This window comes from Canis aureus, chromosome 11 (genome assembly GCF_053574225.1).
Source record: "Canis aureus isolate CA01 chromosome 11, VMU_Caureus_v.1.0, whole genome shotgun sequence".
Classification (NCBI taxonomy): Eukaryota; Metazoa; Chordata; class Mammalia; order Carnivora; family Canidae; genus Canis; species Canis aureus.
In genome coordinates this window covers 18,387,272-18,459,360 of record NC_135621.1, presented here as the reverse complement: position 1 = coordinate 18,459,360, position 72,089 = coordinate 18,387,272, and the positions used below count along the sequence as shown (strand labels likewise).

General features: G+C 35.2%; 2 protein-coding genes, 1 long non-coding RNA gene and 1 pseudogene across 3 annotated transcripts; 1 reads left to right on the top strand and 3 right to left on the bottom strand.

The window, feature by feature from the left end:
- Window positions 1-12,878: 12,878 nt before the first annotated feature.
- Window positions 12,879-13,814, bottom strand: LOC144322969 (olfactory receptor 6C2-like). Its single transcript, XM_077913187.1, has one exon. The coding sequence runs from the start codon at window positions 13,812-13,814 to the stop codon at window positions 12,879-12,881; it is 936 nt and encodes a 311-aa protein (XP_077769313.1).
- A 23,133-nt stretch (window positions 13,815-36,947) lies between these two features.
- On the bottom strand, window positions 36,948-37,886 carry LOC144322968 (olfactory receptor 6C68-like). The gene has a single exon (XM_077913186.1). The coding sequence runs from the start codon at window positions 37,884-37,886 to the stop codon at window positions 36,948-36,950; it is 939 nt and encodes a 312-aa protein (XP_077769312.1).
- Window positions 37,887-46,071: 8,185 nt separating this feature from the next.
- On the top strand, window positions 46,072-47,159 carry LOC144322970 (uncharacterized). Its single transcript, XR_013388539.1, has 2 exons — window positions 46,072-46,203; window positions 46,822-47,159. It is a non-coding gene; the product is annotated as an uncharacterized LOC144322970 (long non-coding RNA).
- Window positions 47,160-60,958: 13,799 nt separating this feature from the next.
- Window positions 60,959-62,104, bottom strand: LOC144322967 (olfactory receptor 6C2-like; annotated as a pseudogene).
- Between the last annotated feature and the right edge of the window lie 9,985 nt (window positions 62,105-72,089).

The window sequence follows — 72,089 nt, the reverse complement described above, 5'->3', positions numbered from 1 at the left end:
TCATCTGATTTAGTATTCCAGAATTTTCTCCTCTGACCTCCTACTCTTCTCCCTACATCCTTCCATCTGGGTTGCCCTCCAACAAGCAAACCTAAATCTTGTTTCTTAAAGACTTTATCCATCCATGAGAGAAACACACAGAAAGAGGCAGAGATACAGGCAGAGAGAGAAGCAGGATCTGTTGGGCTGGCAGGATCAAGGGGGATTGGGAGCCACCAGCAAAACGGCATTGGACTCCTGACCTTGATGCCCCCACCTCAGAACTCTCCAATCACCAGCAGATCACCTGAGGACAGGTCATCAGTGGGAGACAGGACCTATGCAGGCAACTGAAACTGTACCTTACCCAGACCCCTTAAAAGAGCATAAGGATACGGATTCCACCCATAACAGACACTAATATCTATCATCCCCTACAGACAGACAACCCCTTCCCCCTCCTCCCTTAAAAAGCCCACTTGCAGTCCCCTGACTGTGGCATCCATGCTCTCTCCCTCCCTTGCAGGTTATGGAATCTTGACAAACAGTGCGTTCCATTAAAAGCCTGTTTAGACCAACTTTTGCCTGGCCTCTCTATTTCATTTCACTATCAAACAGATTAAGCCTGACACAATCTATGCAGGGACCCTGATGAGGGACTTGATCCCAGGACTCCAGAATCACGCCTCGGGCAGAAGGTTGGCACTCAACTGCTGAGCCATCCAAGCATCCAGGGAAACCAAAATCTTAAACAAACCAGAATACTCACTAGTTATGGCCACTATCCAGCAGACACCTTGGCCATTTTCTACTGTGATATCTATACAGCAACCTGGACACACACAAACATCTTCCTTGGAAGCACTTATGAGCACAAGGGTTTTACAGGAAAATCTTAGTGAGAGCTCTGCAACTCAGAAGAAGTAAATTATTGTCTAAATTCAATCCAACCTCAAAGTAACAGGTCAGTAGGATCTATTATATTGTGGATCTTAACGCAATAACTCTAAAATTCACTTGAATAAATAGCCACGGATTTTCACATGCTTTTTCATTTGGCTTTTCTAGTCTTTAGAATATTTTCCAGATAGAGCAAACAAAACATTGTGTTGTTGGCACACCAAAAAATGGAGAATTGAGTTTGGAATTATGGCTAAGGGAGCACACAGTTTTCTGTAGAATTATGATAGGACTTCAAAGCAGCAGGCAAGTTTAGGATTATTCAAGAAAAGGTTTCTTTTTTTTTAATTTTGTTTTTCATTTATTTACTTATGATAGTCACAGAGAGAGAGAGAGGCAGAGACACAGGCAGAGGGAGAAGCAGGCTCCATGCACCGGGACCCCAACGTGGGATTCGATCCTGGGTCTCCAGGATCGCGCCCTGGGCCAAAGGCAGGCGCTAAACCGCTGCGCCACCCAGGGATCCCAAGAAAAGTTTTCTTAATTAAAATGAGTGTCCAGTGGAATCTACTATAACACTGTATGCTAACTGGAACTAAAATTAAAAAATTTAAAAATGAAATGGGCATGCAATGTGTGCATCAAAGATATAAATGCAAAAATGCAATTATAAAAACTAACGAATTGTTGATTTAAAAAATTTCAAAGAATGACAGAAACTTGGAAGCAATCAACAGAAAATACAGACAATAAATATCATTTTTTAAAAATGACTCCTTTGTATACATAAACCACATCTTCTTTTTCCATTCATCTAAAAATAGTGAAAGGGAATAAAGGGGAAAGGAGAAAAAATGAGTAGGAAATATCAGAAAGGGAGACAGAACATGAAAGACTCCTAACCCTGGGAAAAAAACTAGGGGTGGTGGAAGGGGAGGCGGGCGGGGGGTGGGGGTGCCTGGGTGATGGGCACTGAGGTGGGCACTTGGTGGGATGAGCACTGGGTGTTATGCTAAATGTTGGCAAATTGAACTCCAATAAAAAATTTTTAAAAAAAGTATTCTTCCAATTAAAAAAAAAAAGAATGTGTTGTTGAATTTCTTTTTTCTTTTTTCTTTTATGTTTAAAGGAGGTCAATTTTTTTGCTCTTTTTTATTACTTTCCTAGTGTATAAAAGAGAAACTGCCTTCTCTTTGCCCATCTTCTAGTAAAATTCTGTTGATGCAATTTTTGTCACTGAAAGCAAGATATTAAATTCAAAGGGCATGAACTTTTTTGATTGGGTTTGTGTTAATATCTCTTTTATAGATTGTTTTAAGTCATTGCCAGTTCATTAGTAAGGACTCAAATATTTTCATGTTAAAATAGTGTCTCTAGGTTTGAATTCTCCCTACGACAGCGAATTATGAAAGTTTCCCCTGGAGACTCCAATTTACTTGTATGTGGCCTACTCACTTTAGTGTGTAAACTAATGTGTTGTTTTACTAATGTGGGACAGGTTGGCTCTAAGGAGCAAAAGCAGTTATCAGGATTATGAGACCTGACAAAAAGAGAAACTGGACTAGGTTCACGGGTGTCCTGACGGAAGACTTTAAGGGACTTGAGAGATACATTAAACTACTATGTTAGATCAAATCGAGATGTAGGAGAAATGTTTCTGCTGCCCATCTTCTACTTTCCTCCAACCCACTTTCTAATTTCTCAGCAATGCATATATCATAGCACTGACTAAACTTAGTCCTGTCACCATAGGATATTATCCTATGCTCTAAAAAGTTTTTTTTTCTTAAGGTATCATAAGATATAATATAAGATTTTAAGAGGACTCCGTGAAATGTAACTACCTGGTTTTTGTTTATTCTACTTTCAAACATATATTTGACATGAATTTAAAGATCTCTAATGAGGATACAACTTTGGTTGATCTGTCGTTCTTTTGGGAGAGTGAGGGCATGCTTATACAGTTATGTGAATATGTATCTTATTTTTTGATGTAAGATTGATGATACAGGTAGCATATTTCTGGATAGCTATCAAATTTTAATCCTTTTAAATGTCAGTATATTCTTGTGCATAAAAGTCTCTCAGAAAATTACATTTATGTATCCAAAGAAACTATTTTCTCAAAAATGAAAAAAGTATGCTTTACCAAATATAGAAATCTATTACTCACATTATCAATTTTTAAAAGATAGAAAAAAACATGTTTTCCAGAGCATAATAAAACTCAAATGACATAAAAGTAAATATAATTAAAATGACATTTTATCTCACTATTATGACTGTGACTCCTAATTTCTGTTGGTTGTTGAAACACACGAAGCTTTAAAACTCCTAAATTGAAAACGGTATTGAGGATGAAGATTTTTATTTGAACTTCTGGTCAGTTTTGCTTATGAATTCACTGTCATATTCACAACTCCAAGATGCATAAGGCTGTGGAATGTCAGGAACCTTCTCCAGTTTCAGGAAAGTTGCAATTTTTGACTCACAGAGCTGTGGGCACAATTACTACATCTAACTTGGCATTTGTTTTATTTGATAAGAATGCAGCTAAGTGAATAAACAAAGAGTCCCTGATGATTGAAGAACAGAGTCACTAATGAATCTTCTGAGTAATAAAATTGGGGTTAAAAAAAGTAAACTACCTATGGCTTCTTTGGAGACACTGTCTTGGGAGACCAGAAGCAGTCAAAGGCCACTAGGACAAGAGAAAAGTCTGGTTATAAAACAATGCTAGCTCCTTTTTACTGTCATATCACATAAACTAGAAATATCACAAGGGAGGATCATAAAGAAACCACATTTCTCATTTACTGGTTTGTTACATAAATTACTTATTTTATTTGGGATTATACTTAGACAAGTAAAAGGAAAAATATGCAAAACCATATAATTCATACTGCTTAATTATAGTATCAAATTTCCAGACTTTTCCCCCAAATCTATCAATATACTTATAGGTATCATTTAATAATAAATGAAAAAAAATAAATGTTAGTAACATAATTTGTATATTTGGGTACATACATCAAAGTTAAGCTTCTAAACATATTCTAAATTAATATATATATAATTATATTTGAATCATTTATTTTTATTAACTTATGTCCAATTTCTTAATGTCCCTTCAGATCTTGAAATCAAATTACTATAGATCCATGTCCTTCAAAATTTGTCATGCTCCCATAGTCCATTAATTTATGACAAAGGAACCAAAAACATACAATAGGAAAAGTATCCTTTTATCATTTATCCGTTTATCAATGCTGTTGGGAAAACTGGACAACCACATACCAGAGAATAAAACTAGGCCCCATATCTTATACTATATACAAAAATCAACTTGAAATGGGCTACAGACTTGAGCATAAGACCTAAAACCATAAAACTCCCAGAAGAACACATAGGAAGTAAGCATCTTGATATCAGTCTTGGCAATAGCTTTTTGGATTTCACGCCAAAAGTGAAGACAACAAAGAAAAATAAACAAGACTACATCAAACTAAAAACCTTCTACATAGCGTAGAAAACCATCAACAAAATTAAAAGGCAACCTACTGAATGGGAAAAATATTTGGAAATCATCTATCTGATAAGGGATTAGTATTCAAAACATATAAAGAACTCATACAACTCAATAGCAAAACATAAAAATAAAAGGAAACATATTAAGTAAAAAAATGGGCAATGGGTAGAAGACCAGAATAGACATTTTCCCAAAGAAGACATACAAATAGCCAGCAGGTACACAAAAAGGTTTTCAACTTCACTACCATGGAAATGCAAATCAAAATCACAATGGGATATTACTTCACACCTTACAATGGCTATTATCAAAAAAAAAAAAAAAAACAAAACAAGCGATAACAATTGTGAAATGTGAAGGAAAGGGAACCCTGTGCACTGCTGATGGGAATGTAAATTAGTGCAGTCACTATGGAAATACTATGGAGGTTTCTCAAGACATTAAAAATAGTACTACCATAGGGTCCAGCAATCCCAACTGAAGATATATTCCAAAGGAAATGAAAACAGGGTATTGAAGCGATGTTTGCAGTTGCATTTTTGTTGCAGCATTATTCACGATAGCTGGGATATGGGAACGACCTATATATCATTGTCAACATAGGAATGGATAAAGAAGATATATATATATATATATATATATATATATATATATATATATATATACACACACACACACACACACATACACAGCAGAATATTATTCAGCCATAGGAAAGAAGGAAATCCTGCCTTTTGTGACAACATGGATGGGACTCGGGGGCACTCTACTAAGCAATCTAAGTCAAAGAAAGATTGATACTGCATGGTATCACTTGTATGTGGAATCTAAAAACATAAAAAATAAAAATCAGAAACAGAGTGTAGGAAAGTTGTTGCTGGGACTTGGGGATAAAGAAAATAGGGAGAGGTTGGTAAAAGCATAGGTACTATAAGGTGAGTAAGTCTGAGGATCTAATGTATTACATGATGATTACAGTTGATAACACTGTATTATATAACTAAAATTTGCTGAGAGTAGAACTTAAATGTTCTCACAAAAAAAACCAAACTTCCAAAAGCCTTGAAACCAAAACCAAAGAGCCAAACCAAAGCCAAAAAGCCAGATTTTATCGATTTATTTGAGAGAGAGAGAGAGATAGTCACAGAGATAACAAAAGAGAGCAGGAATGGGAGGAGAGGGAGAAGCAGGCTCCCCACTGAGGAGGGATCCAAATGCAGGGCTCTATCCCAGGACCCTGGGATTGGGACCTGAGCTGAACGAAGATGCTTAACCAACTGAGCCACCCAGACACCCCTATGGATGTGTTAATGAACTAGATGGGAGAAATCTTTTCACATTGTGTGCATATATCAAATCATCACAATGTATACTTTAAATATATTACAATTTTACTTGTCAGTTACACCTCAATAAAGCTGAAAAAATTTTAAAGTGAAAAAAAATCGCTCTAAAATGCATTACCATCAATTAACTGTTACCTAAAAAAAAAGTTAGATTTATGTCCATTATGTTATTCTGCCCATTTTTCCCATGGTGGGAACCATTTTTGAGGACACAGCCTTGAGAGAGCAGTGTATTGTTGAAACCATCTAGGCAGTATATGTGACCAAACCCAGTTAAAGCCTCTACATAAACTTTTACATTCTGGAGGATGGGTGTGGAGATTTACTCAACTTGCAGCCACTGATGACAAACCTTATATGTAATATATTCCCTTTCTTCTTAAAAACTGTAGTTTATCAATCTGTAATGGCCTGCCTCTTTCGTCTCTCCTTGCCCTTGTGTAATGGGACCATTTTCAGATTTCACCTGGGAAGCTCCTGAAGTTGTGAATCAACAACTTTTTACAATGAAAAACTTGTAAAAGGGCATTCGTTCCCACAGTAGTACGTTTGGATAACTTCAAGGTATATTAAAAAAAAAAAACAGATTACTATATCTATACCATATTCTAATGACAAAGTATGAGTCCTTTTCACTTTTTATTTCCAATTTATATTTTATCTGAACATTGGATTGGAATTACTTGTAGTTATATTGTATTGCTAACTGAAAATAAACCCTAAAGCTAAATCTTAAACTTTTAACGACTTTGTAGTTAAAAAGTTACTTTTTTAAAAGATTACTTTTTTAGGTTACAAGGTTACTTTTTGAGGTTGAAATGGACACTGATTTCCACCCAGTGAAACTGATTTTGCACTTGTCCTCAAACATTGTCCAGAGAATAAATTTCTGTTGATTCCAGTCACAAATAAATTGCAGCAGCCATTAGAAACTAAAAAAAAAAGTCACTTTTTAAAAAGATTTTGTTCATTTATTCATGAGGGACACAAATAGGGAGAAGCAGAGATATAGGCAGAGGGAGAAGCAGGCTCCCTGTGGGAAGCCCAATGCAGGATTAGATCCCCATCTTGGGACTTCAAGAACATGCCCTGAATGAAGGCAGATGCTCAACTACGGAGTCACCCAGGCATCCCTGTAGTTTGGTTATAGGTAAAGTGAAAGTATAGCACAAATAGTTTGGGGTTTACTATATGGGCTTTCTGTATCCATTACTTAAGGTTTTGAGATCTAACATTACTTTATTTTTTTTAATTTAAGTTCAATTTTCTAGCATATTACATTATCACGTCATTAGTTTTACACCTGTTATAGTTACCACATCCTCTAACACACCTCCCCTGCAGCACTCCTCAGTTTGTTTCCTATAGTTAAAAGTCTCTCATGGTTTGCCTTCCTCTGGATTATTCTAATTCTTGAACTTATTTTTTCTCTCTAAACAACTTTCTCCTGACTCATTTCTTCTTGTGTACAAAGGACACAACAGTATCCTTTATATGCTATTTGAAAAATTAAATTCTATATATCTGAAACTTAGAAAAGTGCCTAGCTTATAATAACTATATGCTCCCTAATTCAGTGTCCTTGTTCACATAATTATCCTTTTATTTACCTTCCATTATTCACCCCATTGTAATCATACTTTTGCCTCCATTATTTTTTTTTAATTTTAAAATATATTTGAGAGAGAGAGAGAGAGAGAGAGAGACAAAGGGAGAGGAAGAAGACGAGAATCTCTGCTTGAGAGAAGAGCCCAACACGGGGCTCAGTTTCATGACCTTGAGATCATGACCTGAGCTGAAACCAAGAGTGGGACACTCAACCAACCGAATCACTCAGGTGCCCCACACCTGTTCTAATGAAACTGTGTTTACGAGAGTTTATCAAAGAATTCCCCCTTTTTGATATAAAATTGTAGAAGATTTCTCTGTAGAATGGAACCTAATGAGATTCTGATATCTGGGTTTGATGTCATTCAGAGTAATCAATTCATTATTATAGCACCACCCTGAAAATCTGCATTGTTTTGAGGCTTTTTATCTAGAATAGCATCTGTAAATAACACAGTTCTATATATATTCAATGCCTAAAAAATTTACTGGCAAAAATGTTTTTTTAAAGATTTATTTATTCATTTGAGAGAGAGAGAGAGGGAGAAGGAGTTGGAGAGGGACAAGCAGACTCTGTGCCAAATGAGGAGCCCAACAAGTAGCTCCATCTCATGACCCTCATATCATGACCTGAGCTGAAATCAAGGGTTGGAAATTTGACCACCTGAGCCACCTGGGTGCTGGCAAAAACTTTAAGTGAAATTTTCCACCTGAAGCTACATTATTCTTATTTGGGATATGCCTAAAAGTTGCTGGGATATTGAATTTACTTATTTAATTTGCTGTATTCTGAGTTTAACATTTTGACTTTTGTTTTTGAAGATTTTTTTTCCTTTGGCTAGTGTAGTAAGTCTTATCGTGAAGGAGCACTTCTCTGATTACAGTCTTTATATTCACACCTGAAAAAATGATAATTGCCTTCTCTTTGCCTTATCTGTCAAACAGAGGAATAGTAGTATGCTCAAGAGGAATAATTGTATGATCATTGATATTGTTTTTTTCTTTCCTGATGCATCTCTCATTAGAGCATTAAACACAGAAGCCAGGGACTTTGAAATCCTAAATCTGTGGCATCATGTTGTCTGGACTTTTCCCCCTGAACTTACGCAAACTAAATACTATGCTAGCTTTTCAAATGTTTTTCAAATGGAATCCAGGTTTCCAAAAATAGTAGATTTCCTACAATATGTCCTGCAATTCATTTACTATGCAAAATGTTTTGCTATATTGTTTTATAATATTTTCTCCATGTTGAGAGGGAGCCAGTACCAGCTCTGATCATGTGCCTAAATTTGAGAGTTGAATCCCAGGAATGACAGTCACTATCATAGGCAAGGGACATGGACTTGCTCATGTTTGCTTGAGAGCTAGAATGCTCCCATAAATGTAGGTCCACTCTTGACATTTACAGTAGATTATTTCTATGATGAAATGATCATTTCATCACAGTGAGGGACCATTTCTGCAGTCCACCCCATCCCTGAATCTATTCTTTCCAATGTACACAGACTTGTGCTTCTCTGGCAATTAATGTAACCCATTGACTCTGAGAATAATTTTTCTTCTAGTTATTACAACTCTACTTCCATAATAACTCTGATACTACAATGCAAGTGTTAAGTATTGAATTGATCTGAATTTTTATTGACTGATTATTGTTGATATTATATGTAAAAGTTCTAAAATTTGATTTCTAATGAGATAATGCAATGTGAGCCAAGTTGTTTTTTCATTGATCTGTGCTCTTCGTGTCCCTCAAGCTATGTTACTTTTAGAAGACTTCCTATTTATTGATGCATAAAATGATCACGTCAATGAATATAAACTATCCCAAAGTAATATGTTTCAAAAATAACATTTCATTAATACCCAAATTAAAACTCATATATCCCAGCTATATACAGTTAGGGAAAATCCATTTTCCAGGAACAAATGTGACTCAATATCACCAAAAGAGAATATAACTGAAAGGACAGGATTGATCATATTTATACTTTGAGCAATTAATCATAGCCTCTCTTGATGTTTATCAACAATTATTCTTACAACTACAAATTTGAAAATTGATGTAATGTTGAAAACCTGCATGAGGGCTTCTGCCCACTGCCTGATCAAATATATGCTCACAGTTACAGAATCCTTGAATGCCTTGAGTTTTTATCTTCAATCAATTACATAAATTTCCTCAAGATAGATGTGCTGTCATAAGCCCAGGAAATATTTTCTTTTACTTTCCATCACTAAAAAGAAGTAGTAGTACAAAGGAACTTCCAGTAGCTTTGGAAAAATTGATGTTCTGAACGATCTTTGCTAGTGTATAGAAATGCATTTGATTTTTGCTATTGATCTTGTGTGTGGCAATCTTGCTGACCTTGTTTATTAGTTCTAATACTTGTTTGTGGATTTTCTATATACAGGGTCGTGTCCCTTCTCCCTTTCCTGTCTTGTTTTGTCTTTCTCTGTCTCTTTCTTTCCTTCTTTCCTTCCTTCCTTCCTTCCTTCCTTCCTTCCTTCCTTCCTTCCTTCCTTCATCTAATCATTCTGGAAAAAAAAAATAACCTCTAGGGCGGCCCCGGTGGCTCAGTGGTTTGGCGCCGCCTTGGCCGGGGGCCTGGTCCTGGAGACCCAGGATCGGGTCCCATGTCGGGCTCCCTGCATGGAGCCTGCTTCTCCCTCTGCCTGTGTCTCTGCCTCTCTCTCTCTCTCTCTCTCTGTGTCTCTCTGTCCATCATGAATAAATAGAATAAAATTTTTTTAAAAAGCCTCTAGTACAATGTTGAATAGAAGTGGTGAAAGCAGATATCCTTTTAGATATCCTTTTATTGTTACTGATCTTAGGCAGAAAACATTCAATCTTTCCCTCATTAACTATAGGTTACCAATAGATACTTTTATCAAGTTGAGGAAGTTCCCTTCTATTTCTAGTCATTCTAGTGTCTTTATCATAAAAGGGTGTTGGATTTTGTCCAAAGCTTTTACTATGTCTCTTGAGATAATCATGTGTATAACATGTACATGTACACAAAGAGACTTTCATTTTTAATTTTTATTTTTATTTAACTAGGGTTAACCAAAAATCCTGAAAAATTTTTTTTGGCTTGGCAATAGACATTTAATATTCTACCATTTTGTAGATGAAAAGTTGTTTGAAAAAGATTCTTCTTTATTTTTACCCAAATACATATATATCAAAACTTTCGTATATAAGTGGGGTTATGAGATCATGGTTTTATTTCAATTTTTTCCTTTGTCTTATTCTACCCATTCTTCTTTCTGATCACATTTCTTAGTTTCTGCTTCAGATAACCTTCATTAGAATTTCTTTTTCTTTAATACTTTATATGCTCAGTGATTATATATAAGTAAATATTTCTAAGATACACAAATATTCTATATATACACCCAGACGCATGCTTATACTAAAAGTTTCCAACCAAGAGTATTGGCTTTCTTTTGCTCTATTTTAATATTCTTTTAAGAGGTTTTATACTTTATATATAAACTGCTCCTTAAGTTAAATGTATCCTTTTGGCAACTAAACTTTTTTGACTTTTATGACCAAAATAACATTTGCTCATTGAGTTCCTGTTGCTTGTTGCTATTATAGTCTATTAATTTTTAAAATATTTTCCAGTTTTTTTCAACTAGGATACAAAATTCCTTTACTAATAATTCCTTTCATTTCCTACTAGAGTTTCTTGAGTTTTCTATTATGTAAGAATGTCCTCAGTATAAAAAAAAGATATGTCAAATTTCATCAATTTTAAGGCAGTGTCAATTGTTAAGACATGCCATTATACTATGTAGCACTAAGTGTAAAGAAAATGTTAGTAATCAGCCTATGAACAATGGTCGATGCCATCCATTGTATGAAATATCTGCATTTCAGAAAAGCAGAATGTGAATAAGATTTTAAAATCAAGGGAATGCAGTTGTTTTATTTATTTTTCCCATATTTATCATGATTATTTTTTCTCATGTTATTGCATGTCCAAGATCTTCTGATGAAATATGGAGCAGTTCTGATTTTTACTTATTACATTCATTGGGATGGGGTTTATCTATGCTGTTGAACTTTTTAAAGAACTGGCCTTTGAGCGTTTTTTAAAAGATTTTATTTCTTTATTCCTGAGAGACAGAGAGAAGCAGAGACATAGACAGGGGGAGAAACAGGCTCCTCACAGGGAGCCTGATGTGGGACTCCATCCCTGGACCAGGATCACGCCCTAAGCCAAAGACAGACGCTCAACCGCTGAGCCACCCAGGCTTCCCTGGCTTGTGAATTTTTAAAACTTATTTAATCGGTTTCATTTTCTACCCATAGTAAGTTACATTTTCCATTTACTTTTGTTTTGTTTTCTCCTTTTAAAAATTCATTAGTATAGATTCCTCACTTTTTGGCTAGTTTATATATTTATTTTTTTCTAATGCATATATTTAGGATAATAATTCTAACTACAGCTTTTTTAGTGCTCTGAATAATTTGTGATGGCATGTCTGCATTTCATTCCTTTCCAGATAGCAATTAGTTAACTTGATGTATATTCCTTAGTTTCCAAGGAATTATATCAATGTGGATTTTTCAAATCTTTATAAGTAAAACTCTTTACATTTCAGGTATTATTAGAATTTGGACTATAAGAGTTTAATTTGTATTAGATGGAGGCACAGGCTATCGAATACATTGGGAAAGTTTTCTCCTTGACTCACAGCTCTGTAAGTAGCAAATGGTATTTTTAAGAAAAAAAAGTAATCTTTCTGTGAAAATGGGCTTGGTTTTCTAATTCAAACTTTCACCAAATGTGCAGCTATTTTGTCTTTCCAAGTACTCTCACCACATTAATCCTGAGACTTTAAACCTAAGCCTTTGTGATCCATAATGCAATCTCCTGTTCCCACCCTCCAGTCTATGCTCACCTCAAGACCCACAAGTCACTTTATAGATTATTACTCTACTTTTGGTTGAATCTTTATTTCTGATACCTCCTGTTTACAACTTTGCAATGATTTCGGCTATAGATTTAAGAGAATATTTATTACATTTTATCCAGTGTTTCTGTGTGTTCATAGTAGTGAATTTTGTCTATTTTCTCAATATTAGAAGTGCTATTCTTTCTCAAGTGTATTTTAAACTATATGATTATTCATCCATTTTAGACATTTTACCTAAAATTACTCTTATCACATGTGTTTAGATATCGTTATTGTGTATATTGAAGAGCTACAAAAATTTTTATCCTATATTTTCCTGAGGAGTAACTTTTATAATCTATTGTAGTAATATTATGAAGTTAATTTCTCTTCAGAATGGTTTTTAAGAAATTGATATGCAAAAGTATCAAATATCGGTTGAAAAATCAAGAATGGTATAAGCAGGGCTCAAGGTTAAGGAAGTGTTGAGAAATTAATGTAACTGAAGTATATACTATTAAAAAGCAAGATTATAGTCTTCAAAAATAAAATGTCTGAGGACATTTATTCTTGCGTCTGAGATGTTTTAAAAATACTATTTCCTTTTACTTAGTTGAGAGCAAGGCAATTCTTTTGATTGAGTCCTCGAAGGCTTTCTTAACTTGATTGTTTCTCAAGGTATAAATAAATGGGTTCAATGTAGGTGAAATAGAAAAAATGAGCAGTGAAACCACTTTATTAATGGTCACTTTTTCCTTTGCTGTAGGATTCATATAGATGAAAATGCATGTGCCATAGGTGATGGATACCACAATCATGTGGGAAGAACAGGTCGAATAGGCCTTTTTTCTTTGTTGAACAGAAGGGAATCTAAAAATTGTCTTGATGATGTAAGCATATGACAGAACCACACAGGTAAGAGTCATATTCAAGGTCAGTATGGCACATATTATAACTGTCCATTCCATGAACCTTGTATCTGAACATGAGATTTTCACTAAGGGAAATGCATCACAGCCAAAATGATCAATTATGTTAGAGTCACAAAATTTTAGATTTAAACCCAGGCTAAGTGGTGGGATTATTATACATAAAGCAGCCACCCAACAACAGATATTGAGAATCCTGCAGACACTGTTACTCATTATGATCACATAATGCAAGTGTTTGCAGATGGCAACATAGCGGTCATAGGACATGGCAGCCAGCAGAAAAAACTCTGATACTCCACAGAGGTCAGTAAAAAACACTTGAATGACACAAGCATTATAGGTAATAACATTGTCACCTGTTGCTATGCTATACAAATATCTGGGAATAACGGCAGATGTGAATGAGATCTCCAAGAAGGAGAAATTTTTTAAGAAAAAGTACATGGGTGTTTTAAGGTGGGGATCCACAAAAGTGAGTATGATGATGGTCAGGTTTCCAGTTATACTCAAAGTGTAGGTGAGAAATAGAAAGATAAAAATCAGAACTTGCAGCTCAGGGTCATCTGTCAGTCCCAGCAGAATGAATGTTGTTATTGTACCGTTTCTCATCACTGACTTCTGACTTCTCTCCGATGTGTATGTGATATTCAGGTAGAATTTCTTATAGATTATAGATTATTTTAACTGTTCTAAAACATAATGTATTAAAGTTTTATATTTCATTATATTTATAATATAACAGAAGCATATTTACATATACATTTACATTTCATGTCTATCCTGTGCTTAGGATTTTTCCCATGTGACTAAGTAGATTACTGAGAGACTGACACTGAGAGAGTGTCATTTTATGGGTGAAAAAATTCTTCCCTACTCAGAAAGTAAGTCACAAAATTTAACCCTCGATTTCATGCCTTTTCTTGACACTTTGGGTCTTTTTAGAAAACAGTGCTAATATAACTTGAGTTCACTTTATAGACACTAGAGCAAAACTCAAGGTCTTTGTTCCAAAGGATTTTTGTTTTTGGTGTGTTTTTAGGTTATGAACAACTTTATGCCCTGCTGATTCCCCCTACCTCCTGCTACACAGCCTATTTTTTTCTGAATATTTGCATTACCTGTACTGAATTTGTGTTACCTTTACTGCCTACACAAGTGACGGCTGTCTTGTCTTCCCTCCTTCATCTTCCAGTCAATGAATTATTTTATCTTCATTGATGCTACACCTGGAGGGACTCAAATGTCTTTAGTATACAATCAAGATCTTAAGCCTTGAGGTTTTCTGACATTTTCCCCTTGCATACAGACTTCATTTGTTTTATAAGCAAATTCACTTTATTGTTTAACCTACTGAGTTCTCTTCTGATTGGGGCAGAAATGTTTGTGGCAGAATTGTTTGGGACTATTTACCTTGTTCACAGTGTTTGTGATATAGAGAAAAATCACTAACAGGATCAAAGTTTATTCAGGAGTTAGAATCCTCTTAGGAAATTTTGTCTCTCATTCAACAACTATCAAATTGAGATGCAGAAGGAATATTCATATACTTGCAACGCACTCACCTTCCTTTCATCTCTTCTCTGAATCTCTGAGATAATGTGCATCACTGTGAAATCTTACTTGGCCCTCAAACTATTATTCAATTTTCAAAATATAGCTATTTCTCCCCAAATAATTGCAACTTACTTTATGATAGAAGTTAATAAAGAAACTGACACTAAACTGTAACTAACTGATTTTGTTATTCTTTCTAACAAATCTTTAAATGAGCACAGTTAAATGAGCACAGGAGTGTCATGAAATGTTGTCATTTCAGTCATTATGGTGTTCTTTTGGTGCCAAAAAGAGCATGCTTATAAAATTCTACATATATGAAAACACTTTATTTCAAATTTGAGGTTGAATATTTATCCAAAGTTACCCTAAATATTTCTTACATTAAGTTGGATACAGATTTGCTTACATACCTTATGCATGCAAACTTCTAAACATTTATCTACACAGGGAAATTCATTCTTAAAAAATTACATCTCATAAATATATCTTAGATACATTAAAATATAAAAATTATCACTGAAATTCAGTTTTTTTCTTAGGAGAAAATATAACTTATATCCTACAAAGGGAATTACAATCAAAGAGACAAAATTTATTATACTTACTCTTCTGTTAGTAAATCAGAGTTTCTGTTGGTTGTTTGGCCATAGCAATATTAAGACTACGATGTTAAAAGCGATATTTTTATAAAGGTATTTATGTCTTCATATTCAATACATGTCTGGGAACACATGGAACTCCCTTTGTTTACTATCTCCAACAACTTGGGCAGATTTGATAATGGGCTTAGTGCTATTAGAAGCCTCCAAATATTTTCTTATGATATCCATCATTGAAAAGAAGATAAAGTATTCTAAGGGCTGAGGAACCTTCTCTACTGGTGGAAGAGATGAATTTTAAATCATAATGGCAGAGAGATGCTTTTACCATGCCAAATGTGATTTTTAATTTGCAGAAAATGTTAAAAGTGAAAAAAAAAATAGTCCTTGGTGACTTACAGTAAAGAGTCATTAACTTCCTGAATAATGAGTTTTGGCAAAAACACAAGTAACAATGCTTCATGGGGACAGTGTCTTTGGAGATAGGAGGATGTTATAGCATCATTTGACACAGATCAGGGGGCAACTGTATCATTTAAATTATGTAGTTCATTTGTTTTAAAGTTTCACATCCACTAAGGTATTTGAAGATTGGAATCCTTTATTTATGAATGAAATTCTTATTACATAAATATATATTATATGTAATATAAATTATATAAATTATATTTTATATTTATAGAATTATAGAATTATTATATAAATCCTTATTATATAAATGCTTTATTTATTTTTTAAAAAATTCAATTGATTAACATATATTATTGGTTTCAGAGGTAGAGGTGAGTGATTCATCAGTTTTATATAATACCCAATGCTCATTACATCACATGTCCTCTTTAATGTTTATCACCCAGTTACCCCGTCCCCCCATTCCCCTCCCTTCCAAAAACCTTCAGCTTTGTAGGAATAAGAATCTCTTATGGTTTGTCTCCCTCTCTGATTTTGTCTTGTTTTATTTTTTCCTCTCCTCCCCTATGATCCTGTTTTGTTTCTTGAATTCCATTTATGAGTGAGATTATATGATAATTGTCTTTCTCTGTTGAATTATTTTGCCTAGCATGTCCTCTAGTTCCATCTACATCATTGAAAATAGCAAGATTTCATTTTTTTGATGGCTGAGTTATATAGATATAGATATAGATGATATAGATATAGATATGTGATATCCATAAAGATATGGATATTTCTTTATCCATTCATCTGTTGATGGACATCTGGGCTCTTTCCACAGTTTGGCTGTTATGGACATTGTTGCTATAAACATTGAGGTGAACGTGCCCCTAGCCAAACTTATCAAAAAGAAAAGAGAAAGGACCCAAATTAATAAAATCATGAATGAAAGAGGAAAGGTAACAACCAATAACAAGGAATTACAAAGAAAAGAACATATTATGAGCAACTATATGTCAACAAATGAGACAATCTGGAAGAAAGGGATACATTCCTGGAAACATATAAACTACCAAAACTAAAAGAGGAAGAAAGAAAACAAGAAAATACCCATAACCAGCAAGGAAATTGAGGCAGTCATCAACAATCTCCCAACAAACAAGAGTCCAGGGCTGGGTAGCTTCCAAGAGGAATTGTACTAAACATATAAAGAATAATTAGTACCCATTCCTCTGAAGTGATTTCAAAAGCCCACAGCAGATATTATTCTCAATAGGAAAAATCTGGGAGCTTTGCCCCTAAGGTCAGGAACATGACAGGGATGTCCACTCTCACCACTGCTATTCAACATAGTACTAGAAGTCCTAGCCTCAGCAATCAGACAACAAAAAGAAATAAAAGACATTCAAATTGGCAAAGAAGATCTTCACAGATGACATGATACTTTATATGGAAAACCCAAAAGACTCCACCCCAAGATTGCTAGAACTCATACAGGAATTCATCAACAGGGCAGGATACAAAATCAACACACAGAAATCAGTTACATAGATACCTATGAAGATCTCTTTTTTTTCTTTTTGGTATGAACTTTGTTTTTATCTGTGATTTGAAAGTTAATTCTAGCAAGCCTGGAGTTGGCCTGTGGTATTTTTTGCTAGATTTCCAGCATAGCACTGACACTTGGTAAAGGGATGAAATATACTGGTCAATGATGTTTGTCACCATGGGCATAAGGATTTTCAGAGCAGTTTGTACTAGCTTGTTAGCACTGTTTATTGATAATAGTGACATTGATTCATTGGCACTTGATCTAGGTGAGAACACTATGCGGTTCTCCTTTTGAGCTTTTTATATAGCAGAAATGTCCCTACATATTCAGTGAAATATAAAAATTCCTAACTGTGACTCTATTTGGGCTCTCTGGGATTGAGATCTTTTTTCCACACAGCAGTGGTTTCTGACCTGAGAGAGAAAATATGTCCAGCAATAAGAGGGAGGACAATAAGAAGTGGACAATAAGACATGCACCTTGCCTCTTCAGATTCTCTAATGTGACATAGAATTTGTCAGTGAGGCTTACCCTTTAATGCTGTTCATATGGTATGTTCTTTTCTTGCAATAAGCTGTAGCTGTAAAAATAGTCACTCGGGGTCCTGTGAATCATCTCTAACAATCAAACTCTAAGTGCCACCATTGTGCAGCACGCTGTAAGAATTTGTCCATTTTATACAAGTTAACTTATGGTTATGCACTTTTAATAAGATTCCTTTGTTCTTTTAATATCTATAAAATCTATAGTTACATCATTTCATTCATGCCTTATATTTGTAATTTGTGGCTTCTCTCTTCTTTCTTGATTTTCTCTAAAAACCAACTTCTATCTATTGTATTCTTCTTCTATTTCAATTGATTTCTACAATGATTTTTATTATTTTTTTCCTATTTGCTTTAAATTTGATTGACTTTCCTCCCTCTCACTCAAACTTTAGGGGAAAATTGAGAACATTAGAGATTTTTCTTCTATTTTCATATAGGCATTTTAGTACTATAAATTTTCACAAAATATGACTTTAGTTGCATCCAACGTATTTTGACACGTTGTGCTTTAATTCCCATTCATTTCAACATATTTTAAATATCCCTTTTGACTTCTTCATAGCCCATGAGTATGATTTAAATTATTTTATGGCCCAGAATATGGTTTATTATGCATGTATTTTTCTATATATATACATATGTATATATGTGTGTATATATATTTATAAAGATACATATATCTTACATATACATGTATATATATCTTACATATCTATCTACCATTTATCTATCTATTTATCTATTATCTATGTACATATCTATTATGATCATTATCATCTATCTCTATGCTTAGTTAAGTATATACACATATTGAAGGGTTTGGCCAAGGTTTCCATTAGAAACATTTGATATATGAAACACACTTTTCCACCTTTTCAAAAAAAAAAACACCAAAAAACTTCATGGGAATTACCACAGATGAAATGGCATGACTCTAATGTATTTATGTTTAAAAACAAAAAATTAAAACAAACATTTGCTTCAACGTGGATGGAACTGGAGGGTATTATGCTGAGTGAAGTAAGTCAATCGGAGAAGGACAGACATTATATGTTCTCATTCATTTGGGGAATATAAATAATAGTGAAAGGGAATATAAGGGAAGGGAGAAGAAATGTGTGGGAAATATCAGAAAGGGAGACAAAACATAAAGACTCCTAAATCTGGGGAACGAACTAGAGGTGGTGGAAGGGGAGGAGGGCGGGGGGTGGGGGTGAATGGGTGATGGGCACTGAGGGGGGCACTTGATGGGATGAGCACTGGGTGTTATTCTGTATGTTGGTAAATTGAACACCAATAAAAAATAAATTTATTTAAAAAAATCAAGTGGGGGACGGGCCCCCCGTAGAGCTCGACTAAGAGGGCTGGTGAGAGGCTCCAGGACAGGAAAGCTCACCCCCGGAAAAGTGGGAACTTAAACTCTGCACTGGATTCTTCCCAGTGGTTGATATTCGTGACTCAGCTGGATCATGCAGCCACTCTGCACAGAGCAAAATGACTAGAAGGAAGAATTCAACACAAAAAGAAGAAACAAACACAGTACTCTCTGCCACAGAGTTACAGCATATGGATTTCAATTTGATGTCAGAAAGCCAATTCAGAAGCACAATTATAAAGCTACTGGTGGCTCTGGAAAAAAGTATAAAGGATGCTAGAGACTTTGTTACCACAGAATTTAGATCTAATCAGGCCGAAATTAAAATCAATTAAATGAGATAAAATCCAAACTGGAGGTCCTAAAGGCTAGGGATACTGAGGTGGAAGAAACAGTGAGTGACATAGAAGAGAAGGTGATGATAAGGAAGAAAGCTGGGGGAAAAAAGAGGGAAAAAAAGAGACCATGAGGAAAGGCTAGGGAAAACAAGTGACAGCCTCAGAAGGAAGAAAGTACATTTAGTTGGGGTTCCAGAGAACACTGAGAGGGACAGAGGACCAGAAAGCATATTTGAACTAATCCTAGCTCAGAACTTCCCTCATTTGGGAATTGGGGATGGAAACAGGCATCCAGATCGAGGAGAAAGAGAAGTGGCCCCCAAAACAAATAAAAACCATTCAGCACCTCAACATTTAATAGTGAAACTTGCAAATTCCAAAGATAAAGAGAAGATCCTTAAAGCAGCAAGAGACAAGAGAGCCCTAACTTATATGGGGAGAGGTATTAGATTAACAGCAGACCTCTCCACAGAGACCTGGCAGGCCAAAAAGGGCTGGCAGGATATATTCAGGTACTAAATGAGAAGAACATGCTGCCAAGAACACTTTATCCAGCAAGGCTCTGTTTAAGAATAGAAGGAGAGATAAAGAGCTTCCAAGATGGGCAGAAACTGAAAGAATATGTGACCACCAAACAAGCTCTGCAAAAATATTAAGGGGGACCCTCTAAAGAAAGAGGAAGCCCAAAGAAATAATCCACAACAACAGAGACGGAACAGGCATTACGATGACACTAAATTCATATATTTCAATAGTAACTGTGAACATGAATGAGCTTAGTCATCCCAACAAAGGCGCAGGGTTTCAGACTGGATAAAAAAGCAACACCCATCTATTTCTGTCTCCAAGAGACTCATTTGGGAACTAAGAACACCTGAGCCTAAAAAAGAAAGGTGGGAAAAGCATTTACCATTCAAATTGTCCTCAAAAGAAAGCAGAGGTAGCCATTCTCATATCAGATCAATTAAAGTTTATCCCAAAGACTGTAGTAAGAGATGAAGAGGGACACTATATCATAATTAAAGGGTCTATCCAATAAGAAGACCTAACAGTCATGAATATTGATGTCCCTAATGTGGGAGCTGCCAAGTATATCAATCAATTAATAACCAAAGTAAAGATATGGATAATAATACACTAATAGTAGAAGACTTCAAAATGGCACTTTCTGCAAATGACAGATCTTCTAAGACAACACCTCCAAAAAACAAGAGCTTTAAATGATACACTGGACCAGATGGATTTCACAGATATATACAGAGCTTTGCATCGGAATTCAACTGAATACACATTCTTCTCAAGTGCCAATAGAAGTTTCTCCAGAATAGACCACATACAGGGTCACAAATCAGGTCTCAAGTGCTACCAAAAGATTAGGATTGTTCCTTGCATATTATCAGACCATAATGCTTTGAAATTTGAACTCAATCACAAGAAGAAATTTGGAAGAAATTCAAACACGTGGAGGTTAAAGAGCATCTTGCTAAAAGATGAAAGAGTCAACCAGGAAATTAGAGAAGAATTAAAAAGATTCATGGTAACTAATGAAAATGAGGATAGAACCATTCAAAATCATTGGGATACAGCAAAAGCAGTCCTGAGAGGGAAATACATCACAATACAAGCCTCCCTCAAAAAATTGGAAGAACACAAATACACAAGCAAACCTCCCATGAAGAGGAACTGGAGAATGAACAGCAGATATAAACTACACCATGCAGAAGAAGGGAGATAATAAAGATTCGAGCAGAACTCAATGAAATAGAGACCAGAACTGTGGAACTGATCAACAAAACCAGGAGTTGGTTCTTTGAAGGAATTGATAAGATAGATAACCATTATCCAGCCTTAAAAAGAAAAGAGAAAAGACTCAAATTAATAAAATCATGAAGGAAAGAGGAGAGATCACAACCAACACCAAGGAAATACAAGCGATGTTAAAAACGTATTTTGAGCACCTATATGCAAGTAAATTAGGCAATCTAGAGGAAATGGATGCATTTCTGGAAAACCACAAATTACCCAAATTGGACAGGAAGAAATAGAAAACCTGAACAGGCCAATAACCAGGGAGAAAATTAAAGCAGTCATCAAAAACTTCCCAAGACACAAAACTCCAGGGACAGAATGCTTCTCAGGGGAATTCTATCAAACGTTTAAAGAAGAAACAATACTTATTCTATTAAAGCTGTTCAGAAAGATAGAAAGAGATGGAATACTTCCAGACTAGTTCTATGAGGCCAGCATCACCATAATCCCCAAAGCAGATGAAGACTACACCAAAGGAGAAGGAGAATTATAAACCAATATCCCTGATGAATACATGTGCAAAAATTTTCACCAAGATATTAACCAATAGGATCCAACAGTACATTAAGAAGGTTATTCACCATGACCAAGTGGGATTTATCCCCGGGATGTAAGGCTGGTTCAACACTCGTAAAGCAATCAACGTGATAGATCATATCAACAAGAGAAAAAACAAGAACCATATGGTGCTCCCAGTAGATGCAGAGAAAGCATTTGACAAAATACAGCATCCATTCCTGATCAAAACTCTTCAGTGTGTAGGGATAGAGAGAACAATCTTAGCATCTTAAAAGCCAAAGAATGCTAGAAATCATACAACAGTTTGGCAGTGTGGCAGGATACAAAATCGATGCCCAGAAGTCAGTGGCATTTCTATACACTATCAATGAGCCTGAAGAAAAAGAAATGAATGAGTCAATCCCATTTACAATTGGACCCCAAAGCACAAGATACCTAGGAATAAACCTAATCAAAGAGGTAAAGGATCTATACTCTAAAAACTACAGAACACTTCTGACAGGAATTGAGGAAGACACAAAGAGATGGAAAAATATTCCATGCTCATGGCTTAGAAGAATTAATATTGTGAACATGTCTATGCTACCAGTGCAATTTACAGATTCAATGCAATATCAATCAAAATACCATGGACTTTCTTCAGAGTTGGAACAAATCATCTTAATATTTGTGTGGAATAAGAAAACAGCCCAAACAGCCAGGGGTTATTGAAAAAGAAACCCAGAGCCGGGGGTATAACAATGCCGGATTTCAGGTTGTACTACAAAGCTGTGGTCATCAAGACAGTGTGGTACTGGCACAAAAACAGATACATAGATCAAAGGAACAGAATAGAGAATCCAGAAGTGGACCCTCAATCTATGGTCACTAATATTTGACAAAGCAGGAAAGACTCTCCACTGGAAAAAGGACAGTCCCTTCAATCAATAGTGCTGGGAAAAAACTGGACAGCTACATGCAGAAGATTGAAACTAGACCATTCTCATACAGCAGACACAAAGTTAAACTCAAAATTGATGAAAGATCTACATGTGAGACAAGAATCCATCAAAATCATAAAGGAGAACCCAGGCAACACCCTGTTTGTACTTGGCCACAGCAACTTCTTGCAAGATACATCTATTACGGCAAGGGAAACAAAGCAAAAATGAATTATTGGGACTTCATCAAGATAAAAAGCTTCTGCACAGCAAAAGAAACAGTCAACAAAACTAAAATGCAACCTACAGAATGGGAGAAGAGATTTGTAAATGACTTATCAGATAAAGGACTAGTTTCCAAGATCTATAAAGAACTTATGAAACTCAACAGCAAAGAAACAAACAATCCAATCATGAAATGGGCAAAAGACATGAACAGAAATTTCACTAAAGACATACAAATGGACAACAAGCACATGAGAAACTGCTCTTCATCACTGATCATCATGGAAATACAAATCAAAACCACCATGATATCCCACCTGATACCAGTGAGAATGGGGAAAATTAACAAGGCAGGAAACAACAAATGTTGGAGAGGATGTGGAGAAAAGGGGAACCCTCTTGCACTGTTGGTGGGAATATGAACTGGTGTATCCAGTCTGGAAAACTGTGTGGAGGTTCCTCAAAGAGTTAAAAATAGAGCTACCCTACGACCCAGCAATTGCACTTCTGGGGATTTACCCCAAAGATACAGATGCAGTGAAATGGCAGGACACCTGCAACCCAATGTTTATGGCAACAATGTCTGCAATAGCCAAACTGTGGAAAAAGCCTCGGTGTCCATCGACAGATGAATGGATAAAGATGATGTGGTCTATACATATAATGGAATATTACTCAGCCATTAGAAATAACAAATATCCACCATTTGCTTCAACATGGATAGAACTGGAGGGTATTATGCCGAGTGAAGTAAGTCAGTTAGAGAAGGAAAAACATTATATGGTTTCACCCTAATGGGGAATATAAGAAATAGTGAAAGGGATTATATGGGAAAGGAGAGGAGATGAGTGGGAGATATCAGTGAGGGTGACAAAACATGAAAGACACCTCACTCTGGGAAACGAACAAGGGGTAGTGGAAGGGGAGTTGGGCAGGGGGATAGGGTGACTGGGTGATGGGCACTGAGGGGGGCACTTGATGGGATGAGCATTGGGTGTTATACTATATGTTGGCAAATCGAACTCCAATAAGAAAATATACAAAAAAATAAAAAATAAAATTTATGCATCTTAAGAATGTAAATTTTTACTTCAATATGAATTTTTTATTATTAGACAATTAGCACAGTTGACAATCATATGTTCTTCACAAAATGAGATCTAATATTCTCTAAATATTCTATTTAATTTTTTTTCATTTATATTGTTAAATTATAAGAGGTGTTTGCTTTGGAAATTGTCCCTTTTTCAGTGTTACCCAAGTCATTTCAACATTTCAACATTTGACTTTTGAATTTTTTAGGGGTATCTTTTTGCCAGTCAAAATGGTTAATACACATGTAATCAAATAGGATTCCTTTCCTTTGTCAAATTCTGCCTTTAAATTATTAAGTAAGAAAGTATTTCTTTTTTAAAGATTTTATTTATTTATTCATGATAGACACACAGAGAGAGGCAGAGACAGAAGGAGACAAAAGGAGGCTTCAGGAACCTGACGCAGGACTTGATCCTGGAACTCCGGGATCACAACCTGACAGACGCTCAACCACTGAGCCACCCAGGTGCCCAAGAAAAATTTTAACTGTTTTATATTATCGTAGTCTTATATGTCTCCTAGTAAGATTTTACTTATTTTAATACTTAAAATGTTTTTTAATAATAAATTTATTTTTTATTGGTGTTCAATTTACCAACATACAGAATAACACCCAGTGCTCATCCCGTCAAGTGCCCCCCCTTAGTGCCCATCACCCATTCACCCCCACCCCCTGCCCTCCTCCCCTTCCATCACCCCTAGTTCATTTCCCAGAGTTAGGAGTCTTTATGTTCTGTCTCCCTTTCTGATATTTCCCACACATTTCTTCTCCCTTCCCTTATATTCCCTTTCACTATTATTTATATTCCCCAAATGAATGAGAACATACACTGTTTGTCCTTCTCTGATTGACTTACTTCACTCAGGATAATACCCTCCAGTTCCATCCACGTTGAAGCAAATGGTGGGTATTTGTTGTTTCTAATGGCTGAGGAATATTCCATTGTATACATAGACCACATCTCCTTTATCCATTCATCTTTCGTTGGACACCGAGGCTCCTTCCACAGTTTGGCTATTGTGGACATTGCTACTAGAAACATCGGGGTGCAGGTGTCCTGGTGTTTCATTGCATCTGAATCTTTGGGGTAAATCCCCAATAGTGCAATTGCTGGGTCGTAGGGCAGGTCTATTTTTAACTCTTTGAGGAACCTCCACACAGTTTTCCAGAGTGGCTGCACCAGTTCACATTCCCACCAACAGTGTAAGAGGGTTGTCTCTGCCTCTCTCTCTGGTCTCTCATGAATAAATAAATAAAATCTTTTTAAAAAGAGTACATACTAAGAAATATTATTTATTTTTATATAGTGTTTCATTTTAATTCTTATATAGAAGTGGAAAAATTTCAGTTCAGTAGGAACATCATGGTTTATTTAATAATTTCTTCATGCACACACATAAAAACTCAAATGAAAAGAGTTTTGCTTTTTCTTCATACAGCAAATTGGTTACATTCTTACATTAGAACCCTAATACTTAAAATGTTAAGCCATTTAGAATTTAACCAATTCTAAATGTGATGCATTCTCTCTCATGAACAAAAAACTTTGTGTTTTTCTTAGAGTATTTTTATTAATTAAGTCACTTTGCAGAGTGATCTTTAGAATTGTGACAAAAGTTATAACTGCCTTCTCTTCCTTCCTTAGTTCTTTAAAAAAATGTATTTTTATAGATACTGTTTTCCATCCTCATTGTTATCCACTAACACAATATTAATCCTAGAGACCATGAGCTTTTTGATGCTGAGTTTATGCAAAAGCTGCTCTGCAGTAATCTTCTCAGGCATTAAGAAGTAATTACTTACAACTAATATTCGACAAAGCAGGAAAGATTATCCACTGGAAAAAAGACAGTCTCTTCAATAAATGGTCCTGGGAAAATTCGACAGCTACATGCAGAAGAATGAAATTAGACCATTCTCTTACACCATTCACAAAGACAAAATCAAAATGGATGAAAGATCTACATGTGAGACAAGATTCCATCAAAATCCTAGAGGAGAACAAAGGCAACACCCTATTTGAACTTGGCCACAGCAATTTCTTGCAAGATACATCTATTAAGGCAAGGGAAACAAAAGCAAAAATGAATTGTTGGGACTTCATCAAGGTAAAAAGCTTCTGCCCAGCAAAAGAAACAGTAACAAAACTAAAAGACAACCTACAGAATGGGAAAAGAGATTTGCAAATGACCTATCATATAAAGGACTAGTATCCAAGATCTATAAGGAACTTATGAAACTCAACAGCAAAGAAACAAACAGTCCAATCATGAAATGGGCAAAAGACATGAACAGAAATCTCACAGAGGAAGACATAGACATGGCCAACAAGCACATGAGAAAATGCTCCGCATCATTTGCCATCAGGGAAACACAGATCAAAACCACCATGATATCCCACCTCACACCAGTGAGAATGGGGAAAATTAACAAGGCAGGAAACAACAAATGTTGGAGAGCATGTGGAGAAAGGGAACCCTCTTGCGCTGTTGGTGGGAATGTGAACTGGTGCAGCCACTCTGGAAAACTGTGTGGAGTTTTCAAAAAGTTCAAAATACATCTTCCCTACAACCCAGCAATTGCACTGCTGGGGATTTACCCCAAAGATACAGATGCAGTGAAACGCTGGGACACCTGCACCACGATATTTATAGCAGCAATGTCCACAATAGCCAAACTGTGAAGGAGCCTCGGTGTCCATCGAAAGATGAATGGACAAAGAAGATGTGGTCTATGTATCCAATGGAATATTACTCAGCCATTAGAAACGGCGAATACCCACCATTTGTTTAGACATGGATGGAACTGGAGGGTATTATGCTGAGTGAAATAAGTCAATCGGAGAAGGACAAACATTATATGGTCTCATTCATTTGAGGAATATAAATATAATAGTGAAAGGGAACCAAAGGGAAAGGCGAGAAAATGAGTGAAAACATCAGCGAGGGTGACAAAACATGAGAAACACCTAATTCTGGGAAATGAACAAGGGGTGGTGGAATGGGAGGTGGGTGGCAGGTTGGGGTGACTGGGTGACAGGCACTCGGTGGGGGGGGGACTTGGCGAGATGAGCACTGGGTGTTATGCTATATGTTGGCAAGTTGAACTCCAATTAAGGGAAAAAAAGGGAGAAAAAAATAAATAAAATTAAATTAAAAAAGAAATAATTACTAAAATAGGGGCTTGAATATTTTCAATTTTTAATCAGTGTTTCAATGTTTATTATCTCACATCAGTGAGTGAAAGCAATTCCCTTTTGAGCCACATTGCATTTCTTTGTAAACAATTTCTCTTCATTTTTAAAATCATCACATCATTCATGTTATGCTTTTGCCTTTATTTTATAATTTGAGGTTGAAAGTATAGGTGATATTGGTTTGGGGATATTTTATTCATACTGAGGTAGAAGAAGAACCACATCTAGTGGTTAGCCATTATATACTGTTAAATCCACTGGGTGATAGTCACCAACCTGAGAAATAAGTGCTGACTTAAGCTCATGGTTTGAAAACTAGAGTGCTTCCAGGGAATCTGGGGACATATTCAACATATATATTAGATTAAATTTAGAAGTGGAGAATGATTGCTTCAGTCTACCTACTTCTCTCTCATCCTTTCTCCTTATCTCTCAGGCCCTGTATGCATCACTATGTAACCTTACTCAACTCAGTATGTTATGAGCACTACTCAGTGTTCAAAATATTTTTTCTTATAGTACACAGTATTATAAGATGGAATTCAATAAATTAACTGAAAGTGACATAAAACCAATGGACTTCGGTTTATCTTTCAATAAATATTTGAAAGGAGGCTGAGATTTCTAATGGATGATGTTTTTGCAGCGTGACTTTGGAGATATGAAGGGAGAAATACACACACACACACGCACACACAATGGGTGTTTTTATTTCACACTTTGAGGTTGGTGGTGATATTATTTCTGATGTTATTTCTGGATATTTCTTATATTAGGATTCTTATTTATATATTCACTTATTTAGTATTGAAATATCTCATGTATATTCTTGGAATCTTTATAAAATAAATACATAAGCTATAACTCATATATCTTATTTTAATACAGGCAGGTGAATTTTTTTTCTTAGAGAAAAATATGGCTAAAATTTCACAAAGGGCAATATTACAAATGTTGCAAAACGTATTATACTTACTTCTCTGTCAGAAAATCATAATTTCTTTAATTTATTTTCTTTCTTAGTTGAAATCTTTGATAAAGATTTTCTGCACTTCTTTTCATTTTTGTTCATGCATTCACATTTATTCTCAGAGCTTCTCTGAACATGTAGGAAACACTCTGAGGTTGGTCTGTCCAACAGATTGGATTGGCTTTCTCATGAAAGGCCTAGGATACATTATCTTGTATAATTTAATATTTAGAAGGAGAAAAAAATGATCCTCATGGCACTGTAATGCCAGAAACTCTTACCTCCTTTGAAAGAGTGGGTATTTCAATATCTCTGGAAAGGGACAGATACCAACCTTGACTTTTTTTTTAGTTTGCTCTACCTGAAAGTAAATGAATAAACAAAAGGTTCTTGGTGACAATCAAAAAGGTAAATATCAGAAGTTGTGGGTCATAATTAGTGCCAGAAGGATGAATGTTGTTAGTCTTGTATGATTTCTCATCACAGGCTTCTGACTTCAGTCCAATCTGTTTGTAAAATTAACATTAAAAATGAAAAAAGTGGCTGAATGATAAATGTGAATACACAGCCATCCTCATCTCTAAATGAGGTGTATTACATGATTGATTGAAGAAAAGTTTTCTCAAAGTTGTTTTTACTGTACTAGCGTCCTCAATTTTATAGCTCTTGTCACTTTCTCAAATTTTTTTATCAATTAATCTTTCATGTGAATACACTAGTTTAATGCAATTTTAGCCACAGGAGTAGAAGAGACCTACAGGTGATTTCACAGGTAGTCTAATATCCTTTCCTTGCCCAATAATTCTTCAAAACTCACAAGCTGAATTAAAAATCAATGTCATCAGTTTGATGTGTTTACTTGAAGTCCTGGTTCTTTATTAAATAAAAGTATAGACATTGATCATTTTGGCAGACTTTGTGTGTTTTGCGATATAACTTCATAAATCTTAGCATGGCTATGTCTAAAGAAAATTTTTAATACAAAAAAAGGCTCTTGTAAACACTCACACTCTGTTCCTATCCACTAACAATCTCTGAGTATCAAAAATGAGCCTGATTCCCACTTTTGTTCATTCTTCAGTGGAGCACAATGTTTTGATGCACTAATATAACTAATATATCTCAAAGGAACTTGGTAAAAATTCAAAGGCCCAGGCTCCATCCTGCTTTAATAAGCCTTAGTGTTTAGGTACTTTATCACTCTGGGTGATTCTGAAACATATCAAAGCTTGAGAACTATTCATCTTGAGTAATTAAGCTGTGCATACGAAAATAAGAGAACTACTGTTGCTTATCATCACATTATGACTTGGTAAAGTTGAAATGCTTCTAATTGCCTTACTATCTAGGTTACTGAAATTTTAATCAGATTTAAAATAACAAATCCTTCCCTAAAGCCTCTATCACATTCACCTCACTGTTTTTGCTTCTTATTTGTTAAATCATTCTCTAAAACTTAACCAGTTCTTGTCTGTTTTGTGCATCAACATTGTAATGAAAGTACTTTTGTTTTAAGATTTATTTATTTTTATCTTAGAGAGAGAGGACAATGGGAGGAGGTGCAAGAGGGACTCAAGTGGACTCTGTACTGAGCACGGAGCTGATGCAGGGCTCTATCTCATAACCTGAGATTATGACCTGAGCTGAAACCAAGAGTTGGTCACTTAATGACTGCCACCCAGGTGCTCTGAAAGTGCTTTTAGAAAGATCATCTGTATTGGCCTTTTATGTAAATAAAATGTACTCTCTTTGTTAGGCTCAACTGCATACATTTACCATTTGTGCTTTTCAACAAGAGCAGTTGACTCAATGCTTGAAATTTCTGCCTAGCTGCATTTTCAGCATGCTTCCTTTTTCTCTTCATCCGGTACTATTGTTAAGTATATGGTCTCTATATATGTATTATTGTTAAATACTATTTGTTAAGTACTATTTATTTAGTATAAATATATGTTTAACCAACTACCAGTAATATATACTATGACTCTAGTATTAACATTTTACATTTATAAATATTTTTAATAGTAAATATAATAGAGAAGATCGCTTAAAAGTTCATAGTTTAGGGGATCCCTGGGTGGCGCAGCGGTTTGGCGCCTGCCTTTGGCCCAGGGCGCGATCCTGGAGACCCGGGATCGAATCCCACATCGGGCTCCCGGTGCATGGAGCCTGCTTCTTCCTCTGCCTGTGTCTCTGACTCTCTCTCTCTCTCTGTGACTATCATAAATAAATAAAAATTAAAAAAAAAAAAAAAAAAAAAAAAAAAAGTTCATAGTTTAAATAATACAGAAGAATCATGAATATGGGCATGCCCTATTTTATTGTGCTTCTTGGATACTGAGGGTTTTTTTTTTTTTACACATTGAAGGTTTGTGGCAACCCCCCCTCAAGCAAGTCTAACATTACTATTTTTCCAGCAGCATTTGCGTACTTCATGCCTTTTTGGCACATTTTGATGATTCCCACTATATTTCCAGGTTTAAATTATTATCGTATTTGTTATGGAGATCTGTGACCCTTCATGTTACCTATTGTGATTGTTTTGGGGTGCCATGAGCCATGCCCATAGAAGATGGAGTATGTAATTGATAAATGTTGTGTGTGTTTTGACCGCTCCACCCACTGGCCATTCCCCCATCTCTCTCCCTCTCCTCTAGCCTCCCTAGTCTCTGAGACAAAATATTGAAATAGGCCAGTTACCCGCCCTACAATGGCCTTGAGGTGTTCAAGTACAAGGAAGAGTCACAGGTCTTTCACTATGAATCAAAGGCTAGAAATGATTAAGCCAAGCAAGAAAGGCAGGTCCAAAGCCAAGATAAGCTGCAAGCTAAGCCTCTTGCACCAAACATTTAGTCAAGGTGTGATTGCAAAGGAAAAGTTCTTGAAGGAACTTAAGAATTATGTTGAATCTACTCTGTCTGTGCTCTAAAAATGGAACAACAAAGCCTGGATGACAGCACAAAGTGTTTACAACATGGTTTGCTGAATATTTTGAACCTACTATTGAGACCTGGTGCTCCAAAAAAAAAAAAAAAAAAAGATTCCTTTCAAAATATTACTACTTGTTGACAGTGCATCTGGTCACTCAAGAGCTCTGATGGAGATTTACAATAAGATTAATGTTATTTTCATGCCTACTACCACAACATCCATTTTGCACCCATGAATCATGGAGTAATTTTAACTTTCTAGTCTTATTATTTAAGAAATACATCTCATAAGGCTTGAGATGCCATATAAAATGATTCTTCTGATGGACCTGGGCAAATTGAAAACCATCTGGAAAGGATTCACCATTCTAGATGCCATTAAGAACATTTGTGATTCATGGGAAGAGGTCAAAATAGCAACATGAACAAGAGTTTGGATAAAGTTGATTCTGATCCTAATATAGGTCTTTGAGGGCTATGAGACTTCAACGGAGGCAGTAACTATAGTTGTGGAAGTAATAAGAGAACAAGAATTAGAAGTAGAGCCTGCAGATGTAACTAAGGTGCTACAATCTCACTAATGGATGAAAAGTTGTTCCTATGCATGAGTAAAGAAACTGGTTTCTTGAGACGGCATCAACTCTTGGCAAAGATGCTGTGGAGATAGTTGAAATGATAACAAAGGATTTAGAATATTACATAAACTTAGTTGATAAAGCAGTGGCAGACTTTGAGAGGACTGACTCTAGTTTTGAAAGTTATATTGTGGGTAAAGTGCTATCACGTAGCATCACACAAAACAGAATTGTTTGTGAAAAGAATTACTTGATGTGGCAAACTTCACTGTTGTCTTTTCTTAAGGAATTGTGCAACCATTAGCAACCACCATGCATCAGTTAGCAGCTATGCACATTAAGGAAAAACCCTCTACCAGCAAAAAGATTATAACTCATTGCTTTTTATTAAAGCAATAAAATGTTTTTTATTTATTCATTTATTTATTTAAAATTTTAAGGATTTATTTATTTATTTATTTATTTATTTATTTAAGAGAGAGAGAGAGCTGGGGGGAGAAGCAGAGGGAGAGAGAGAGAGAATCCCAAGCAGACTCTCCACTGAACAGAGCCCAATGTGGGGCTCAATCCCACAACCCTGAGATCATGACCTGACCTGAAATCAAGAGTCAGACACTTTAATGACTGAGGCTCCCAAGTGCTCTTATTTATTTATTAAAAGATATTTTTATTTGAGTATAGGTCACACACAATATTACATTGGTTTGATGTACAACATAATAAATGATGTACAAGTAATTCAGTTATTTGAAATTCTTTGCATCAACAAATATTATATATTTGGTTGTTTCTCTGATCTGATTACTTACATATCAGCTAACAGGTATTTCTTATCTTCAATCATTGCATACTTTGTCTTTTTCCAACATTACTGAATTAAAAAGCATTTGCTTTAGAGGCCTCAGTTAGATGGTTACATGAAATTTCACTTGGTTGCTTTAAAATGTTTTCTTATTAATAATTAAGACAGGCAAGTATCAGCTCCCACTTTGTACCTAGTCCCATAGTTTAGCCTAAAGAATATATAAAAGCAAAATGAGAGTAAGAACAGGTTACACGGTTTGTATAAAGGTTAATTGCAGCTCCCCAACACCTGGTTAAGAGACACAAAGGGACAACACAACATTTCCAATGGTGGTATAGAAAGGAATTGTTTCTTTCTTTTTATATTTTATTTATTTATTCATGAGAGACAAACACAAAGAGAGAGGCAGAGACATAGGCAGAGCGAGAAGCAGGCTCCATGCCAGGAGCCTGACGCAGGACTCGATTCCAGGACCCCAGGATCACATCCTGGGCTGAAGGCGGCGCTAAACCACTGAGCCATCCAGGCTGCCCAGAAAGGAATTGTTTCTGATGCCCAGACATATACACTCAATTCCCATCACCACAATCACAGATAAGCACCTCATTCTGAGCACCTCATTCAGCTTGTATGTACTGAAGATGGTATCTCTTCTTCAAAAAATACCACCATTTTCTCCCAGTCCTTAATATTTCACATTATTTAAGAACATGAGACTGACATTGATATTAAGATACAGAGATTAAAAATTGAGCTTACATTAAATTGTGAATGACTTACAGAGCAGGGTCACTCACTGATAAAATGATAGGAAATAAATCTTTCAATGGAGATAAAATTTACACATTTTATGCATAGATTTTGTTTACTTATTTATTTTTGTATAGTTTTTGCTTAAAATGAGGGTGAGATTGTGGCAGAGGATGCTTAGTAGTGTCTCTCCAAATGCTATGACACGTAGATGATCTTCATTGTATTGATACATAAAAACAGATTGGCAGTGACTCATAGATTTATCACTCATACTGAAAAGCCACACTTCATAAATGGTTGTTGAAACCTTTCATAAATTATTAAATAACACACTGTATCTGTTATTTTGTTTTAGACACTTTCCTCAGAGAAAACATTATTCTGGAGTTCATAAAAGGGGAAAAATGACCAAAAATATACTTTTCTGATAATCATGATCTCAGATGCTTACTGAACCCCAAGTTACAAAGGGTAAAAAATCATCCAGGAATTTCTTATCATGGAGATAGTTTAGTGGCCTCTGATAGCTCATTCTGGGAATACAGATCCACACAGAGAGCTCAGCAATTGCAGTTTTCACTCATGGCCCACCATCCACACAAGATGAAAAATTTTCAGCAGAAACCTGCCTTCTTGTGAGCCCAGGAAACATTTTCTTTATCCCGTTAACTACAAAGCTTATACTAGTTTTTTTTTTTTTTTGCTTATACTAGTTTAAATGAGTAGATTAAGATCTCTGTTTCTGTAAAAATTAGCATCCTAATATTTCTAGTACAGGAAAATATTTCAAAATTGACAAAATTGACCCAATTTTCATTTAAGTGAAATAAACACATAATGTCCTTGGTGGTTCTGTCCTTTACATTACTAATGAGTCTCTTGTGTAAGACTTTGGGAATATAGAGTGGAACAAACAAAACTGGGGGAAATGTCCTGAGACACATAAAAATAACACTGACATCAGAAGTAGACCAAGTACACAATAATAAGAACAAGGTTACAGGAGAAAAGGAGAAACTTTCTTTTCTTTCATTTCAACATCATTTTAAGTAATTGTAAGATGATAGTGACAATTTTTCTAATTTGTTAATTCTGTAAAATGTATAATTAATGCTTAGTACAAATATAACTATTCACATAATAAGAAAAAAGGAATCTTTTAACAAGAGAAAAGACAACGCAATTTCTGTTGGTGATTTCATGGGCCTTTGTATTTCTGTTTTTATTATTAACTGATTATTTTTTGTATGCATTTGTCTGTGTTTTTTCCTGATTTGTTAGGAATAATTGTCAAATAAAATTGTATATAATGACTTAACGAGGATTTAATACACATATACATTGTGAGATGGCTACCACAATCAAGTTAATTAACACTTCCATCACGTAACATGTATATAATTTTTTATTTTGTGGTGAGAATGTTTAAGATCTCTCAGCCAATTTCAAGTACATGATTTGTATTTCAACTATTATCCATACTGTACTTAGAGCCTCACAGCTTATTCATTCCCTTTAAAATAAATACGTTGAATTCTATTTCATATAACTCATAGATTTCCATTTCTTTGGTCTCAGTAATTGGAAAATTATTGTGCTCTCTTGATGGTGTCATCTTGCTTTTCCTTTCCATCTTTCTACTGGCTTTGCGCTGATGTCTACAAATATGAGGGAGCAGTTGCCTCTTGGAGTCTTTTAAGATGAGCTTTGTTGTGAAAAGACTTGCATCTCCAAATGACTGGGAAGGTCACCTGGGATGTACTGTTTCCACTACCAGGGAGGGTACAGTCATTCCCCCGTGGGCTGAGCACAGAGCAGTGCAGTCTAGTCATAGCTGCACCTTAGGTCCCAGGGTGTGAGGTGCAGACAGGTAACAGCCTTGCCTTAGCAGTGGTGGGTCAAAGCTGTGACCAAGGACCTTAATTAATGACAGACCTTCAGAGAAATACACTTTCAAAGAGTAAGACAAAAAAAGATCAATTATTAGGATGTCGCTGAAGAATTACCAGTGAAATATCAATCATAATGTGTGAGAAAACTACTTTAGCTCAATATGCACATCTTAAAATGCTCACTCAGATTTATTCAACTTATTCTAGCTTGTAAGAGTTTCAAGTATAGTGACCATTGTGTTTTAGAATGGCAAATCTTTATATAGGGGGCTAAAATTTACTCCCTCGGTTAAGCTTAGGGAATCTGAAAGAGATTGAGGGACTGATATCTACTTACACAACCCCTTGTGGAGTATTTTGAAGATATTTTTCTGATACAGTTACATTACTCCTACCAATGTACATGAAAGGTCAAGAAAAGCAAAACATTACATAGACATAATATATTCTATAATGCCTCCATGCAATGGACTCCGTGAAAATTGTAAAGGGCAATTTAAACACTGTTTATTCAAAAAAGGTGATTGACAAAAGTCTAGAATTTTATTTAAATAATTGTCTCCTCACAGTGAATGTGAAAGGAAGTAATTTAAGCACTTAGCTCAAGATGTTTATAGGACCAGAAGATGTGAAAGGGAGGTGGGTAGTATTATAACTTACAAGTTTGTATACATTGTTTGTAGTACTATTTACCTCATATGGTTGTTTTGGGCTATATTTGAATTTATGGGTATCTGAGGAGGAAGATGACAATAGTCAAGATATAATTTCCATAGTATTAAATTTAACAGTATATACTTCTAATAATACTTTCATCCATTTAGCCAAAATAGATGTAACTGTGAATGTAGGCCCCTTACTACATAGCAGGGATAGTTCTGCAATATTTTACCTGTCAAATCTGGTGACAACTGAGTTGAGTGGGGCAGAGAAGAAGCTTTATCAAGTTTGCTGTGGTTGGGGATCCCTGGGTGGCTCAGCGGTTTAGCGCCTGCCTTCGGCCCAGGGCGTGATCCTGGAGACCCGGGATTGAGGCCCACATCAGGCTCCCTGCATGGGGCATGCTTCTCCCTCTGCCTGTGTCTCTGCCTCTGTGTGTGTGTGTGTGTGTGTGTGTGTGTGTGTGTGTGTGTGTCTTTCATGAATACATTTAAAATCTTAAAACAAAAAGTTTGCTGTGGTTGCCTGTGCTTTGGATGAAGACTATAGCTGAGATGGAAGATCAACGTCATTCATCACCAGTCTGAAGCTTACAAAGTCATTGAAACCTGGGAATCTGATTGGTATATGGGAAAAAAGAGGGCTGGTGAATCACATATTAGATGTTTTATAGACCAGGTCTAAAAATGGTGCACATCACTTCCACAACCATTCTGTTAACTATAACATAGGCTATATAGTCACACCTAACAGTGTAGAAATATGCCAACACCCCCACCCCCCTAACCCAAACACGTGGTTTCCTGTGTTTCCAGTGATAACAAGCAACATATTTAGCAAATATCAATTTCTGTCAGAATTTAAGAGTAAATATATGCAGAGTTTAATTTTAGTGGAGAATAAACAGTGGAATAGGGTTCACATTAAGCTGTTTAAAAAGAAAGTGAGAGTGTCAGTATGACTGGAGAAGCTTTAGGTTTTGTGCCTTTCCATCCTTCCTTTCAGTTAGATTCATTGACTCATTTCTCCTTTACATCTTTGATAGGAATGCGATTTTTTTAATTGAATCATGAAAAGCTTTCTTCACTTGCTTGTTTCTCAGTGTGTAAATAAAGGGGTTCAACATTGGTGAGATAGAAGTAATAAGGAGTGAAATCCCTTTATTAATAGCTACCTCATCCTTGGCTGAAGGTTTGACATAAATGAAGATACAGCTACCATAAGTAATGGAAACAACAATCATGTGGGAAGAACAAGTGGAAAAGGCCTTTTTCCTTTGCTGAGCAGAGGGAAACCTTAGAATGGTCCCGATAATATAAATGTAAGAAAGAACTACACACATGAGGGTGATGATGAATGTCAACACAGCACAGACTATAACCATCTGTTCTATCAACCATGTGTCTGAGCAAGAGATCTTCAGGATAGGAGATGCATCACAACAAAAATGATCAATGATGTTTGAATCACAGAATTCCAGGCCCAAACCTAGACTAATTGGTGGGAGAATGATGATCAGTGCTGCTACCCAACAGAAGACGATGAAGTTCTTGCAGACTCTTCTGCTCATGATGGTCATGTAATGCAGGGGTTTGCAGATGGCCACATAGCGATCATAGGACATAGTGGCCAAGAGAAAAAATTCTGTTACTGCAAAGAGGTCTGTAAACAACAGTTGACTGACACAAGCATTATAGGTAATGGATTTGTCCCCTGATGATATGCTATATAAAAATCTGGGGACACAAGCAGTTGTGAATGAAATTTCTAGGAAGGAGAAATTTTGGAGGAAAAGATACATTGGTGTTTTAAGGTGGGAATCAATCAGAGTGAGGATGATGATGGTTAGGTTTCCAGATACATTCAACATGTAGGAAAGAAACAGAAACATAAAAAGCAAAATTTTTAGTTGAGGGTCCTCTGTGAGTCCCAGCAAGATGAAAGTTGTTAGTGCCGTTTGGTTTCTCATCCTTGACTATTGTCTTTTGCCCAATCTGCTTGAAACAATAAGGGAGACTATATGAAGAACTCAAAGTCCTGGCCAACTTCTAACTTCAAGTAAATCTGAGTTATTCCTATATAACTGGTTAATGGAGAAGTTACCATAAAACGCATGATGATAAATACCTTTTTGTATCGCACAAACTGACTCTTCACATTTGAATCACCTATGTCCTACTCCTGCTTCTAATAAATCTACAACTTATCGTCTTATAAACATCATTGAAAAAGAGTCCTATCTTCATAAGTTGCTTTTGAATCAACAATTCTGCCCTCCTCAAATTTTCTATGTGTAGACATGTTTCTAGCAGAGAAAACTAAGAAAAATTAACAATGGTATTTGGTAAGATAATTCCAGTATTAAAGTTTACATGTGTATTAGTTATTAAAAAGGCAACGAACACTTATCACATAGGTTATCCTGTGTCAGCTTATATAGTTCATTTTCTTGGGAGTTTAAGACATTTTTGTCGGGGAAAAATACATTTTTATTGGATATGTTTTTTAAAGATTCATTTAAATGTGTTAGCAGTCCAATTTTTTTCAGGTTTTCACCATATGACTTTTACTTCAAACTTACACATTTAATATTATAATATTTACATTTGGTTGTATTTTCTTTCTACTTTTAGAATAGAATATCTATATGATATATTTCGATGCTTCCTTGAATATCCTTGTGCTAAGAAGAATTTCTCCCCAGCTTGCAAGCTGAGATCTGGGATTGTACTGTCTCACTCAGTACTTTCTTATAGATTTCTTTGATAGTAAAATACTCTAATTGGCTGCTACCGTTTCCTATTCTCCAGATCTTGAGAACTTCCCCCTCTGCCTTTTCCCATCAAAGGGTTCTCAGTAAGGATAGATTCTTGATATTAAAATTCTAAACTGAATTTCCATTTGACAATGGAAACACATTTGACAATGACATGTTGTTCCTTGTGTGTATTGCATAGCAATGTGTTTGATTAAAAATTTATTACAGAGAAGTAAGGGAACATTAGGAGTATGTTTATAGAGTTGAAGAGTCAAATCCTTGGTTTTTGTTTGTTTGTTTGTTTTTGGCTAGCTTTGTTTCAGTTTGAATATAATCGACCATCTTATTATAAATGACATTTAGCAATATCAGATTTAAGAAGTTTTAGCTATTTCTTAATTATACTTTCACATTTTCACCTACATGATAATTGTCTCCTCTGTCCTATTAACCATTTGTACATCAACTCATCTAATTTTTGCACCATTTAAACTACTCTAGCCAAGGTCACCACTAGCCTCCCTCTTGTTTCACTCATTAAACACAATTCGGTCTTCATTTAATTCAAATTCTGCTGCATATGAGACTATAAACTGTTAACTTGTGAAACTCTTTATAGCTTCATTCTCACTGTCTCACATTTCCTTGAACTTCTTCCTACTGCTTTGTCTCTTTCATTCTCTTTTGTGGCTTTTCTTTTTCTAATCCCTATGGTTGTTGATCCATCTGAAATCTCTTCTCTAGAAAATCCTTTCTTTTGATCTCCCTTATAAATGAGGGGATTCTTATAAATAAGATGACTTCAAATAGGCTAATTCCCAAATTTATATCTACAGAGAAAAATACATCTTACAGTGTTCTGATTTCAACATTCAGCTTATTTCTTGGGCATCTAGATCAGACTTAGATGGTTTGAATTTACACATTTTTCTTTTCTGAATGTCTTTGAAAAATTTGCTTAACTTCTTTACCTTGTGCTTTTATCATGTGCAAAATTCAGGTAAAAGTAATATTTACATCTTGGGGTTATAGTGATAAATCTAGATAGTATAGATAAAGCATATACAGTTGCATTTGGAATATGGCGAACACTCATTACTATTAGCTACACTGAACATTCTTATTTTGTTATCTTATTATTTCCTACTGAGAGTCCTGTAGATGTGCACAATTCAAGATTTTAAATGGGCATCTCACTATTGTATATCCTTCTCTGTCAATCCTGTCTCATATAAGGACATTCCTTATTGTTCCTTTTTCTACACTCTTGTTTTCAGTTTATCAATAGGTCCTGCCATTTTGGTTACCTCCTTAATTTGTTTCTTTTACTCTCTCACTCACAATATTAATTTTATCCTGGATGTCTTTATCTCATAGCTAAAATATTGCAAAAGCATATGTCCTTGCTTCTGCATTCAATATTTTAAAATCAATCAGAATCATTTTTTAAAAAGCCCGGATCTGACTAGTTCTTCTTTATGTGTTGTATAAGACTGTTTCTGAACTGTTATTAGCTGACATTCATCCCATACTAAATGTATCCTTAAAACTCTTGATCCATGTCTCAATTGCATGAAAGCTAATTAATTTTGGCTTTAGGTAAGAATTGTAAAAGAGTAGAAGATGGAATATATTTTGGATTTTAAGTTTCAAATGCATCAAGCATTTAGATTACTGGAATATTTTCAGGCAATAAATATTTTATTCAGAGTAATATGTAATAACAAGTCTTCTCATCCTTAGAGAATTTATGAAATTTGTTTACCGGGGGATAAGAGAGTTGAGGGATAAATTAGAGAATTTGATGGTTCTGAATGAGATTTCTATGTTTGGGGCCCTCTGCTCTCTTCCAGTGATATAGAGCGAGGATAACAGAAGGAAAGAAAGAAATTGGTGCAGATGTTTTTATTCCTTGTAGAGATCTCAGGAGGAAAATAATAGGAACAATTATTTGCTCCTTGTACATAGGCTAAAAGGCTTTAGAAAGACACATAGTTTTCCCATTCTCAAGATTGGTATAGGGATCCCTGGGTGGCGCAGCGGTTTGGCGCCTGCCTTTGGCCCGGGGCGTGATCCTGGAGACCTGGGATCGAATCCCACGTCAGGCTCCCGGTGCATGGAGCCTGCTTCTCCCTCTGCCTATGTCTCTGCCTCTCTCTCTCTCTCTCTCTCTGTGTGTGACTGTCATAAATAAAAATATATATAAAAAAAGACTGGTATAGAATTAGAAGAATGGTGTCCTCATGCCTAATGGTGGCTGGAAATTAAAAAGGGATGTTTGATACTTCATAAATTTTTCCTGTATTGCAATTTGCTGCAGAAACACTAGAAGTGTCTTAAAGCTTTTATAGGAAACCACTGGACTGTAAGAGTAATACAGGAAGGGAAATAGGAGATGGATTCCACAGTAGTAAAACACAGAATAGGTATTTGAGGACCTGAAGAGATGATGGATATTTTGATAATGTCAGCTCTGACGGATACTGATATTTCTTTACCTCTTAATATAAAAACTGTGCAAATGTATCAGAATTAAGGTGAAGCTGAGCTGAGGGTGTCAACAGATATATGATAACAATTCACTAGAATGAGGTGATGGGTTTAGGTAGAGAGAACAGACTGGTATTAAGTTGGATTAAAAAATAAACTTTTATTTATTGTTTTAAGAGTTTGAAAATGGAAATTTTGTAACTCAAACAGTAATTTTAATCCTTTCCCTCACTCCCTTTTGCCTTCATTATAAAATTTAAGTTTCTCAGTGGGCATATGGAGATCTTTCTAATATTTCCTGTATTAATTCAAACAATTTACCCAATTTTTTGTTCTATTCTCCTGGTTATATTCTATTCTCCTTGCACTGGCAACTGTCTTACTATCCTAGTATGTATATACCACATAATATACAATGGAATATTACTCAGGCATAAAAAGAATGAAATCTTGCCATGTACAGCAACATGGATGGATCTGCAGGATATAATGCTAAATGAAATAAGTCAGAGAAAAACAAATACAATATGATTTCATTCATGTGGAATTTAAGAAGCAAATGAACAAACAAAGAAAAAAGAGACAAACATAACAAAAACAGACTCATAAATAGAGAGGCCAAAATGGTGGTTGCCAGGAGGTAGGTGGGTGGAGCCTAGGTGAAATAGATAAAGATGATTAAGAGTATACTTACCTTGATAAGCACTGAGAATGTACAGAATTGTCAAATCATTATATTGCACACCTGAAACTAATAGAAGTCTGTTAATTATATTTCAATAAAAAAAGACATAGTATACCAAAGTAATAGAGTACAGTCTATAGAGTTAGGCCTCTGGTTTCACATCTCCTGATTCCATTTGCTTCACTTATTTACTTGTAGTTCCAATAAAAGGCTATGCTTAAAATTATCTGTGGAATTTTCCATATGCTGATCCTTTTGTCTTAAGTGATCTCTATACTTGCAGTCCCTACCCTCCCTATCCCTCTTTCAAGTGTTGGTTAAGGTATAAATTTCACTAGGAATCTATCTATAATCCTTTAAGATAGAAGTAGCTTTTCCTCTAACATTCCCACTGTAGTCTATGACTATTCTCAAGATAGCTCTTATGACTAACTCGTCAGTGTTGACAAGTTGACATTATTGAGAGAGAGAGAGAGTGAGAGAGTGCAAGAGCATGCACATGAACTTGTGGGGAGGAGCAAAAGGAGAGGGAGAAAATCTTAAGCAGGCTCCATGCTCCACACAAGCCCAGGCAGGACTCAGTCTCACAACACTGAGCATGACTTGAACCACCCAGGCACCCCTTTCCTGAATTCTTTCTAAAGCTTGTGAATATTGGTGCTTCTGAAAACCCATTCAATATTCTGTAAAGAAATACTAAGGGCAGAATTGAGACTGCAATTTTGGACATGAGGCAATAGGTATTTCACGTTTCTTTCTCAACTATCATTAGGTAATTAATTCTATGGGCAGCTATTTCCTTTTGTAAACAAAGAGTCTGTCCTTTGTTTTCCCTGCATTCCAAGGAAGAAAAGGATTCCTTATGGAAAAACTAATTAATTTGTTATATGAATAGTTTCACTTATTTCTAGTGATATGTACCCAACAAGAAACCTAGAAATGTGCTTTTCTAATGTCTGGTGAATTGAAGCATGTTACTTCTATCAATACAGTAACATATAACAGCATCAGAGTGCTAGAGATAGGAAATTACCTTGCATTGTAGGCACCTCTGCAGAAAAGACCACTAACCTATGCTCAGGGGGGAAATAATTAACAGATAACTAGGTACCCTTTTAGACAAGATTATAGAAATTGAACTTTTTTAACCAAACTGAGAAAATTCTTAAAGAGAGCTTCATTGTGGCATCATAACTCAGAGCACTGTCCTAGATTCCCAAACTCTCTTTCTCATCATCAACACTTATCTTCTGTGATCCTGGGATATTACATGAATGTTCCAGTAAATGCCTTTAATTCAGGTGTATTTTTAATTTAGTGTAGTTCAATGAATATTTGGGTTTATAATTAGTTCATTGCTCACTAAGGACAACGTTGCTAATAATTTGGCACTCTAATGAAGGCACAGTTACATCTTGGTATAAATATATATTGATTGATAAGTACGATGTTTTGGGGCAGATAGATCACTTCTGTTTGTCCCTCCTGTTTCTATGACTACTCATAAATTAAATAAAAACATATTTATTGAGAACCTATTATATGATTGTATTGCTGTAGATACTAAGGATTAAAAAAAAGTGAACAGATGCTGACTCACCTCTACCGATGTGTGTATTAAATATTTCCAGTAAATCCAATCCCTTAAAATTTTTCTAAAACAAATTAACATTATAAATAACTATTTGCTTTTTCAGAGATTTCCGAGTTAATTTATTGCCTTCTCATATTTAAGTAGATCAGTCTGATATTTTGCAGAAGCCAAAGAACTAGAATGTTGAATGAAGAAAGAAACTGAAGTTACCAAATAAGAATATACTTACTCTCATGGAAAGTAATCATGGCTTTAGGTGACTGTGTAAGCCTGATGGTTCCAGTGATAAAAATGGAAGTGTAAGTGGCATCAAATATATGCACAAATGCCTCTCTCCTGGGCACACACATGGCCAGTGTTTTACTACAGATTGTGTTCTCTGGGTTGCCAACAAACTCTCATTGAGGATCTATTACACTTCAAGCCTAGGAAAAAAATTCTTAAATAGCAAACCTGATAAAAACCTGTCATTTATTTTAAACGATGAGCAATGTAAGGTGAATTTTAGAGTTTGGCAGATGATTTCTGATTTCTCTGGGCAAAGATACACTTTTATCCGGTGAAGTTACATGGATGTTTTATTATCTCAGACTGTTGTTGGATGTGCAGGGGCTCTCTATATTGATAAAGAAAGGGTCCTCTGTGACCAAAGTTTGAACATGACTAATTCTTCTAACATGTCTGGCATTTAGGCAAGTGCATCTAATAGAGGAAGCAGTGGGAATTATGTCCTTGGAGAAAATAAGGTGCAATAATTTTAATAGACACATTCTGAGGGCAAAACAGTAATTTTCTGATGAAAAGCTATTTCTGGCTACTATTTGGCCCATAGATAAAATATTAATAAAAGACAGCAAAATTGCTATCTGTCTATACTTGCAGTGGAAAATGGAAATATACTTGAAAATAGTATACATACAATTTCTGAGTCAATAACTATGAATATTTTTCCATGGTAAAAATATAGATTTGTATTTCTTTTTTTCTGCATTTTTTTGTATTTATTTTTTTAATTTATTTTTTATTGGTGTTCAATTTACTAACATACAGAATAACCCCCAGTGCCCGTCACCCATTCACTCCCACCCCCCGCCCTCCTCCCCTTCTACCACCCCTAGTTCATTTCCCAGAGTTAGCAGTCTTTACGTTCTGTCTCCCTTTCTGATATTTCCCACACATTTCTTCTCCCTTCCCTTATATTCCCTTTCACTATTATTTATATTCCCCAAATGAATGAGAACATATAATGTTTTTTCTGCATTGTACTCTTTTTATGGACAAGCCATATTGGATAAAGCTTCCCATGTTTTAACTATTATAAAATTATATATTTAAAAAATTTTTTATATAAATGTCATCTATTTCCTTAGTATAAATTATCAGAGGAGGAATTTCTGAGGCAAAGGCCAGTTATATTTTAGAATTTTGAAGTGTATTGCCACACTTTACTTCCAATGTGTAATGCCACATAATATTCACAAAAGTGGTTGGGATCCTCACCACTGCTGGAATTGTGAAGGAATCCCACACTTATTCTTTGCTGATTTCTGAGTCAGTTAGATATATGGATATTAAAATTCCAGTTTTAGGGATGCCTGAGTGGCTCAGTGGTTGAGCGTCTTCAGCCCAGGGCATGATCTCAGGGTCCTGGGATTGAGTCCTACATTGGGCTCCCTGCCGGGACCCTGCTGTGTCTCTGCCTTTCTCTGTGTGTCTCTCATAAATAAATAAATAAAATATTTTAAAAAATAAATTCCAGTTTTATTATGGATAGAATTGTTGAACACATGGCTTTGAACATCCCAATAAGAAATTCCTGAGTTAAAAAAAAAAAGAAATTCCTGAGTTAGTCATATATATCAGATAGACAGTGCTAGATCCAAATCTACTCCATCAACCAGGGGGGAATCTTTTATTGGTGACTTCAAGCTGTCTGAAATCTAGCTGTAGAAAAGACAACATAAAAGGGGAAAGGGCTAGCTAGCATACCCAGGTCCTTGTTCAAAATCTATCCATCAGATAAGTCTTTTCAACCAGTGGAAGGCTAGATAGGGGAGAGACCAGGAAAATTGCACAAAAGAATTATTTTAAAAATCTTCAAAACTTAGAGAAACAAAGCAGGAGAATGACTGCCCATCTTTATAATGTAACTATTTTACAGATTCACCCAAAAATTATTAGGAAAATACACGGGAAGTAGACTTTATTATTTACTTGTTTGCTTAAAGACCACACACCTTGAAGTGACACATTAACTGTTCAGCAGAAAAGCTATCCTAAATATTACAGTTTTATGGCACTATAGGATATTAGTCTTTTGATTGTATAGTGTTTATCCCTTGAATTCTCTTTTGAATAGCCTTACCATCTTATGGCTTAACTGTTGAATAAAATATTTTAGCATGTGTTTGTTGAACAATTGTATGAATTGTGTAATTGTTTTTACTTTTTGAAAATTATTAATAAGGGAATGTACCTCCACAAGGAGAGAAGTATGAAGGGTAGGGAGTATATATTTCTTCCTAATATTCACATATTCACAATATTTCTAAGATTTTCTCTTAACTAATTGGCTTAATATTAAGCTTATGGTAGCAAAGCATGTGCTTATACCCCTTAAGAGAGAAATCAGCTCTCTTTAAGGCAGAACAATCTACCTTCCTAGTTTTACTTTCCCAATGCCAATTCCTTTGAATATCTTTCCAGGACTGTGTCGGACATTTCAGAATTTACTCCGAATCAGAGAACTGGATAAATAGGTGAGCAAAGCCATTCTAAACGTATAACTGAAAATATACCTTCTAATATTTTTCCACTGTCAAGTACTTAGATGTGTTATCTAACACAGGCAACCTAATATCGAATGACATTATAGATATCTTAAAAATTCTTATATTATATAGATACAGAGCTTTTAGAGAATAGTTCTAGAAAATTTATTCATGAAATAAAGTGCTCTAGACTCCTCAAGTTCTGTTTATCCTTTTTTAAACAGTTTTATTGAAGTATAACTGATATACAAAAACTGCATATATTTAATGTATACAAGTTGATGAATTTGTACTATGCACATATCTGTGAAACCATCACCACAATCAAGATAATTAACATATCCATCACCTTTATTTTAAGTACAGGATACTTGATGTTTGGATGGAATTCAGATTTTTTTTCAAAACTAAAGGCTGAGCTGTAATCCTCTAACTTCTATTAATTCCTTCAGGGATTTAAAAGATGTAAGAGTCTAATTTGCCAATTTTCAGAGATTCCAAAGTGCTAAGGAAGCCAATGAATTTATTATGTCACTCTTTTTATTCCTTATGCTGGCATATAGGAAATTACTAAAACTACCTCAATTTTTTTTTTATTTATGATAGGCACACAGTGAGAGAGAGAGAGGCAGAGACACAGGCAGAGGGAGAAGCAGTCTCCATGCACCGGGAGCCCGACGTGGGACTCGATTCCGGGTCTCCAGGATCGCGCCCTGGGCCAAAGGCAGGCGCTAAACCACTGCGCCACCCAGGGATCCCAACCTCAATTTTTTTTAGCAGTTATCCCAGGATGTGAATTTTTCCGAAATATTTGTTGTTTTTAAAATTCTCCACATATTTTAATCCTGCAAGATATTTTTATTATTGTTTTTATACAATGTGTATTTAACTTTCCACCTTATTTTCTTTCTTATTATGTACTTAATGAAGTACTCATGACATTCTCAAGGATACACATCGTTATTTTTCTTAGTTATAAAGAGCACTTTATTATTTTTTCTTTTAGTGCAGGTATACTGATGATGAATTCACTTAGTGTTTGTTTTTCTGGAAAATTTTCTTTCTTTTTTTCTGGAAAATTTTCTATTCCATTTCTTTTTTAAAAAAAGATTTTATTTATTTATTCACGAGAGGGAGAAGCAGGCTCCATGCAGGGAGCCGATGTGGGACTTGATCCCAGGACCCCAGGATCACAACCTGAGCCTACCACTAAGCCACTCAAGTGCCCCTCATTGTTTCATCTTTAATAATTTACTGATGTATAACAAATTTACAAGAAATGTACACAATTAAATTTTACTGGTTAATTAATCTTTACAAATATATACAACCCTATAACCACCACCCAGATAAATATATAGAATATTACCAGCAATCAAAATAAGTCTCTATTACCCTCTGTCAGTCAAGATTCAACCAAAGTAGCTATTGTCCTAACTTTATGTGTATACTTTTTGGCAATATACGTTTTCATTTTTCTTAGATATATAACTAGGAGAGCAATTACTAAGACATGATAACTATGTTTATATAAAACTGCCAGAATATTTTCTTAAGTGGTTATATACCATTTCACATGTCTGTCAGCAATGTATGATACTTCCAGTTGCTCTCCATCCTTGTCATGATTTATGTTGTCAGCTTACATTTTAATTGTAGCCATTCTAGTGAGCGTGTGACTCATTTATAATTTGAATTTCCTCATAACTAATGATATTGAGCTTCTTTACATTTGCCTATTGGCTATTCATGTATCTTCCTTTATGAAGCATTCAATAAATTTTCTTCACCATTTTTAGTTATCATTGTTCACTAGTATATTGTTATGGATATTTGCATCTATGATCATGAGAGATATTGGTAATTTCTTTGCCTGGTATCAGTATCAGATTTATGCTGATTTCACAAAATGAGTGAGAAAGTGTTCTCTGCTCACATGATTTGAAGGATTGGATTATTTGTCCTTTTGATAGTATTCACAAGTAAGGAAACATAAATTTGGAATTTTCTTTGTGAAAAGACTTAGGTATTCAGTTTTTATAGCAGAAATAAAAGTATGCAGATTTTCTACTTTGTGTCAGGTCTATAATTTACATCTTCCACATAACTTTTCCATTTCATCTAAGTTGTCAAATATATTGATTTAATCTTGTTTGCAACCTTCATTTGTTAATATGTTAATATTCAGAGGATCTATATTGCTGTTCTATCTTACCTTCTTTTTTTAAAAAAAAGATTTTATTTATTCATGAGAGACACACAGAGAGAGGCAGAGACACAGGCAGAGGGAGAAGCAGGCTCCATGCAGGGAGCCCAGTATGGGACTCAATCCCCGAACTCCAGGATCACAACCTGAACAGAAGGCAGACGCTCAGCCCCTCAATCACCCAGGCATCCCTATCTCACATTCTTTATATTGGTGTTTCTACCTGGGTTCTATCAGGAGACAGAAACCACACAGTGATTTAAACAGGGGGAGTTTAACATCAAGGATTATTAACCTATGCTAGGTTAGTAACCATAAGATATGAGAATGTTACAAGATACCCTAAGACCCAAGGAGAGTTTAACAAGGAAGTATGATTTTGAAGGGGGATTGAATCTCCAGGTCAGGTTCGAACCTCCTTGCAGAAACTGTAGTTGCATTATACCTGGTGGCAGAGAAGTTTACAGGTTTTCCTGGGCCTAAACTCTTTTACAGTTCTGTGCAAGGCAGAAAGAACACCCCAGGGCACTGACTAGTCTTTGCCAGTGGGTGCCTATGAAGGTATGCAGAGGCCATACAGCTATTACTGTGGGTGGGAGGCCTTCACATCAGGAAGAACAGAAATAGTGATTACCAGCCAGGCTGGGGCTGCAAGGCTGCTGAAGGGCTATGTGTAACTGGCGAGGGGCTGGGGTATATGTCCTCACTCTCATGCCTCTCTCATATGTGCACCTGGCAGAGCTAGCATGTTAGAGGAAGTCACTGAGACTTGACTCTGGCAATTGAGACTGTCTATGTCCAACCCTGTTCTGCAAATGTATGGTCTGTCCATCATTCCTACAGTAAGAGCTATTTCAAGAACATGTCCTCAAAAGAATAAAGTGTTGTTGAGACGATCCGGACTACATATGTGACCAAATCCAATTAAGGGCTCTATATCATCCCATTAGATTTACCACTCTTTCCCAATAAAATGGATTCATAACACAAGACTTGCATATTTTTTACAACTGTAAAAAGGAATTTACTATGCATAATATAACATCACTGCTAAATAAGATAAAGTTATAATATTGTTGTTCTGTTTTTTCAGTTAAAAATTTTGATAATTATCTCTATCACTTGGTTCAAGGTTCATCTGCTATATTATTTTTTAAAATATTTTATTCATTCATTATATATATATATATATATATATATATATAGAGAGAGAGAGAGAGAGAGAGAAGAGAGAGAGAGAGAGAAAGAGAGGCAGAGACACAAGGAGAGGGAGAAGCAGGCCCCACGCAGGGAGCCCGACATGGGACCCGATCCAAGTATCCCAGGACCGATCCCTGAGCCAAAGAGGGTGCTAAACTGTTGAGACACCCAGAGATCCCCTTATCTTCTATATTAAAAAGTAGAGTTTCTCCCAAGAAGCACTGGGAGCCTTTCCCCTAAAATCAGGAACAAGACAGGGATGTCCACTCTCACCACTGCTATTCAACATAGTACTAGAAGTCCTAGCCTCAGCAATCAGGCAACAAAAAGAAATAAAAGGCATTCAAATTGGCAAAGAAGTCAAACTCTCCCTCTTCACCGATGACATGATACTCTACATAGAAAACCTAAAAGCCTCCACCCCAAGATTGCTAGAACTCATACAGCAATTTGGTAGTGTGGCAGGATACAGAACCAATGCCCAGAAGTCAGTGGCATTTCTATACACTAACAATGAGACTGAAGAAAGAGAAATTAAGGAGTCAAACCCATTTACAATTGCACCCAAAAGCATAAGATACCTAGGAATAAACCTAACCAAAGAGGTAAAGGATCTATACCCTAAAAACTATAGAACACTTCTGAAAGAAATTGAGGAAGACACAAAGAGATGGAAAAATATTCCATGCTCATGGATTGGAAGATTTAATATTGTGAAAATGTCCATGCTACCCAGGACAATTTACATTGTTTTAAATAATTTATTTATTTGTTTGTTTGTTTGTTTGTTTGTTTATTTTTTATTGGTGTTCATTTGCCAACATACAGAATAACACCCAGTGCTCATCCCGTCAAGTGCCCCCCTCAGTGCCCGTCACCCATTCACCCCCACCCCCCGCCCTTCTCCCTTCCACCATCCCTAGTTCATTTCCCAGAGTTAAGAGCCTTTATGTTCTGTCTCCCTTTCTGTATTGCGTGCGCTGCAGCAACACGATCAGGGTCTTGAGGATAAGGGGATGAGGAAAATAAAAGAAAAGTAAAGAGATGGGGACAGGAGGGACACAGTAGATGATGTCCAAGCAGTGCCAGCTTTATTCAAGGTTTTACAACATTTTATAGCATGAGCAAAACAAAGCCAAGAAGGTGTTTATTTTTAGCAGGTTTGTGAAACCCTCCAAAGTTCCCCTTTCTCAGCATGCAAGACAGACTCACAGGTGCCAGAAGACCTTGGTAAATAGATAAGCTTGTTGCTCCAGATTTGCATACTTCAAAGGAATATTAGGTATGTTAAACAGACCAGCAAGGACAGACAGACCCTTATTTACATTTATGACCAGGTCAGAATAAGTTGTATCTATTGTGTTATGTGGGAGACCATGTACCAGCAAGCCCTGAGAACCATTGCTCAAGCCCCTCCTCAAGCGTCTACCAACTATTCACCCTTTAGGCTCCTGAACCTTTTGAGTGAATGAGGGACGCAAGTCTGGGCCTGGTTTGGTTCAGTTACTCCAGCTAGTTTGTGGTCGCCCACATTTCTGATATTTCCTACCCATTTCTTCTCCCTTCCCTTCTATTCCCTTTCACTATTATTTATATTCCCCAAATGAATGAGAACATGTAATGTTTGGAGGACAATTTACATGTTTAATGCAATCCTAACAAAATACCATGGGCTTCCTTCAGAGAGTTGGAACAAATCATCTTAAGATTTGTGTGGAATCAGAAAAGACCCTGGATAGCCAGGGGAATTTTAAAAAAGAAAACCATAGCTGGGTGCATCACAATGCCAGATTTCAGGTTGTACTACAAAGCTGTGGTCATCAAGACAGTGTGGTACTGGCACAAAAACAGACACACAGATCAATGGAACAGAATAGAGAACCCAGAAGTGGACCCTCAACTTTATGGTCAACTAATATTCAACAAAGGAGGAAAGACTATCCACTGGAAGAAAAACAGTCTCTTCAATAAATGGTGCTGGGAGAATTGGACATCCACACGCATAAGAATGAAACTAGACCACTCTATTGCACCATACACAAAATAAACTCAAAATGGATGAATGATCTTAATGTGAGACAATATTCCATCAAAATCCTAGAGGAGGACACAGGCAACACCCTTTTTGAACTCGGCCACAGGTACTTCTTGCAAGATTCATCCATGAAGGCAAGAGAAACAAAAGCAAAAATGAACTATTGGGACTTCATCAAGATAAGAAGCTTTTGCACAGCAAAGGATGCAGTCAACAAAACTAAAAAAGACAACCTACAGAATGGGAAGAGATGTTTGCAAATGACGTATCAGATAAAGGGTCAGTATCCAAGGTCTAAAAAGAACTTATTAAACTCAACAGCAAAGAAACAAACAATCCAATCATGAAATGGGCAAAAGACCTGAACAGAAATCTCACAGAGGAAGACATAGACATGGCCAACCAGCACATGAGGAAATGCTCTGCATCTCTGGCCATCAGGGAAAAAAACACCATAAGATACCACCTCACACCAGTGAGAATGGGGAAAATTAACAAGGCAGGAAACAACAAATGTTGGAGAGGATGCGGAGAAAAGGGAACCCTCTTACAGTTGGTGGGAATGTGAAATGGTGCAGTCACTCTGGAAAACTGTGTGGAGGTTCCTCAAAGAGTTAAAATAGACCTGCCCTATGACCCAGCCATTGCACTGCTGGGATTTAAAGATACAGATGCAATGACTTCGGGACACCTGCACCCCGATGTTTCTAGCAGCAATGTCCACAATAGCCAAACTGTGGAAGGAGCCTCGGTGTCCATCGAAAGATGAATGGATAAAGATGCTGTGGTCTATGTATACGGTGGAATATTACTCAGCCATGAGAAATGACAAATACCCACCATTTGCTTCGACGTGGGTGGAACTGGAGGGTATTTTGCTGAGTGAAATAAGTCAATCAGAGAAGGACAAACATTATATGGTCTCATTCGTTTGGGGAATATAAAAATAGTGAAAGGGAATAAAGGGGAAAGGAGAAAAAATGAATGGGAAATATGAGAAAGGGAGACAGAATATGAAAGGCACCTAACTCTGGGAAAGGAACTAGGGGTGGTGGAAGGGGAGGTGGGCGGGTGGTGGGGGTGACTGCGTGATGGGCACTGAGGTGGGCACTTATGGGATGAGCACTGGGTGTTATTCTATATATTGGCAAATTGAACACCAATAAAATATAAATTTATAATAAAGAAATAAATAAAAAATAAAGTTTCCCCGAAAAGTTTAAAACTACTTTTAATATTTTCTACTTTTCTCTTTGTTTTTTAAATTTTTTATTATTTTTGATATTTATTTGAGATTTTATGTATTTATTTAACAGAAAGAGAGACAGAGAGAACATGAATTGGGGGAGAAACAGAGGGATAAGCAGACTTCTCGCTAGCAGGGAGACCCAGACAGTGGTCTACCTTAGAACTTGCTAGAGTATGACCTGAGCCAAAGGGAGATGCTTAACTGACTGAGTCACCCAGTGGCCTATCTATTTCCTCTTTAAATATATCTCACCTCATTCCTCTGCTACATTATATAATTCTTTAAGCAGATTAAGACCTTTATTTTTTGTTATATATTTTATTTATTTATTCATGAGAGACACCGAGAGAAAAAGAGAGAGAGAGGGAAGCAGAGATAGAAACAGAGGAGAAGCAGACTCCATGAAGGAAGCCTGATGTTGGATTCAATCCCAGGACTCCAGGATCACGCCCTGGGCTGAAGGCAGCCGCCAAACCACTGAACCACACAGGGATCCCCAGAGTAAGAGCTTTAAAATAAAATTAGGACACCTGGGTGGTGCAGTGAGTTAAACAGTGGACCCTTGGTTTTGGCTCAGGTCATGATCTCAGGGTCCTGGGGTCCAGTCCATGTGGGGCTCCCTGCTCATAGTCGACTTGAGATTCTCTCGCCCTTTCCCTCTGTCCCTCCCACTATGTGCTTGCTCTCTCTTTAAAATATGTAAGTCTTTAAAAATTTAAAATGTTACAGAATCTTTATGACAGAATTATTACTGGAGACTACCTTAGGACTACAGATCCCTCATTTACTATGTTCACCTTTCGTTTAAAAAAGTATCTTTAAGAATATTCTTTTTTATAAATTTATTTCTTATTGGTGTTCAATTTGCCAACATATAGAATAACTCCCAGTGCTCATCCCATCAAGTGCCCCCCTCAGTGCCCATAAGCCAGTCACCCCCATCCCCCTTCCACCACCCCTAGTTCGTTTCCCAGAGATAGGAGTCTCTCATATTCTGTCTCCCTTTCTGATATTTCCCACTCGTTTTTTCTCCTTTCCCCTTTATTCCCTTTCACTGATTTTTATATTCCCTAAACGAATGAGACCAAATAATGTTTGTCCTTCTCCAATTGACTTATTTCTCTCAGCATAATACCCTGCAGTTCCATCCATGTCGAAGCAAATGGTGGATATTTGTCATTTCTAATGGCTGAGGAATATTCCATTGTGTACATAGACCACATCTTCTTTATCCATTCATCTTTCAATGGACACCAAGGGTCCTTCCACAGTTTGGCTATTGTGGACATTGCTGCTAGAAACATCGGGGTGCAGGTGTCCCGGCGTTTCATGGCATCTGTATCTTTGGGGTAAATCCCCAGCAGTGCAATGGCTGGGTCGTAGGGCAGGTCTATTTTTAACTCTTTGAGGAACCTCCACGCAGTTTTCCAGAGTGGCTGCACCAGTTCACATTCCCACCAATAGTGCAGGAGGTTTCCCTTTCTCCACATCCTCTCCAAAATTTGTGGTTTCTGCCCTGTTAACTTTCCCCATTCTCACTGGTGTGAGGTGGTATCTCACCTTTTTTTGATTTGTATTTCCCTGATGGCACGTGACGCAGAGCATTTCCTCATGTGCTTGTTGGCCATGTCTATGTCTTCCTCTGTGAGATTTCTGTTCAGGTCTTTTGCCCATTTCATGATTGGATTGTTTCTTTGGTGTTGAGTTTAATAAGTTCTTTATAGATCTTGGAAACGAACCCTTTTTCTGATATCTTTAAGAATATTCTTGATCACAATTTTGTCATGCTGCCTTTTTTTTTCTGCCTTGAATCATTTCCATTATTTATTCTTCAAGTCTTTCTAAATATTGTTCCGCTAATTCTCCTTGCATTTATATCATTCCTTTACTGAAGTTAGTAAGGATCATGATGTGTACTCATGAATTCTGTGACCCGTTGTTAATCCTTTTATTTATATCCTAAGAAATAAGCAAGAGAAGCAAGCTTCCAAGAATTCAATCAAAAGAATGACATTTCTACCAAAGTAAGAGAATGAAGATGCTCAGGAATAATATTTTCCACTGAATAGTCTAATCAATTTTACTTCACCCAAAACATGTCAATGTGGACTTCTTTCAAAGAAATTTAATGTTCATTACAAAATCTACCCTCATATCATTACCTACCTTCCTTTTTTCTACACAAAGATTTAAGGACAAGCACAAAATATGCCCCCAATGGATGCTACTCTAGCCTCATTATTTCATCATTTTTTTTCTTCCTGAAAAACTTTAAACTTAAAAGCTTAAAGTGCCATACTTAGTTTTCTGATAATAATTTATAGTTTCTGTTGACAATTTCACCAAAAATATCCTTAAGGCCTTAGGGCAAGTAAGGGTTAAAATGGGAGATTTTTAATAGAGATATATAAATTTAGTTACTATGTATTTTCAGAGAGCCACATTCACAAAAACCCTGAGAATGCAAAGATCTTAAAAATGTTTTATTCAGAGACCATCACTAGATATTGTTTCCCAATTCAAAGTTAGGAAATAACTTCTTTACATTTATTTAATAGTTTACAGAGGCAAAGGAATACCAAAAATGGATTATGGAAGATTTGATGGTTTGATTTTTTTCTAGCCATGGAGATAAGGTGCCCTGTAATTTTTAAACTATCAATGACTTCGATTATATTTGCTAATATGCTATTAGCATTAAATTAAATTAAATTAAAAAATTAATATACTATTAATTTTTAAACTATCAATGACTTCGATTATATATGCTAATTTGCTATTATATATGCTATGGGTGCATAAGAATCAAGGGAAAAATAAACAAGAGGGTCCTTTGTGATTGCTGTATAAAAGCCAGTAATGAGGGATCCCTGGGTGGCGCAGCGGTTTGGCGCCTGCCTTTGGCCCAGGGCGCGATCCTGGAGACCCGGGATCGAATCCCACGTCGGGCTCCCGGTGCATGGAGCCTGCTTCTCTCTCTGCCTGTGTCTCTGCCTCTCTCTCTCTCTCTCTCTCTCTGAGTGTGATTATCGTAAATAAATAAATTAAAAAAAATAGCCAGTAATGAATTGTCTAATGAACTTTGACACACACAAAAAAATACATGTAGTAGTGAGACCATTTCCTTAGAGACACAGAAGTATAACCATAGCATTAAATGTATAAACACAACAATGATATCACAACAAAGCAAGTGCCTGGCTTCTTTTCTAAAGCAATTGAATGTAAGGATTAAGTTTTATTTGATATAATTATAGATTCACATGTACATGTAATAAATAACACAGAAAGAACTCATGCATACTTTACCCAGTTTCTTGCACTGGTCACATCTTATAAGACACAATCTCACACCCAGGACTTTGGTAACCACACAATACAAGTACAGAAAAATTTCATGATCACAATATCCCTCATTTTGCTCTTTATTTTTAGCCAGGCAAGCCTCCATTTCCCTTAGTCTTTCCATCACTGGAATTCACTAATTTGTTCTCCATTTTCTAATTTTGGCATAAACAAATCAATAGTGCACATGACTGTTGGGATTGGCTTTTTGACTTGGCATAATTCCCTGGAGATTTATCCAAGGTGTTATCTGTATCAATAGCTTGTTTCTTTATACTGCTAAATATTCTTCAATCGTATGGATGTGTAATAATGTGATCAACGCTTACTTTTTAAGTGACATCTGAGTTGTTGCAAATTTTTGGCTATTATAAGGCCATCATGAATATTTATGTGCAGGTTTTATCTGGGTTAAAAGACTAGGCAGTATGGTATATGTATGTGTATAATTTAAAAGTACATTTATATATATTTCCATATATAAATATTTATCCCGGATATATAAGTACTGATGATATGATGATATGTAATTTATATGCTCTAAACTCATCCACTTAAAGTATGCAGTTCAATGGTTTTAAACTGTATACATAGTTGTATATTCATCAGTACAGTAAACTTCAATGTGAGAGAATAAAACTATATAGGAGTAATGTTTCTATCTCACTAGATTTAAGTATTATTCTGACATAGACGATGATGTTAGAATGTGTATGGTAAGCCCTAGAGATAACAATAGAAAAATACATCAAAAATATTGTGGAAGCATCATTAAAAGAATTAAAATGATAAAACTGGAAATATTCACTTAATGCAAAAGGAGGCATTGAAGTAGGAATAGAAGAGGAAGGAGTACAATAGACATCTAGAGAGCAAAAAGTAAAGTGGGAGAGGTACATCCATCTATATCAATAATAACATTACATGTAAATGGATCCAACTATCCAATTGAAAAGCTGAGATTTTCAATCTGGAATAATGAGAAAAAAAGGAACCACAGTATATTGTCTATAGAAGATACATACAGATTCAAAAATATAAGCATATTGAAAGTAAAAAATTGGAAAAAATAAATTTAAAGCATCCAACTACTTAACAACAGAGCCCCAAAATACATAAAGCAAAACTGGCTAATGAAGAATAGACAGTTGAGCAATAATAATCGGAGACTTAATTTTCAAAAATGGATAGAGCAACTAGGCTCAAATTCAACAAGGATTTTAAAAAAGACTTATAAAGCAATCAGACCTAATATTCAAATCTACAACACTCAAGTGCAAAACAACAGAATAAAAATTCTTGGCATTGGTGATTTCCTTTTTTTTTTTGTATCTTTTTATTGGGGTTCAATTTGCCAACATATAGTATAACATCCAGTGCTCATCCCATCAAGAGCCCCCCCAATGCCTGTCACCCAGTCACCCCATCCCCCCTCCCACCTCCCTTTCCACCACCCCTTGTTCGTTTCCCAGAGTTAGGAGTCTCTCATGTTCCATCTCCCTCTCTGATATTTCCCACTCATTTTCTCTCCTTTCCCCTTTAATCCCTTTCACTATTTTTTATATTCCCCATATGAATGAAACCATTTAGTGTTTGTCCTTCTCCGACTGACTTACTTCATTCAGCATAATATTCTCCAGTTCCATCCACGTTGAAACAAATAGTGATTTCCTTTATTGAAAAACTATTTCTATATATTTAGTTTTTTGCTTTTGTATATTCTCTTCTACAGTTTTTGATTTAATTTGTACTTTTTCTTACTTCTTGAAATGGATACTTAGATCATTGATTTTAGTGTTTCTTCTTTTTAAAATACTTAAACTATATATTTCTTTCCAAGCACACCTTTATCTGTATCACACAGACTTTAGCACATAATATTTTCATATCATGGAGTACAAATATTTTCTAATATTCATTTTGAGCTCCTTTTTTATACAAATGCTTTTCATGTGTATACTATTTATTTTCTGAATACATGTGAGATGTTCAACATATCTTCATATTGATTGCTTACTCAAAACTTCAATTTCATAAACATTTTTTTCTCTTAAAATTAGTGTTCAGCTTTCAGGAGCTTTTTGTACAATATTTCATACTGATGATTAGGTCTGGTTTGTTACATGAGTTGTTTAGATTTCTATTATATTGATGCTTTGGTCAGTTTGATCTATGCAATGCTGAGATAATGTGTAAAATCACCCACTATGATTATGGATTTTTCCATTTTTCCTTTTTGTTCTATATGGTTCTTATATTCTCAGGTTATATAATAAAGTATATAAAATTTAGAAAATTTTATATATTCTCAATGAATACAAACTCATTTTTATCAATTTTATTTTTATCAGATTAATTTCCAAACCAGAGAAAAAGAATTTACCTACAGCCAATGCAAATTTTCTGTTAAATAGATCTAATCGTTGTTCCCCACTACTCAGAAATCAAAAGTTCCAGAATGCCTACCTGTTAAAAAAAAAGACAAAAGCAAACCATGTGGAATAAATGTAATCAGTCAATTCATATTTTTTCTATCTGAATGTTTATAACGAAGTTTCCAAGTAGTCTTTATAAAGAAATTTGTTGGTTACTCCTCTTTTACTGTTCATACCATAAAGCAGCTACTTTAAACCAATAAATAGAAGGCCAGTGTATATAACAGATATGTGCTATTATCTATTTTCAGTTGTAAAGTATAAAATTAGAAATGTTAATATTTTATCAAAGAGAGAAAATAAAATGTCAGCTTTAAATAATCTTAATTTGGGAAGCCTGGATGGCTCTGCGGTTGAGCATCTGCCTTTGGCTCAGGTCCTGATCCCGAGATCTGGGATAAAGTCCCGCATCCAGCTCCCTGCATGGAGCCTGCTTCTCCCTCTCCCTGTGTCTGCCTCTCTCTCTGTGTCTCACAGGAATAAATAAATAAAATCTTTAAAAAAAGAAATAATCAATTTTCTGACTTTGATGTATATAATATTTAATTTTTATTTTAATTTTGAAAGGGAAAGTTCCAATATCTACTTTAAATACCTAGGACGAGAAAACTATTTTTTTTTTACATGAGACAAGATGCAACATAAGGATTAGTAAATGCATTCTCTTTGAAAAAAACAGCAAATTGTGGAAGGAGCCTCGGTGTCCATTGAAAGATGAATGGATAAAGAAGATGTGGTTTATGTATACAATGGAATATTACTCAGCAATTAGAAACGACAAATACCCACCATTTGCTTCAACGTGGATGGAACTGGAGGGTATTATGCTGAGTGAAGTAAGTGAATCGGAGAAGGACAAACATTATATGTTCTCATTCATTTGGGGAATATAAATAATAGTGAAAGGGAATATAAGAGAAGGGAGAAGAAGTGTGTGGGAAATATCAGAAAGGAAGACAGAACATGAAAGACTCCTAATTCTGGGAATCGAACTAGGGGTGGTGGAAGGGGAGGAGGGCGGGGGGTGGGGGTGAATGGGTGACAGGAACTGAGGAGGGCACTTGACAGGATGAGCACTGGGTGTTATTCTGTATGTTGGCAAATTGAACACCAATAAAAAATAAATTTATTATAAAAAATAAAAAATAAGCAAAAAATCAAATAAGGATAAAAAAAAACAGCAAATTTTCCAGTAGTATTTAAGAAGAAATAGCCTAAATAATTGTCATCTTGGATGGTCTCTTCAGTTAATATGGCTTTGGCTAAAAATGGTAGACTACTTTTATATGGTCACAAGGCAAGCTACAGTTGGGATGACTCAGCCAAACAGCACTTGAGAGGCACTCTCCAAACTCTATGAAGAATTTGGATACTTACCCTCACACTTATGGCACATACTTAAGCCAAATGATCAGCAAATCACACAGATGGCCTTACTTCAAATTCAGTAGCCCTAGGAAATCTACTTCTGTGGGTGATTCTAAATTGAACATACACAACTTAGTAATTTTGAGTAAATATTTTTTCATGGGCAGTTGAGGTGACAGTCAAGATTTATAGGAATTGGTGGGCTGAACAAAATTCCTATTAAATTTTATTTGTATATTAAATTAAATATAAACAAGTGAATTCCTTGTTTGTTACAAAACATTGATGTGGTTCTAACTTGAGTTGTTAGTGTGAGATCTAAGTGTACAGACTATACAAGCTTCCCCAAATTTTCATTCTTTCAAAGTCTATTTTGAAGTACATTCAAAGACAAAAGAGAAGAGTGTAGAGGGATGGACTACTTCAATTCCTCAGGCTGGCCAACAGGTTTAAAAGTTACTTTCTGGAGATGTCTGGGTAGATGAAGACAATGTAGCTGTATAGCAACCTGTCTCTCTTGTTTCTCTCCAAATGCTACAAAAACATTAAAATAGAAAAGTAAATTCTATACCAGAGGTGGACAAACTTTCTGTAAAAGGCTAGACAGTAAATATTTTTGGCATTTGGATCCATGAGGCCTCTGTTAGGCTACTCAACTCTGCCATTAAAGGCCACCATAGACAATAGGCAGATGAGTGAGAGTGGACATGTTTCAATAAAACTTTATTTACTAAAGCCAGTGGTAGATAGACTTTACCCCCATATCTTAATTTTTTTTTACTCTTACACAGCAGGGAGTCTGCTTCTCGCTCTTTCTCTCCCTCTGTTACTGCCCCCTTCAATGCTCACTGCCTCCCCATCAAGTTAATTAATTCATTAATTAACTAATTAAATTCAGTGTGCTCTTATTTGTGTAAGATAAATGCAATTTTTTTGATTGTGTCATTGAAAGCTCGTTTCACTTGCTTGTTCCTCAAAGTATAAATGAAAGGGTTCAACAAAGGAGCAACACATATAGTGAGCACGGATACCCCTTTATTGATATTCACCTCTTCTTTGGCAGAAGGCTTGATATAGATGAAAATACAGCTGCCGTATGTAATGGAAACAACAAGCATGTGTGAAGAACAGGTGGAGAAAGCTTTTTTTCTTTGAGAAGCAGAAGAAAATCTTAGAATTGTCCTGATGGGGATCCCTGGGTGGCGCAGCGGTTTGGCGCCTGCCTTTGGCCCAGGGCGTGATCCTGGAGACCCGGGATCGAATCCCACGTCGGGCTCCCAGTGCATGGAGCCTGCTTCTCCCTCTGCCTATGTCTCTGCCTCTCTCTCTTTCTCTCTCTGTGACTATCATGGATAAATAAAAATTAAAAAAAAAAAAAAAAAGAATTGTCCTGATGATATATATATAGGAAAGAATGACACCTTCAGTGTAATAATGAATGTCAGTACTGCACAGATTATAACCATCTGTTCTATAACCCATGTATCCGAGCATGAAATCTTAAAAAGAGGAGATGCATCACAGCCAAAATGATCAGTGGCATTGGAGTCACAGAATTCCAGCTGGAGGCCCATACCAAGGGGTGTGATGATGATCAGCAGCACAGAAATCCAGCAACAGTGGACAAGGATGGTACAGACTTTGTTATTCATGATGGTCATGTAATGAAGGGGTTTGCAGATGGCCACATAGCGGTCATAGGACATGGCTGCCAGGAGAAAAAATTCTGTGACCCCAAAAAGCCCAATAAAAAATATTTGGCAAGCACAAGCATTATAACGTAATAGTTTTGTCTCCAGTTGTTATACTGTACAAGAATCTGGGAATGCATACTGTTGTGAATGAGATTTCTAAGATGGAGAAATTGTGGAGAAAAAAAATACATAGGTGTTTTAAGATGAGAATCCATAAATGTAAGAATGATAATGGTCAAATTTCCAGTAATGCTCAGCACGTAGCTGAGAAATAAGAAGATAAAAAAGAAGAACTTGCAGCTGTGGGTCCTCTGTAAGTCCCAACAAGATGAATGTTATTGCTGTGTGATTTCTCATTGTTACCTATGATGTCTTAGGCAATCTACATGAAAAAAAGTCAAAGAGAAAGTATTTAAACAGAAGAAAGGAAACAATAAGGCAAAAATCAATGAAACAGAACACAATAAAGCAAGAGAGAAGATCAAAGGAATTGAGAGCTGATTCTTAGAAAAGATAAATAACACTGATAAAACTGCTGTGAGACTGACCTGAAGAAAAGATAAGCTTTATCAGGAATGAGCGTGATAACATCATTAGAGATTATACAGATATTAAGAAGATAAAAATGAAATATTTTGAAAATGTCTGCAGAGTAGATTTGGCAACTTAAATGAAATGAACTAATCCTTTGAAGGATACAATATACCAAACATAATTCAAGATGAAATATCTAATATATATAGTCCTATATCTATTAAAGTAAACAAATATGTAGTAAGACATCCCATAAAGAGAACTCCAGGTGCAGATGGCTTAATTGTAGGTTTCTACTAAACAGTCAAGACAAACAAAAACACCAGTTCTATACAAATCCTTCCATAAAATTGATGACACCAAAAATTATAGCATTATCTGATGGAGCTACTCACGTCTGTAAACTTAATATAAATGATAACCACAATAAAAAAGGGAAGAGTGAAGGGTCTTATATAGTAATACATTTTCTGCATTCTACCTCCAGTAGTAAAATATTGATTATAACTGGTCTGTGAAATGTTTCTTGGGTATATCATGTCACACACAAACTTTTAAGAAATGGTATAGTCAAACGTACATTATATAAATTAAAATGAAACATTGGGCCTATTAATTTTGAAGCAGAAAATGAGAAACAAAAGAAAGAACAATGAGAACAAACAAAAATTGAGTAACAAAATGATTAACAGATGTTCAAACATAAATAATTACATTGTATAAATGATCAAAACATACCACACTGATTAAAAGACAGGGATTATAAGAATGTGTTTTGAAAAAACCTCCCACCTAGATGCAGTATTTAAACACTTCACTTCAAATATAATGACATAGATAAGTCAAACAATTAAAAAATGACTACCATGTGAACCACAATAAAGAGAATGTTGGAGTAAATATGTTAATATTACCACCAAAGAAAGTTAACAAACATACAAAATACCGTTAAATTATCCAATTCACCGATAACAACTAAAGATCTTAATTATTTATGTATTTAACAGTACACCAAAATATAAGAGGAATAAACTGGCATAAATAAAAGAAGAAATAATAGGTAAATTGTAAATCATAGCTGGAGATTTACTAATCGATGGAACTAGTTGACTGAAAATCCACAAAAGTATAGAAAAACTATATGTCAATTATATATAATTGATGTTTATAGAACACTCTGCCTAATAATGGCAGAATGCACATTATTTTCTTTTATAAATTTATTTTTATCGGTGTTCAATTTGCCAAGATATAGAATAACACCCAGTGCTCATCCCATCAAGAGAATGCACATTATTTGAAGTATACATGTAAGACTGCAAAATCGGTATCCTAACAAGAGAGGTAAAATAAAACAAATATTAATGAGTTTAAACAAACTGGAATCATATAGAAGATATTCTCTGACCACAAAGAAATCAAACTAAAAATCAATAACTAAAGAAAAATGGAAAGAAAATATTTACAAATTAAACAGGTTACTTATAAATAATTTATGAGTCAACCACTAAGACTCAAAGGAAATAAAATAACATATTGAAATAAATGAAAAATATGTGGAATGAAGCTAAACCTAGGAACGAGTGGAAAAATTATAATGTTAAATGTTTATATTACAAAAGAAAAAGTTTCAAACCAAATATAAAATCCTTGACAACAATAACAAAAAGCTGAAAAAAGAGTAAAAAAAATACCCAAAGAATGAGACGGAAGCAAAGATAGAGATAAGAATAGAAATCAACAAAATTAGAAACAAAAATACAATAGAGAAAATTAATCTAACCAAAAGCTGTTTTTGTTTTGTTTTTAAAGACCAAGGCTGATGCTCAACTGCTGAGCCACCCAGGCTCCCCTAAAAGCTGGTTCTTTAGAGATTAATAATATTGATGAACTTCTAACCAGACTGACAAGCAAACCAACAAAATAAAACAGTGAGAGGAGGAAAACACACTTCCTAGAAAAATCAGAAATGAAACCTATCATCCCAGATCTCAGATATTAAAAGGATATTAGAGGATACTGCAAACCATTAACACAAATATTTTAGAGAGCTTAAATGAAACAGATGAATATTTCAAAGTCAGCAAACTATAAAAACACATCCAAAATGAAATACATAACCTGAAACAATCCTACAACTAGTAAAGAAATAGAATTTGTAGTTAAAAACATTCTAAAGTAAAACTTCTAGGACTAGAGATTTAAACATGAAATATTATGAATTCTATCTAATGTCTTTGAGAAAATAAGAGTAGGGAATATATCCAACCTTATTTTTTGAGGATTTAAAAGACACCTGTAAGATTTAGATAGAATGCAAGGGCCGAAATAGGAGATCACATCTGAAGAACATAAAGAATGATGGGGGTTTTCACTCTTGGGTATTAAGACTTATTTTTAAGAAACCATCATTAAGACTATATGACAAAACAAATCAATATATAAATTTCCTCAGAAAACAGGCGATATTAAGCACCCTCTCCCTCTCCTTTTATATGGTGAGTGTAACCTTGATATCAAAACCAAGGATACTATAAAAAAGAAAAACTATTGAACTATATCTTCTATAAACATAGATAGAAAATTTCAAAGAAACAATAGCCAATCAAACTCATTATGCTCAATAGCAATATAAGCATAACACATTAGGAGAAGGCAACATTTACCCCAGGAATTCAATGTTGGTTCAATATTTGAAATCAACTTATTCTCCACAATAACAGAAAAAGGGAGAATCCATGTTTCTTCTGAATAGTTTCAGGAAAAAATATTTGCCAAAATTCAACACTTCTTTATGCTTAAAATTTTTTCTCAGTAAAGTAGAAGCAGAGAAAACTGTCTCCATGTGATAAAGGATACTTAGCTATATAAAAGAACAAACAAACCAAAACTTCTGCTAATATAAAATATGAGGGGAAAAGCCTGAAAGCTTTCCTCTAAAATTATGAACTATGCAAAGATGGGTACTTATAGTTCATGTTTAACCATGTGCTGGAATTCCTAGCCAGTAAAATAAGGTGAGAAAAAATAATGACATTTTCATTAGCAATATAGGAGTTTAATCATCTTCTTTTGATAGCAGGATTGGGGGGATAAGGAATCCTGAATGATCTACAAGATAAACTTTGAATAAATAAGTGAGTTTAACAAAAGCATGAGATAGAGTGTCAATATATATAAAAAATTTTATTTGTGTATAACCATGAGCATTTGAACTTGAAAATTTTTTAAAAATTACAAAAAAAATTACAGCTTCATTTAAACATTAAATACTTGTGCATAAATTGAACAAATTATAATAGTATAGCAATACAATGGAAAGTGTAAAAAACTGACATGGAGATATGTTTAAACACATAACTTATTGGGATATAACAATGTGTACTGAAATAGAATAAAATCAGGCAAATTGAAGGAAAAATAATGTCTTATCACAAATGGTGCTGCTACAATAATACATACATATGGATAAAAATGAACACAAATGGAAAATAAAATAGAGCATAGACCTAATAAAAAACTGCTTTTCAAAAATACTGTTAAAATTGAAAAGGAGGGCAGCCTTGGTGGCTCAGCGGTTTAGCGCTGCCTTCAGTCCAAGGCCTGATCCTGGAGACCTGGGATCGAGTCCCATGTCGGGCTTCCTGCTTGGAGCCTGCTTCTCCCTCTGCCTATGTCTCTGCCTCTCTGCGTCTCTCATGAATAAATAAATGAAATATTTTTTAAAAAAGTGAAAAGGAGGTGCCAGTCTGACTCAGTCAGAAGAACTATGAGACATTTGATTTTAGGGTTGAGTTCAAGTCCACACGGAGTGTAGAGATTACACAAATAAATAATCTTTAAAAAAAGAGCTGTTTAAAAAAATGAAAAGAAAGGCCTAATACTAGGAGAAGATATTTATAAAACATGTATTTACAAAGGTCATGTATTTAGTGTACAGATATATGTCTACACAGCGTATATATGCACATATATATTATGGACATATTTCATTTTATATATATGAAATACATCTTACTTAACCTATGCTGTGTATATAATATGATGGATACAAAGGAACATGTATGTAAGAGTGTACACATGTACTCAAATACACAGTTTACCAATAAAAAGAAAACAGCCCAATGAAACTAGTCAAAGATTTGAACATATACTGCACATAGGAAGAGGCATGAATATCAAATGTGCACATGAAAAGAAGCTCCACATCATTAGTGATTAAGGAAATAAAAATTAAATGATAATAAGACATTACTAAACATTTGTTCCAATAATAAAAATGAAACGTATTAACAATAGCAAGGGTGGGAAAAACAGGAAGCAGTTGAAATTTTCTTATCACTGGTGGAAATAGAAAGTAGTAAAACCAGTGTGGAATATAGTTTTGCAATTTCTTAAAAACTTAGAAATGTATCCATTATGTAACATGGCAAATCCATCCCTAAGAATTTACCTAAGAGGAAAAAAAATATCCTTAGAAAGACTTGATAATTGCAATTTTATTCATAATAATAAAAAGAGGAATGTAATATAAGTAATCATTGAGAAGTACTTTATCTTTTAAAGATTTTATTTATTCATGAGAGACACAGGCAGGGGGAGAAGCAGGCTCCATGCAGGGTACCTGATGCAAGACTCGATCCCAGGACCCTAGGATCACGCCCTGGACCAAAGGCAGGAGCTAAACCACTGAGCCACCCAGGGATCCCTGTGAGAAATAATTCAAAAAGTGGCATATTTATACATGGAGGGCTACATAGCAGTAAAAGAATAAAGACTTCATGTGTGTGATAATGTGGATAAATCTCAAAGTAGTATGCCAGAGGAAAAAATATATATGTATTAAAGGGAAAATACTATAAGATTTAGTTTAATTAGAAAAGACAAACCAAATCTATTATGAAGGATTAACTGGGAAAGAACACAGTCAAACATTTAGAAGTGATAGAAATTTATATATCTTGATTGCATTAGTAGTTGTAAAGATGTACATTTGTCAAGACTTGGTGGAATGCTACACTTAAAATAAGTGCATTTTTAAAAAGTAAGTGCACTTTATTGTGTGTCAGTTATACTTTAATAAAAATGATTTTTAAAGTAGGCTGCATATCCAGCATGGAGACCCAACATGGGGCTTGATCTCACCACCCTGAGATCAAGATCTGAACTGAGATCAAGAGTCAGATGCTTAACTGACTGAGCCACCTAAGCACCTTAAAAATGATTTAAACAAGACAAATCATGGAGTGTGAGAAGATATTTGCAATAATTGTCAAGGGCTATAGTCAAAATTTATAAAATTTGCTACAACTCAATAAGAAAAGAAAAATCTAATCTAATAACAATTAGGCTAATTTCTTCACTAAAGAGCATATCTAAAGGCCGGTGAACATATGAAATGTGAACTTTCTAGTATTTAGGGAAAAGAAAATTAAATTCACAACTACTGCACAATCATGAGAATAATGAATATTAAATAGATGGGCCATATCAAGTTTCTTGAATATTAGGGTGTACATTCCTATAAACACTATGAAAACTTTTTGAATATATTTTTTAAACTGATGTCCAGATATATATGATGCAGGAAATTATAATCCTAGGTCTTTACCCAATCAAAATGTGTACATATGTACACAAAATGCATGTTTAAGAGAGTTTAGCCTCATCATTCCCAATAACCCAATAACCAAAATGCCCATCAGTGATAGAATCAGTTTTTAAATTGTGATATATTCATAAAATGGAAGCACATAACAATGAAGATAAAAATAATATTGTTACATTCAATAGTATAAAAAGTTCTCCCAAACATAATTTTGAGTGAAGAAGCAACACACAAAAGAATGTGTAGAATACAATTTCATTTACACAAATTTCAAAGTTAAGCAAAATTAATCGAGTTAGAAATCAGGATAGTCTCTCTCTCTTCAGGGAGGATTATGTGGGTACAGGCCTGGTCTAAGTAGAGATATGGCTTAGATGATACAGTTCATGTTCCTTCTATATATAGAACTGTGTCCTTAAAGTTTATTCATTTTTCTATAATAAACTGTTGCAAAATTTAACAACTTAAAAAAGTAAGGTGAATCCTAATCTGATTTCATATGACACTTTATAGTATTCTATAAATAGTTCCTTATTTCTGCACTTCTCTGTGATCCACCAAACCCCCTTTACATACATTCATTCTATTACAATATGAGGCAATACTTGGCACAAGTTGTATTCTTTAGCAAAGCTCACGTTAACGTCCAGTAACTGAATTTCAAGGCCATGCCATTTAGATGAATTCTCCTAGTCAATATATATATTTTTCATTTCTTCACTTCTCTACCCCTTCATTCATTACTCAGGCTACTGAAATCTGGCATCTTTATCCACTAATCTACTATTATTACTCTTGCTTATTTCATTATCATTACTCTTGTTTTAGAAGGCCCCCTTCCACCCAGCTTACCACATCTGGAAAAGACCAATCTATTTAGACTAGACTCCTAACTCTGGGAAACGAACTAGGGGTGGTAGAAAGGGAGGTGGGTGGGGGGTAGGGTGACTGGCTGACGGGCACTGAGGGGGGGCACTTGATGGCAAGAGCACTGGGTGTTATTCTATATGTTGGCAAATTGAGCACCAATTAAAAATATATATAAAAAATAAAATCTAGTTTGTCTGAAAAAATACATCTCTAATATGTTATTAAAAGGTCTATCTTTTCCATTCCATCTTCTTCTACCCTACTTCAGATCACTTTGATCTCATACTCAATATGAAACCTTCATATTCTTTTTTTTAAGATTTTATTTATTCATGAGAGACAGAGGCAGAGATATAGGCAGAGGGAGGAGCAGGCTCCATGCAGGGAGCCTGATGTGGGATTCGATCCCGGGACTCCAAAATCACGCCCTGGGCCGAAGGCAGGTGCTTAACTACTGAGCCACCTAGGGATCCCCGAAACCTTCATATTTTAACTGGACTTCCTGTCTCTTGTTTTGATCATTTTATTACATTTTCCTCATTGCATCCAGAATAAGTTCTGAGATACCATCTCAATTCCTGCAGACTAGGCTAGTTACAACTCCACTGTGTTCGTATATCCATCATCCTTACATCAGAGCAATTTGGTGTAGAGATTGCTTATTTTCTATGTGTCACCCGCTTAGACTGTGATAACCTTGGGATCAGGGCCAATCTTATTTTCAGTAGTAGACCCAGATCTTATCACATTTCCTGTAACATAGTGGCTTCTCAGTATATTAATAAACACATAGATATTTACAAAGACCAGAATATATTCTTTACTTCTATTTCAAAATTCTACTTAATGGAACTCCTTTAATTCCTATGGTTCCTATAGAATATACTATACTAGTGTTAAAGGTCAATATAAGAATTAGTATCATCTTCCCTTGATCTTTCAGTGCCTTAATTTTTGAGTATTAGAATATAGTCTCTTAGACTGGGCATTTAGTCAGCTCAACTGGTCACAGCTCCATAGGACTTTTCATTTAAATTCTAATATAGGCTACATAAAAAAATAGATATCATAAAAAATATAAGATAATGAAGTCTTTAAAAGGTTCTAGATTATGAGCTTGTGATAATTTTCTATTGTGTTGTATTTACCTGAACCTGTTACTAGAAAGTCCCTTAGTTATGTGGAGACATTCTTCGATTTTACTGACAGTATAGGGCAAACTTCTTAGACTGTAGTCCAGGTAGACTGGAATTAGCATTTCTATTGGAAGGTGTGCTATTAGATGGCTAGTTTCAACCAAAGCTTCCTCCTGGGTTCCTTATTTGACAGAATAGTCTCAGATAGGACCTATACAACAAAAAGTAGCATTCTGAATTTCTAGACACTATTAGAGAGGGCAAACATTGAAATATGCTCATGGGCAAAAAACTGTCTAAATGTCCTGCAGATGCACACTTGAAATATCTGCAGTAGCTCACATATGAAACACAGCATTGTTACCCAGGGCTCACCTTCCTTTCTTTCTTATAGTCATCTTCCCTTCATTCCCTATTGTAATCTCTAGCAAAAGTCCTTGCTGATCCTGGATATTATCCCTATGCAAAACCACCCTCTGTCCTTCTAGTTACTTACTTCAGAAACATGCCTCAGAAACATCCTGACAAACTAATTATATTGCAGATGTAACTTACTAATTTTTGTTTACTATGCCTAGACAGTAAAAAGTATTTCTTTAAGAAAAAGATTTTCTTGGATGAAATGTTAACCAAGTTTTAAGTTGAAAAGATGTAATTGTACAACTGAGATTGTGTATGTGAATGAGTGTGTGTACGTGCATATGTTGGCAGCTAGGGCAATAAATATTGCATCATCTATCTATCAAATCTAACCATTTTGTTGCTAACATATGTAATCAATTCATAAAGCAAGCTTAGAAACTTCTTCAGTTGCTTCCGTGATTAATATTCTTGAAAAATAAGGGAAGGGAGAAGAAATGTGTGGGAAATATCAGAAAGGGAGACAGAACGTAAAGACTGCTAACTCTGGGAAACGAACTAGGGGTGGTAGAAGGGGAGGAGGGCGGGGGGTGGGAGTGAATGGGTGACGGGCACTGGGTGTTATTCTGTATGTTAGTAAATTGAACACCAATAAAAAATAGATTACCTTTCCTCCCACAAAAAAAAAAAAAAAAGAAAAAGAAATGACATTTTAGAAATGAAATTAATTTCTCATATCCTTATGAACTACCTACGTTAAAAAATACACACAACACATACAAATGTGTGTTTACATATAAATGTAGATAGATAGATGATAGATGATAAATAATAGATGATAGATAGATAGATAGATAGATAGATAGATAGATAGATAGATGTTTAGATGCATGCACTTAGGAAAGTGACAGGAAATATTTTAATCATTTTTTCAAATTTCATAACAAAAAATTGATTTGAGAAATATGAATATACTTACACTTTGTTCTCTCATTTGGGATCCAGTGTTTTTTTATCCATACAGATCCTTAGTGGAACTCACACTTAAATAAGATTATCGATAGTGACATGGATATAATATAGTCATGCATTCTGACTTAATTTTCACACAAAGGTAGCAGTAGAAATGCAAACACAAGCTATATTAATTCTTATATCCCTTCATCTAACATTTATCATGAATTAGAATATCTGTCTGAATTTAAAAACGAAGTATTTCCGCATAATCTGATTAGCTATATAGAAGGAAAGACTAATAAACAGGCAAAGGAAAACCAAAAATTCCTTTTGATTTTGAAAAGCTGATGATCTACCAAACAATTTTAGCATGAGGGGATTTCCAAAAAGTTTTACCAAGATATGATTGAGGATGCTTTACCAGCTGTTTAACAGCCAACCTGTTAAATAGGCAAGATCAACTAAGTTACAAAAAAAGGGTCCTTAGTGACCCTATTTCAAAGTCACTAATGAATGTAAAATGTAAATAAAATAGAAATATAAAACAAAACTGAAGTTAACTAGGGCATCTAGGAATTGGGACAGTATCCTTGGATATTGGAATACTCATTAATAGCACAAGATGCATTGTTAATGTATTAAGTCTTTGACAATATGATGATCCAAATAATATTTTGTTTCTTTGTTCACTTTAATTCACATTTTACTGATTGCTAATGCTATACAACAATTTTTTCAAAAGTTTACTGGCACTTTATGCTTTATTTATGACCATAAAATTACTTTCCTATTATTGTTTTTGAATAAAAGTGGTTCCTGGACCATTGTCTTACACCATACACAAATACAAACTCAAAATGGATGAAAGATCTTAATG

What these genes read in the sequence shown, in the direction of transcription:
- LOC144322969 (XM_077913187.1), bottom strand. Translation starts at nt 13,814, where the DNA reads ATGAGAAACGGTACAATAACAACATTCATTCTGCTGGGACTGACAGAT.
- LOC144322968 (XM_077913186.1), bottom strand. Translation starts at nt 37,886, where the DNA reads ATGAGAAACCAAACGGCACTAACAACTTTCATCTTGCTGGGACTCACA.